Below are 67,831 nucleotides of genomic sequence, written 5' to 3' on the forward strand. Positions count from 1 at the left end.
CAGCCAGGCGGGCACCGCCGCCCAGACTGGAAGCAGCCTTGCTAATCCGGGGTCTCAGCCTCCTTAAAGGCTCTCAGCTCTTTAAGCCTGCAGCCAAGCCTGTGCTCTCCTTGCCTGGCTCCAGGCCTCTGAGCCCACGAGTGACCGGCATGGGGGTGACCAATAATCATAGGTGTGACTGGGATCTTGAATAAGCAACTGAGCCTTGGGAGGAGCAGAAGCTTTAAGCAGCGGGATCTTTACCTCCTCTTTACAAAATTAGTTTTGCTGTTGAAGTGGGGAAAAGCCCGTCTGAAGACACCATTCAGGTTTGTTTTTTTTTTTAAAGGATGTCTTGCAGCAGCTGCTAGTGCTGTGTGGGCACTGCCGCTCTGTAAGTAGATGTGCGTGTATTGGTGCGAGCAGTTGAGGTATCACACGCGCTGGCAAGCATTTCTCAGGTGACACAATTCTAAACACTAAAAGAGGAGACGATGCTTTATCTTCTCTGTTTTGGGGGAATCTCTGTGTCTGTGAAAGGTACACCTGGAACAAGGTTTTGGCACTGTAATCTGAGGCTTTCAGCCAAAGCATGTGGTGAGGAGACACCTTGGTGCTGGAGAGAGCCTTCAGCTCAGTGCCCCTGGGCAGTGAAACTGTTTCGCTGCAAAGGAGAGTGGATAAAATTTTCAAGCACACTTGAGGAGCCAGACGAGTTAGGCTTTTATGCAAATGCAAGTCTGGCTTTTACGTTTCCTTTCTTGAGATGGAAGATAGCTTTCTTAATTTAGGCAATGGTTTTCCAACCTCAGAAACCACAGGGATCCATGCTGGGTTTTGGGGATATCCTGTTCTCCATGTTGGCCAGTCTATCCCCATTTTCCCTTACTAGCATTATTGCTCTTGGTTACAAAAAAAAAATCTCGTTTCCGTGTTTTCTTCACCCCATCTCATCTCAAAAACAGGCTCCTGTGCCTGCCACGCAGAGCCAGCTGCTGCAGTGGGAAGAGGAAGGCAGGCACCAGGCCAGCTGCCGGCTGCAGTACCACTGCCAGTCCTCATCCTCCAGCCGCTGCTCTCCACTCCCTCCGTGGCAGCCGTTCAGTCGCGAACACTAGCAGGCAGGACAAGATACTTGCGGGAAAGCAGAGGACTGTCTGCTGATCATGTTGATCACTTTTCCAAAAAAACCCCAACAAAACAACATCCAAAATAACCCCCAAACTCCCAAAGCTCTCTTCTGTGCTGGTTCGTAGGCGCTATTTGCATCTAATGGCATGAAATTGAAAAGCAGGCTGGAACAAACTCCTGATATCTGCGCGCAGTGTGTTTACTGTGTGCCTTTAGTTTAACAGTGTCCTGAAAGGACCCTTACTCTTTATAGCTATACAGTGAGCGGCTAAAAGTAACAGGTTTTAAAATACAGATAATTAAGTCCATTTAAATTTTAAAAAGGTTTTACCACTAAGGAGGAAACATGTAGGCTGAAAATAAGGAGTAGAGGATAAATTATTCCGAGTTGCGCAGTTGACTTTGTGTTGGAACAGCCTGCTTTTTCCCTGGTGCTTGTCTGCTGTTGATGACTCTTGGCGTTACACATATGCAGGAAGGCAGAACGTGCAGCTGGACGAGAGGGCTGCATATGGAGAGAAGAGTTTTGACCTTGCAGCAGCTTCAGATGTTGCTGTTCCTTCTTATTTCTGCCCGTGTCCTTTGTTTCTTATATAGTCCCCTTGCTAGACAATGTTAGGGGCTGGGCCTCTTGGTTTTTTTCTTTTTTTTTATGTTATTGGTTTACACCACTTCTGATAGATTCTTTATCACCTGCTCCCTGCAAGGCACACTGCAGGGCAACTTCCCTTCTGTAGCAGCTGTGCTGGAGAACTGCTGATGAGGAACAAAATGGGAGCTACAGAGCAATCATTTGGAGACTGGCTATTAAAAAAAAAAAAAGCCAGCTAATTAGAGCTTAGAGGAATAGGCAACACTTTGTGCAAAAACACCAGAAGGTAAGCCCTCCAAATCCCGTACACTCCCTGTAAATAGCTATAATTAACCCCACAGTATTCAATTTATTAATTAAAATTTAATTAATATTTTCTGTCCTTGACAATCATCTTGGAGGCAGTCAGGAAAACATAGTGGCATATGGCTTTCCGTAGAGCAGCAGTGACATTCGAGCGGGCCAAGGCACAGGAGACTCCTCTCAGTCTCCCGGTTGTACCTGTGATAAAACAAAACTGAAACTGATCACTGGATCGCTGGCAAAGGAGGGGAGAATGGGAGACAGTGCAAGCCCCAGTCTTCTCCTGGACGCTTCCAGGCATCACCCTACAATGCAGCACCCACCTGGGTTATTTGAAAGCGTGAGAGGGAGGAGTAGTGAAAAAATGAATGTCGTCATTACTTGTTTGACCACACCAGCTGAGGGCTGCTGTACAGCACTGTGTTTCACTTGGTTTTGATGTTCTGCTTGGTGCTTTGTCCAAGTAGAGTGAGCTTAGAGAGATATCTTTCCTGAATTTCATGGGCCCCATTAAATTAGAACAGCTATTGCTTAAAAATGCTGTCTCTGTACTAGTAGCTTGGTGCACTCCTGTTTTGCTCTAGGGATGGGTTTCCTGATCATTCATACTACCCATGGTCAGTATGTCAGACACCCATTAGTGTCTGAGCTCTCTTCTGGAACAAATCCGTTGGTATCCCCAAGGGAAAACGTGAGTGTCGTCAACCATGTAGTTCACTCCAGGGATTGCTCCAGACAGACAGCATAGATGTGGGAGACACCAAATGTATTTCCTTCAAAAAGGACAGTGCTTCAGCATTATTCCAGGTTAGGCAATAGCATAATTTGTGCCCTCACCCATCCTTTTCCTGGAGCACACAACAATTTTTTCTGGCATTGTAATGTTATTGATGCAGCACTGCTCTGCTGGCCTGCAGCATACACCTGTTAGTATTCTCCACACTTTGAACCGAAAAAAACCCCACCAAGCCTGGGCACAGAAAATAATGGCTGTTAGCTACAGGGTCACGAGAGGAGACATGAGCTGAGCACTATGCAGCATGGCTGCAGCCAGCCCACTCAGTAGGGAGCAAACTCTTAACAGTGTGGTCATGAGCCATCCTGCAAAAACTGGCCTGTGGGCGAGGGTCTGCAGTACAGGCCTGGTGAGGATGGCCGTGAGGTGAAGGTGGTCTTTTATTCCCCATTTAACGGAGGGGTGCAGACTGAGGAGTGAGAACATACTCGGAGCGTGTTGAAACCGGCTCTCCCAGGTCATGGGGAAAAAGCTTTCAGTACAGAACTGTTAGATAGAACCAAGTATGGAGAGGAGATGGGACACAAGCACTATCATCAGCACCATCTTCTTGTCTTCTCTCCACTCCTCTGGATGAAACATGATGGGTTAGGCAGGTTTTTGATACACCTAGTGGATCAAGCCCTTCTGGTAGTGAAGCGGCATGCCATTTCTCAATCCTAGGGAGGCAGGCACCAAGCTGTTCAGTGCTATGAGGTCGGAACTGCTTCTGAGCACACCCAGAAGCAGAACTGGAGGTTCCTGGTGAACGTCAGCATTAGAAAAGATGAGTGTCACAATTTGGAGTCTCTTTGGCCTCCGGGCTTTGGTGCATAACTGCAACTTTAGGATCATCGGAGACCCTGCCCTTCTCATCTCTCCTACAGTCACACAAGAAGCCAGCCTCAGCCCACCAGACCGTGAGTTACATCTCCGATCAGTTGTGTGCTCCCAGGCATGGCCAACATGGAGGGGCGATGGGGGGCTAGAATGAACAAGTTCTCTATCCTTGTGGGAAAAGAAGTGCCTCTGATGCCCTGCAAAGGTGCTCACGCAGGGCTGTCCCCAGTCTGCCAGCAGTAAGGCCAGAAGGGCGGAGATGAAGATGCCATTGCTATTGCAGTGGTTCTGTTGGCTTCGGGCTGGGACACCTGATACGGCAATGTTGAGTCACAGCAGCATTTCATCTTGTGTTGCCACACGTGATGAAACAGGCCCGAGCCACTGTTATACTGTTGATAATTCCAGGTAGATTTCAGTAGAACTGAGGGAGGTGGAGATAGATGCTGAGAATCACTGCAGCCTTCATCCCAAAATGAAACTCCAAATGAGCACAGTAACTGTCCAACAACTATTGCAACGATTGCCTGACTTTGTGTGCATCATTTAGCCTTTTCTTACTTACTTTCTTTCTTCCGGTCTAGTAAATGATTTTAACTGAATTTTTAGAAATATACTTCCTGCACATCTCCAAAATTCACCAGCTTCTCTGACTTTTACAAAAAGAAGAGTGGGGGAAAAAAACCAAACCCCAGGCAACTCATTGCTAAGTTTTGAATTCGACTTTCAGAACAACAAATACATCCAAATGATTTTTGCTTTACTGTTAGTCATTTGTACTAACCTGCAATTAAAAGGCTCAGCATTTGTTCTCATCTCTTTCTGAAATTACATTTTCCACTTCCTAGGCCCTGGCCTCAGGCAGTGGATTTTTTAAGCAATCATGCCTTGATAATTAATGTTTAAAGATGAATGTTGCAACTTTTAACACAGTGTGTTGCTGAGTAAACATCCAGCAATGCCTGGTACCAAAAAAGAATACAAAAAATACAAGGCTTTTACTGGAAGCTGCAGGTTTTGCAGACATTATCCTTAGAGTCCCAGCTGCAGTACGTTTGATTACCCCTTCCTCTATGCTTGTGGATGGGGGAGACTGCCATGCTTAAAAAAAAGCAGAAGAAAATAAATACCACATCTAATCCGTCAGTTCATTGTGCCACTGACTCAAAGCTTGCTGGGAATGATTAGCTTATACAGAGAGGGAGGAGACAAATCTTTGACAAATGATCTGTAGTTGTAACACGACCAGTGCCATTTTGGATTTTTGCAAAAGGGCAGGAGGACAAGGGATGGAGTGGGAGGAGAGGAAGGGGTAAAAATGGAACATGGCGGGGCAAAGTATGGTTAGAAGTTCCCTTTCTATTTCACGTCCCTTCGTTTGTCCCAAGTCTGCCTTTTCTCTATGGAGGCCACAACTTCCAATCTGTTACTAACCCAGTTGGTTTTACCTGTGATAGCAGCCCATCCTACATGGGGCTTCTGTATGTGACACCAAGTGCTCCTCAGTAGCGTTATCTGAATCTCTCATTGCAGCATTTTTTGGTGCTTTAGAAATTAAGTTACTGTATCATCCCTTTCTAACAGAAATCCATAGCAACTAAAAAGACAAGTGGGAGAATCAACAACTTAGCATTTCAGGAAGGGGAAAGGGTAGTCTGGATTGAGACTTCCTCCTTACTTTAGGCATCTGACTGGGGCATTGCAATCCTGATTCAGACCTTTTGGAAGACACGCCTCATGCCTAACATTTCCCAATTGGTTGGCATGAGGCAGCTGCCTCTTCACCTGAGACTCCTAAGACAGGAAGAGTGGGAAAGTACTCACGTGGTCTTGTGAGTGGTTTCTGTCAAAAGGGGCAGGGGGGTCACACTATACCATGGGAGGAGTCTTGCCATGCCAGGAACCCCATACTGGATCCACTAGTTTGGTATGTCCCCTTTTGATCTGATCTCTTAGTGCTGTTTCTCATACACTGAAGCCTTTCCTGGTCTGGCAGAGGCCAGTGACAAAATCCTAAACAGATCAACTGGAACAAGAACAGAATACTACTTTGGGCTAGTTTTCCTTCCCCTTCCCCCCCCCACCCGCCTCTTCTTTCCTACCTTCCGGAAAAGAGAAGGAAATTCCCAATCTAACACACAACTGGCAGGTCGGCAAACCAAGTTTGGAGCAGGTACTTTGGGCTTTGTTACTCTTTCATGTTCTTTCTGCTCAGAAGAAACCAAAACCCAAAGAGCTCCTGGAAGAGCTCCACGTGTCTGATTCTGCAATTAAGTGTGAAAACGGAACCTCCCAAATAATCTTGCCTTTCTGGAAGTGAAGTTCAGGCTCTAAGAAAGATTAGTAAGAGAAACATTCAGCACTAGTCATGCTCATTTGGGTAACAGGCAAGTTTCTGCCTGTGCTCACTTCTAGTATTCATTATGAATGTGTATTAGTGACTTCCTAAGCAGTAATCCCAGCTGAATAGTAAATGAAGTATTGCCTTCTGCTTTAATAATTTCCTGTTCTTTTAGCATTGTTTATACCATCAACAACATGCTGATATATTAATTGGGTACCCAGTGCTTGGCTATTTTATTATCCATTGCTTTAGTTACCTGCCCAGATGCTGATCCTAAAAGGATTAAGCTAATTTTTTAACAATTTTGCTGTTGAAGCACAGTGGTTTTGAATTCTTTTTTTTTTGTTGTTTTTTTGGCTCCTTTAAAAGTTTTCCAGTAAAGATGAGGACCTATTTGTACTAAATTTAAGCCTGCTCAAAATAGCTTGCTTGCATTTTTTTCTGTCGATTTTTCACAGATCCCTTGAAAAACGGAGGTCCAGAGAGCACTACTGCAGGGTACAGGGTGCTTCAGTTACACTTCATGTTAAACATGACACAGATCGTTCATCATTTTGCTAAATTGAAGTGTTACCAAGTCCCATGGAATGGAAGATGCTTCGGGAGTAAAGGCAGTGTGTTTTTCAAGAAATGCTTAATCCTAAGCAGATCATTCAAATGGAGCGTAATAAGGACTTTACTACAGCTAATGAAAAGATTTTGTTCAACCTCAGTGGGCTCTCAAACAGGCGAAGGTAATATGCTTGCCCTTGCTAACAGCATTCGTTTAGCTGTGTTTCCTTTCCTAGACTGGGAATTAGATTTCCTTCTTCTTCGTTTGTATAGAAAGACGCAAACTACTCAAGAAGATCATGTGGGAGCCACTGTGTTAGAAGAAGGAGCTGCATTTGAGTAGAAGATACCGCCCAACTTCATGTTCAGCCATTTAGCTTTAGTCAAAATAAGCATCCTTATCATGCTTTTGAGCTGATGCCCTACAATGGACTGTACCAGTCTACTGCACACAACTGCCTTCTGCAACGAGGGACTGTAAAAGAGCCCACAAAAACAAACAGCAAGCAGCCGTCTCACGTGCCAGCTCACACACATGTTGCATGTGTTCGGACTGGTGAGCATGTATATTAAGCCATCCAAGTTTATACACCTAAGGTTGGAAATGTTTATCTTTTTTTTCCTAGGCTCCATTCTCAGCTTATTCCAAATCCTGCCCCAGACTTAACATACTTCGTTCTTACATTGCCTACTTTGAAGTCTGTGGACCTGAATTGGGCAGGCTCCCAGCACCTTCAGTTGTTTCTGGACCAGACTTCAGTTGGTACATTTTATTTAGAGGACATTTTGAAAGACGTATGACTGTTGACTTCCAAGGCCATTTCATAAAGACCAGGACTCTTAAAGAAGCAAGCAGAGGCACAGAGCAATTTGATCAGGGGCACAGTCAACTAAGTATCAGGGATGAGGGTAAAATTTAGGGATCTGGCTTTCTACTTGCACCAGAGCATGATTTGCTGTCTTTGTTTTGTCTTTTGCTCTTTCTCCTCCTTATTTCTTCACTGTTAGAATTAAAATGGCCAAGGTAATTTATGCTCCAAAGTAATTTTCTTGTTCTGAAACCAGCGATAAATGCTGTAGGTTCTTCTGAAGGAAAACCTTTCTCTAAAGGTGCCACACGCTACAGTTTTCTCTCTAGGAGCATGGAATAGGGAGAAAAAAGTTCCATTAGTGACCCTTTCGCTATGTAACCTTTCCTTAAAATGCCAGCAACTGAGCTTCCACAGAGAGAACAACAAATAGTGAAAGAGGAATGTGAAGGACATTATGAAAGAAGAAAGCAAGAAAAGGGATCTGCTCAGACAAGTTTCTCAGGAAAGGTGATGTAATATGTACTGTAGAAAATCCTAGCAGTTGACATAACTTACTCTCTTTCTAAGTAGCTGTGGCTGCCAGCAGGCTGAGAGAAACAAAACGTACAGCTGGGAATACAGCTGAGCAGACTGTTTTGTCCAAAAGAAATATAGTAGGTGTAAAACTTGTTTTCAAAAGATGTCATTGAAGTTTAATTGAAAAGTGTCCTATTAATTAAGGCTGAGCGACCAATGGATGAATGTCTCATTTCTGTTGGGGCTGTTCATGGTGATACTGTAACATTAACTCCTGCATGCTGGGAGTACTCAAGAGGCTGCTGTTGGGATGCCATGGTATGCAGTTCTGTTACAAGCACGCAGTCCTGTTCCTAGAGTTTAGCAAATGTTTAACAAGCTTTTTAACAGCTGTCTTGAAAATTGACTGGCTTTGTATTGACTGACTTGCACATATTTCAGCCTGGTTTCCTACAGAAATGACTGTTCTCAGCATGTGTGTTGTGCGTGTGTCCGCATCCGTGTATATACAGTTTGGGAACCTCCCTCCCTGTTATAACAGACCTGACAGAGAGGCACGGGGTCTTTGAGATATTGAAGATATTAGAATTTTGTGGAAGCCGGTGGCTGGATGATGAAGAGGGCCTGGATCTTCTCTGCAGGGGAAAGGCTGCAGGGAACTGTGCTATCAGTCGGCCTTGGAGACCCCAAGAGGCCCAAATCTGGAGGATCCCAGGTTTTCTTATTCCACTTCTCACAGAGCTTACTAATTTAAAGGTCTTGACTGCAGCCTGAAATGTTTCATCTTTAAAAATACTAGCTCCTCTACATTGTTCCTCCTGGTACAGAGCAAAATGCTGCATGTGCAGAGACTGGTAAACACAAAGTGACATTAGAAGAATTAATGTATCCGTTTTCAGGTAGGCTGGTTCATAAAAATTGGATAAACTGGTAAACAAAAAGTCCAGCATGTGGACTATTGTGGATTTATTCGTTCTTACCAACAGAGGAAGAGCTGTACAGGAGGAATGTCTATTATGAAAATTATGTTTAGTTGTAGGACTGAAATACATGGTCTGTTACCTCCTTTTTACAAATACTGCTAGCACTGTTCAGACAGCCAGCAGGCATGGTTTCATGCAAAAGAATGTGTCATTATTTTCATAAGGTTTTTGTGAATCAGATCGGACAAAGCTGCAGGAGATCCCTAATGTTTTTCATGGGACTACTGTCATGTCAAAATGTCATGTACTAACTTCTCGCTTTACTATAAATTGGTTATAAGGAAAACACAGGCAGTAGGACTGACAGTACTAGTTGTTGACTTGGAGTGGGAGGTCGAGGGACCCTGTTGAATCCTTAGAAATGTTTGAATATTCTTCCTCTGCTACATACCCACTCCTTTGCATTTTCTCTTTTGTTCTAGGTGGAGTCTGGATGAGAGCTGTCAGGAGAGCTTTTTAGCTGGATTGAGGCTACCAAGTGATAGCGATCTTGAACCACCTTTTTAGAGGAGTGGCACCAAAAAGCCTGTTGTTATGCCGAATGCTTTACAGGACAAATAACACTCAGTGGTTCCTCAGCTGCCTAAAAACCAAGCCGTAGATACTGAGCTCCAATCTGAATACGGTAAGTCAGGCCTCAGAAGCCTGCATCCATTGCATGATTGAGTGTAAAATAATTATAGTTATCAGCCTGTCATACAACTGTTTTAAACCAAGCCAGGGGAAAAATCACTAGAGCATAACGCTGTGTAGCTGACACTCATATTGCCAGATCTCTCCCTGTTGTACTAAAACTACAGTAAATGGGGTCTTGTTAGTACACCCTAGCACTGTGCTGATGTTGGGTTGCATTTCAAGAACTCATTCAGTTACAGCAGTGGTGAGGCTGGAAAACTGCAGTGGATCACTGGAAAAGCCCTGCCCACTGCCAAAAACAGTCTTGCTTCTTGTCCATGACAAAAGCTCAAGATTTCTTTGTGCAACTTCAGTTTACTTCCTAAACTGGAAAGTGCAGAAGGCATCTCCTAAGCTGGCCAGTTACTTAAGCAAATAAAGTGGCAGTCTACTTTTCTTACTAGGGTGGAAAAACAAGGATCAGAAAGTGGTGTTACTGATCAAAATGACAATTCTCTATCCCTAAAGCTACAGTATCCCTAGAGGTAACTGTATCCCTAAAGAAACAGTAACCTTTCAAAAACCTCGCTATCCAGGATACAGTATCCCTAAAGTATCCCTTAAGGTTACTGTATCCCTAAAGATACAGTAACCTTGTCTTGGGTTTTCCTTGCAATTTGCTGGGCTCCGTTTAAGAGAAGGTTTCCCCCAACTAAAACCTTGGTGGCTAGAGAGATGGGGGAGGAAGGGCAGTGTAACTGGCTGCTCTCTTTTTACATAGAGATGAAAACCAGCTGGTTGCTCCAGTTGGCCTTTAGACCAGCATTTGATAAAACTTTTTTCCTTTGCTGTTCCCACTAAATCCTTTCTGGTGTCACACTCACATATGCAGCCCTTTCCCACCCCATTCCCACATAACCACCATGCATACTCTTGCTTCTTTATAAAAGTACATTTGCGGCTTGAAAAGCTCATATCAGAAACAAAGCTATTTAAATCTCTTGTGATTTCTTATGTTTATTCTTTTGGCATCTGAGCACAGTTGCTAGAAGTCTGAGAATTGTTACTGCTCCTGTTTGAATTTCTTCCCCTCCCCACCCTAAACCAGGTGACATTTGTAGCTTCAAATTGTATAGCAGGGAGCACATTCTCTTAGGTCTGAGAGGAATGGGAAACAACATGATGGGGCTGCAGCTTTAGGTGCTGCAAACAGCCCAACTCTCCATATTAAAAATAAACCACTTTTCTGGTTTGAAGTGTGAACAGTCCATCAAAAAGCTACATGAAATCCATTTTCTGGGTGATGGAATGTAGGCCTGCCTAGTTTGCTTCCTATTAGGTTATTAACACTTACTGCATCTGTAACTGCTGGTTATTGAAGGAAGGACTTAATTTTCTACCAGAACCTTGGGACTAATTAAAACATTGCCATTAACGTTTAATGAGAAAGTTGTTACTTGCACCAGTAAACTGGCTTAGACTCTTAGTCCCATAAAGCACAAATGGCACATACTGAATCATAGTTAACAAGCAGATTTGGGGAAAAATGCAGTCAGAGGAGCGCAGCTTGTTGCATAGGTTAAAAATGATTGGTTTCTTTCTTCTTACTTTCCCCACCAGTACTGGATATGATACATGCTAACTAGTATTCATCTCTCAGCAAGGCATCCAGACCTTGTAGGACCAGTTCTTTCTTCCAGTAAGACCTTTGCATTATAAAACGGCCCAGACAAAACATCTCCAGAGGAAAATCCCATGCTTATAGGAACTTCCAAGCCATAGCACCATTTGCTTGCCTAGCTGCTTGTCTTGGGTGGAGGAGAATGGCCTGTTAGAAAGGAATGGCCAACACAAATGGAGAAGAACAAATAAGGCACTTGAGGGTGTGTCTAATGGATCCAAATATCGAGGGCAGGAAAGGAGGAATTTTTGCTCCTCTTCTGTGCCAGCCTTGGGCAGAGGAGCAGATCTGGTAAATTTTAGCTCTGTTTCAGCCAATTCTGCTATCTTATTGTTTGTACATGCACATAGTAAACTAGCCAATTCTATCTTCTCTGGTACCAGTTATACCTCATTTAAGGTGATTGCATTTACACTGAAGAAGCGTCATATGAGCAGAGTAACGTTTGGAGACTATGCGTCCTCATTATTAATATTATAAAGGTTAAAAAAAAAATACCACAAGCCATTTCACAATGTACTTACAGAGAGAATGGTAAGAGCAATGAATAGTGCATTTTATTCCAAATGCTTCATTTAACAAAGATTAAATACACATCTGAACACTGTCATTTTGAGGTACATTCCTAATCTGGCTTTGCTCTTGCTTATAACAGTATAAATCAAGAATTACTCTACTGAAGTCAGCGAAGTCATTACCCTGTATTAAACTCAAAAGAGAGTGAGTCTTGCTTACCTCTACAGCAAATCCCATTCAATTCAGTACGAATACAGCAGTACGTTTAAGTGCAATGCAAGAACAAAGCCAATTGGTAAACCTGTGCCCTAAATTCGGTACAGAGTTCTTGACCTGAATTTCCATCTGAGTACTCTTGAACACTGCAGCCCTAAATCTCCTTTTCCTGCAGTGTAATATAGTTTCTTTTCCCCAGAAAGAATTATATTTTCCTTTTTTGTAAAGAGAGGCCACATGAAACACATGGTTGTCTTCTGAGCAAAAACCTCAAAGACTGTAGCTTATATATATTAAAAAAACAACAACCCACAAACTTCTGTTTTGAAGCTAAATGCAGTTTTTGAGTCTATCAGCATTTTTTATTCCATACCAGTTTTCTGCGTAGTGGAAAATATACACCCTTAGGAGGGTAGCAACCACGATAAGTCCTTAAAAAGCAAATTATCTAGGAAAGTAATTTTTTCCATCATGAAGGTGGTTTGTCATATATTAGTGAAATGAATTAGTCACATAGCACACCTTTCACAACCTCAAAAGAATTAGATTATGGCCCATACATTCCCACGTGTAACAGGAGCAGCTCTCCTCTTTGTACATACACCACTATCACTCCACAGTTTCTGATTATGTTTTATTCATATGTAATCATAAATCACTCTCAAATCAGTCCAAAGCCTAAAACTAACAAAACCAGTTCATATTTCTGGCATGAGCTATTCTATTTGCACGTCTTTCAGATTAAGACATTTCATGTTGTGATATGGAAAGATTCCAGGTACGTGGTGTTCAATAGGAAAAGGTGACAACATGACATTTAGGAGATGTATGTGTGGGGAAGGGAGGAAAAACAACAGGGAAAGAAAGGCACATTTGCTTTTGACCGCTTGGTAGAAGAAAGTCAACTAAGCAATAGCTACCCAATTAATCCTTTGATTTAGCACTCTGCTTTCTGGGACTTTCAGAGTAGAGAAGGCTCGAGGGGTATCTCATCAATATATGTAAATAACTGAAGGGAGAGCGTGAAGAAGTGGGAGCCAGGCTCTTCCCAGCGGTGCCCAGTGATGGGACCAGAGGCAGTAGGCACAAACTGAAACACAGGAGGTGCAGTCTGAATGTCAGGAAACACTTTTTCACTGTGAGAGTGACTAAGTGCTGACACAGGTTGCCCAGGGAGGTTGTGGAGTTTCCATCCTTGGAGGTACTCAAAAGCTGTCTGGACATTGTCCTAGGCAACTGGCTGTAGGTGACCCCATCTGAGCAGGGGGATTGGACAAAGTGACCTCCAGAGGTCCCTTCTGACCGCAACCCTCCTGTGATACTGTGATGCTGCTTTGGTCTCTTGTCAGTGAGAAAGTGAGGCACCTCATTTTCTTGGTGGCTCCTTTCAATCAGGAACTGCAAATTTTAGAAATGCAAAGGGTGCTCCAGCAGTCAGGAGCTCTGGAAGGGACCCCAACAAGCATGTAGAGTCTGCAGTGAGAAGGAATGAAATGCTTGTGGGGTCAGGATGGGCAACATGTGGCATGTGGCAAATTAATAGAAACAAAGCAGGAGTGCAAGAATTACATATTACTTCCACTTCAATCACTTCAAGTAACATTCCTATCATTTTTGTTTCAGGGAGGGAGAGCTGTGACATAACTAATAAATATACTTCAAGTATCACCTGATGACTACAGCTTTGTGCCAGTGGCATTGGGAGCACAGGAGGGATGCTGAGAATTACTGTGAAAGGACTTGTCATGTGCAAGAGCAAAGCAGAGAAATCTGGATGCCTGAATTTTATGACATTTAATTTCAGTGCAGACTACTGAGGCCTTGGTGGTTTCTGGGGTTATAATCCTGATTTTCAGACTGATTTACCATGTCATTCTCCTGCACAGGACGAAGATAAGCACATCAAGGGGGGCTTAGGTCCAGGAGCTTTACAGTACCAGTTGCTGGTGCTGCAAGCTGCAACACTTTGGCCATAGACAAGAATCCCAGACTTTGGGTCTGCACTGTGATCATAGGGGAAACATAGAAAAAAGGATCACACATCTCCTCCATCTCCTGTGACTAGCTTGTCTTCTTGAATGCCAGCTCTCCTACATGCTAAGAAATAGCTGAGCTGGACTTAATGCAGTGGTGGGCAGCAGAAAAAATTAGAAGGCAAGTTCAGCGCCAGGCTCAACACTGCCTTTTCTCAGGACGTCGCCTTCCTGGAAGAGCTTCCCATCAGCACGGCAACACAAGGTGGCAATTTCTTTTTGTTCCTTAAGTGCATTTAGCAAAAGGGCAGGACAGAGGAGGCTGAAACTTTCACAAACATGAACTCTGTAATGCTAAGCTGTGTTCAAGCAAAGGTGCAGCACTTTCAAACCATACCTGGCACATTGGGGCAACCCTGATGAGCAAGATAGAAAAGTGCAATTGCAGCTTTAATGTAGAAGTAGCAAGTTTCTGTCTGTCATACTGAAAATACATCATCTTGCCAAGTTACAAAGAAAGCATTTTTTTCATACTCCGCAGTAGACAACCCTGTTATCAAATAATAATGCCTTCATCTTTTGATGGTGCTGTTGGAAGTGGAGAAGGAGCTCTTTTCACATCTTGCTCTATTCTGCCTCCGCTTCTAATAAATACAAATGCCTGCAGCTGAAAAGCTCTATGCTAAAGAGCCCAGGTTTCTCTAACAGAGACCTCAGAGAAGCACTGCTGGGGTTAACATACTGTTTTGCCCCGGCATATACAAGTGTATTGCAGAAGGCACTACGCAAATAGTGTTCACAGAGTTTATAATTTCCTGTTGGAACAGCAAAGAAAAGAAGGTCATTGATTTAAACCAGAGAATACAAATGATTTCCTGCCCACAAAGCTGCCAAATGCTTGGAGTTATTGATTTTTTTTTTCCTCCCTGCTGCTAACCAAACACTTCTGGTTCTGTCATGGGCATCATCAGCTTATTGACTAAGTAAACATAACCCATTAAGCTGAACATTTTAAAAATAGTAGAAAATTACAGTGGCTATAGTTAAAAAAAAAAAAAATCTGCATTCAAAAAAAAATAAAAATAAAAAGGAGAGGAAAAACAGTTCCTGAAGTTAATTAACTTTTATGTAGATTCAAGTTTCTGGAATTTAGGTTTGCATCCAAAAGAGAGAGAAAGGAATAAATTGAAAGAAGACCGGGAAAAAAAAAAGCCCTTTCCTAAAGAAGCCGAAAAGGGGAGGGTGCAGGGAAGTGGGTACTTCAAATTTTAAGACCCCGAGGAAAAGAAACAAATATTGCAAAATTGAGATTGAAAGGGTAAAAAGGTGTGGCAGCAGCATGGTAAAGGCATGTTTTTATTTATTTATTTACTTATTAGCAGCAGGAGGTCTGTGCGGTTGTCTGAATATTTTTTTTGAAGCCAGAGCTGAGCACAGCTGATGCCTGGCCTTGGAACATGTCAGTTTGAAGATAGCACGTACGGTATTAATAAATGTAGTACAATACTTGCTGTCAAGTTGGTTACAAGGCAGTAGTTCACTGAAGGGGGCCTGACAATGTCAAAAAGCATTAGACCAGAGCCAGCAAATGCTTTATATGCTACAGCTGTACCCAAAAGATGAATTGATGCCCTGGATCTAACTTTAAGGCATCTGTCTGCTCTGGAGAGCGTGTGTTTGTCTGAAGAAGCAGGGAAGCAAGTTGCTTTTCTCTCCCCCTCCAACCATCTGCCTACACACGGAAGGCAAGGAGCAAGACATGAGAGAACAAATCGTAGTGTATTGTAAATGGACAGGGATGCCTTGCAGACAAAATAATCTGCAAAAGTAGGAGCACACACTCAGGAGAGGCGTTTAGAGGCAACTCTGAACAGCAGGGAGACAGCTACCAGGCTGGGACACCATGGAGAGGGCTGGCTTTCCCCTGGGACTGGCTGTTGCAGGTGCGGCTGCTGGCTTCACTGGCCAAGAGCCTTGCGGTCCTTTGGTGTGAGAGCTAGCAGCGAGAGAAGAGCCAGTCGGAAGAGACACCAGGAGGGAAGTAAACAAGCAGATTACAAAGTGATGAAAAATAAGGGTATCAGCCTTCTACAGTGACTTGGAAGGTGTGACCCTTTCCTCCACCCCCTCACCCTCATACCTGTCGACTGAAGAATACTATTAAGGCAGGTAGTCACAGATTATTAATGACCTGTTAACAGCTGCTTTAATTTTCTAATAAGTGCCAACTGTGGCTGCTGTAATTATTCTGCGGGTCCTACAACACGCCCTATGTCAGGCTGCAAAATACTTTTTTTTTCTGGAACACATTGTCGTGCCCCTTAACATGCATGTACTGCACATGGGCAATTTCGCACCTAAGTAAAATTACATCTTAGGCTGTCAGAGCATTTTGCAGCCATTAAATGTTGCTATCTTCCAGCGAAGTAGGAACCAGGAAGTGTTTAGTCACTTATTTTTACATGTGTGGATTGAGACACCCAAAGTTTATGATTTTAGCCACAGTGATACAGTGAGTCAATCCCTGAGCTGCTTGTGAAACCTGGGAGCACCGTCTTCTGCTTTGCCCACACTGGTGTCATATGAACTCCAAAAGCCACAGATAAATTGGAAGTAACACTGAGTAGGGGCTTTTTCTATCTAAGCAGAGGTCTCTGGGAGTAACATTGTATAAAAGTGATGGTATCTCTTTATCACTCTTCCTAATTCCCACAAAGAGAGAGCTGAGTAGCATGTGATGAGAAAAGAAAACAAAAACAAACGGAAAAATGTGTGTGTTGTGGTCAAAGACAAAGTCTTTCCTCTGCAGCCTTCAATTTAAGAAGTCTGTGGGCATGGATCCCTGCCAGCGTCATTAGCAGCAGTGATTCTCCGCTAACTGGTCCTGTTTCCTTTTCTAATGGATCACAGCACACCTGTGTGTCTCGTTTATGCCACATTTGTCAAATTTCATTGTATTTAGCCCTTGGTAATCTAGCATTTGATCAACAAACCCCACAAACAAGTATTTGAAGATTACGGTAGCAGTAAGTTTATGAGGAAATAATGTATGTTGTTAGTAGCCCTATTTGAAAGTTACTAGTGAGGGTGTGTCTTGAGAATGCCATAAAGCAGCCTAATTTTCAAAGATCCCACCACTTTTAGGTAACAATTGATCCTGTAAAGGTATCGCCTGTTGAGCACACACAAAGCACTCAACATTTTGAAAAATCTCACCCGTCAACAGTATGGAAAAGTGTGGTTTGTGCTTTTGTCCGGCTTTTGGACTGTCACACCTCCTTGTTGGGCAAAGCCCTACGCTGTAGCTCTATAGGAAAAGCTTGTCCCCATATCCCTAAAGGTAGCTTTGCTGTAGGAAACAGTCCTGGAGTTGTGCTAAACCTGTCTAGGTTCAGCTAGGTTTTAGCCTAAGAGAGGGAATGGTGCATGGGCAGGGACACAGCCCAGGTCTCTGGAGACCAATTGCCTGACCTGACACAGGCTTCCCGTGAAGTCGTTCTGTGTTTTTCTGCCACAGCTCTGCAAAATGAAAAAAATCCTTGCCTTCCCTAACAGGAGCTATAGAGGGACCTAAGATTTAGTGAATAAAATAGAGACATAGTTTAAAGCATTAAACAGAGAAACTTTTTTTTCCTCAAATCTTTTCCCACACATGTTCTGAGAAGGAAAATATGGATCGCAGTCAGCTGTTCTCTGAAATTCCTCTTGCTCTGACTCATTTTTGGAAGAGAAGCTGATTCATGTCCAACTGTCTTGTGAGCATCCAGCATATCTTTTCCTTTTTCCAAGGGTGGATGGATAAATCGGTAGCTATTCCTCAGATCAAGTTAAAGGTCTGACTCCAGATGCTGCACCTGCAAACGGTGTGGCAGGTTCCACCACTTCCTTCGCCCTGTTGCTCTGTCCATCTCCATCTCACACACCTCTGTGCACAAGTTAACAAGCTGGATCTGTCTGAATGGAAACCTTCAAGTACTATGGGAGTTTCTTTTCTTTCTTTTTTTTTTTTTTAATGGTTCCCATCGTAACTTTTTTTCCCCTTTTTGTCTTCCTGAGAAAAGAATGTTTCTAGGTCAGAATCCCTGTTGGTCTTGTGCTGGTTTTGGTGTTCAATGCTTATTAAAAAGTCACGAGTCTTTGAGGTTATTTTTTCCCCAGATCTTAATTTGTGTTAACGGATTTAGCTGATACTGAACCAGTTCTGCTCATATGGGCAAAGACCAACTTCTGGAAACGATCCAGGTGTCCAAGATGTTCGAAAGTAATTAGTTTTCCTCAAAGCCTTAGGCTTTAAGTTGATCTGATGTATTTCAAAGGGACTTGACTTACAGAAGAAGGGTAGGGTCAGCATTTTCTGAAGGAGGGGCCCTTCTGGGAAGGCTGTAAAGATGGGCACTTGAAATAAACTTACCACATCTGAGAATCTGGGGGGATTTAGGGTAGCATTTTATTTATTTTTGGTTTTCAGTAGGAAGTATGAATAAGAGCAAGGTGTTTGTGAAGTGCCAAAAGTATGTACTGCTATAATACTGTATAATAAAAGGCATTATATCAGCGAGATGTTTGGCCTTAGGGCTGCAAAACTTCCCGTCTCCGCTGGTATTTTTAAAGGCTTTGTAAATCGGGCTCCATGCTGATCACAGCAGAGTAGATCACATCTTTTACCCCCTCATTTCCGGAAGCAGACACATTACAAGGGAACAAGCATCGTATGGTTTACACTATGTTCCTGCCTTAAACATTTTTCCCCCTGTGACTGCTTCCCCTGGCATTCAGTTCCTTTAGGTCACTGTCTACTGCGTGCCTATTTAATGCATGCATGTGGATCGTATTATTGAAGTTAGTAAGACTACAGACAGGCATAAGCCTTATCAAGATTGGAGTTAGAGACTGTAAACTTCCAGGCAGGTACTAACTTTTAACATAGCCATGTACAGTTCCTAGCCCAATGACGTCTGCAGTACTTCTATGAACTTTTGTGACCATTTTTCTCTTTACAAGGTAAAATGTGACCTGTTAGCCAAGAAGGTTATTACAGACTCCTTATGTTTCTTGATGTTTTTTCCCCATCTCAGGATTTAGGAAGTTGACTTAAAACTAGACAGGTTATTGTTTTTGGCTTTGAGAACTTCTCAGGGTCTTCGGCATAATTAATGTATTGGACACAGATAAATGCCCACAGACTGGCAAGAGAGCCAAGTAGTTACCACTGCATAGAAAGCATTGCAAGCTCTTTGATCTTTCCATGAGAAATGGTTTGGTACTCTTCACTGATCACTTACCTTGCAGGTTCAGTGAACCTATTCTAGGAAACTATATACAAAAAATACACATCACACTACAAAAACCGCCCTGGCTTGACAGTCCACTTCTGATAAGCTCCTGCTAAGCACAGAGTGCTATTCCCTCTCATCCTGACAGCACGAGACAGTCAAAGGACTATATTTGCTTTTTTTTTATGTGATTCTTTTGTTTTAATGTGCCCATTTGGAAGCTGGGCTGTGACGCATGCTGTGGGGAGGCACGGGTACAGCGTAGAGCAATTCTTTTGAACCTTGGATTGCAGCACTCGTGACCTCACTCCCAGCGGCAGGGAAGCCAAAAAGCTGTCCTATAGTTTTCTCAGGTAAACCACCCACTGTTAAACCATAAACACCACTGATCTTTTCTTCCTGCACCTTGGATGCAACTTTTTCATTTACCCTACTTATGAATTCTTACTCTTAAATCCTTTGCAATTCACCTCTAAAACACAAAAGGTGAACATTCACACCTTCCTCCCCCCTCCATAGTGTCCAATTACAGAAACATACAATTAGGGATGTTAATGACAGATTATTAGGCATTAACCTATAACGCCATGCTCCAATAACAGCAAAAATGGGTCACACTGTAGGTATAATTATCCTGCTTCTCCAATAACACGCCCTAATCGTGCCTCTTTTCTGCGATATCCCTCGTATTCCAGTACAAAGCATGGGCAGCTCTAGTTGTCTTGGAGGATGATCTGGAGTGGGTTGTTAAACTGGCTGGCACATGAGCCTGGCCTTCAAAAAAGACGGAACAAACTAGGTTGTAGCATCTTTCAACCTAGGAGAAAAGCAAAAAAGGATTTAGGCACCTGCCTTGGTTACCTGTAGTTAGGAAGACAGACTCCATTTCACAGAAGGATAAACCAAGGGATGGCAGGAGAAGGCTCCTCGGGCAACAGGAACGGTGGCCCCACCGTTTCTGTCTGCCCGGCACTGGGGTGGTACAAGAGTCTGCAGGGGAAGAGGGCACATAGAGGGGTGAAGGTGGGCAGGCAGGAGGAAAAGAAATGCGGTACAGGCGAGACCGCCAGATGAGACTGTGTAGCTTAAGAGCACGTGGGGAAGTAGTCTGTGACAGTGGAGTAGAGAACACGTGTTAAGATATATAAATATATAGAAACATGCAAATAAGAGCACCCAAGAGAGGAGAAAAAGGAAATGAAACTAAAATATCTGTAGGCGCCATGTTAGGCTTTGTACTAACTGAGCAAGCAACCTGCGTTGTAGCATGTGCCCTGGGAGATGTGATACAACTACAAGAATGAGGTGGCTGTTTAGAGCCTTTAATCACTCTATTGACTACTTTTACTTTCCTTGTTAATTAGCTAGCAGCAAAGGCAGAAAATAAACTTCATGCAGTTTCCTGGCTTGCCAGTAATCTTCCTCATACATAGAGTTGTCCCTTCAAAGCATTTTAACCAGGGTAAATTACACGTTTCTAGGAACCGATCCACAAGGAGACCCTGGAAGGGACCATTTCAAAGCTGGCTGAAAAGGTGTTTTACCTCCCTAAATGCTGAAATATGCCTTTTCAGTGCATCTGGAGAAGAACCACTGAGGAGAAAAAAAAAAAGTATTACTCCTGCTTTTGGTTTGACTGTGAATTAAGCAAACTTCTTTCCTACAAGTTGCTGAGGTTTTGGTGAAGGCAGATCGTACATGCAAAGTCTTTGGTATTTCTAAACATGCTAGCAGGGGGCACAATTTGTGCTGTTACTTCTCAGAAATGAGGTAAATAGTATGTTGAGCCTATTTCCTTGAAAAAGGGGAAAATAATATGCTGAAATGATGATCCTGTCAAAACACTTTTGCTGTACTGTCCTCTCTTTTGTGACAGTACTGATGATGAAGGTATTTTGTAGACAGTGTCAAGAATCTGTCTCTAAAATGTTGTCCTGGCATGTTATTAGTATAGAAATTGGCTCACACCCAGATGCCTTATGGATCTTACAAGATCAATGGATGGGCAAGAGAGCAAGAATGTGAAATACAAGTGTGTGCCTGTGCTTGTGTGCGGTTTGCCTGACATTACCCTCGTCTCCTGTGACTTCCATGACTACCTTGGTGGCTTGTAGAAAAGCTGGACCTGGGGCTGACTCAAATCCCACCAGTCCAAGGGAGAATTTCATTGCAGAAGGGTTAGGCAACAGTTCCAGCCTTGAAGTTAGATGCTCAGGTCCATGTTCAGCCCTATTGATAAGTTTTAATTTAATAGTAGTCTTTTGCCAAAAATACTCAGCATGTCATGCCAACACTTCAGGACTACAGTGGTTCAAAGTGGTTTAAAGGCTCCCAGCTGCTTGTATTGGTGGCCTGGCAGTATATTGTCTTGGCCAAGTGCATAGGCAGCAGCCCAAATTGAGATAGCCAGCAGTGATCACACTGAGTTTGCATGGATCAAGTTGCTTCTCTTTGATTTCAGAGCAATATTATTGTTTACTCTTTGTCTGAGATAGCACCCAGAAGCTGGAGGTGCTGGTGGAGCTTGGTAGTGCCAGGAGGAGGAGAAGGAAGAGGAAAAGGAGGAGGAAGTGCCTTCCCCAAAGAACCTGCAGCCCCAGCTCCCTCGCTTGAGTCTGAGGCAAATAAAATGAATGTTTGTGGCTTGGTGAAAATGCCCTTGCTTCACCACTACCTGCTTTTGGTGGAGGTGCCCGAGACCAGTCTCTGCCACATGAATTTCAGAGGCCAAAACAGAAAATCTGAATTTGCTGAAATAAGGGAGAATTTCTTAAGCCCAGCCTATTTTTAGAAGATCCTGTGTGGAGAAAACAAAGTCTAATTAAAACCAGACTTTATTGTTGCAGTAACCCAACATTTCACATGTGACCCTGGGAGTCTTCCACCTCTCTGGGTTTGTTAAATCTTGTTAACTGCTTAGTTTCAAAGTCAAGCCTGAATACTACCTTCTCCACCTTACCTTACTATTTTCAAGTCACAAAATGAACATCTCCCTTATTAGGAAGCTCTGCTTTTTATTATTTATTTTTAGAGAACACTTCTTATAATGATTTAATATCTCTTCTTTTGGTTACTGTAGGCTTGGTGTTTTTGTGTGTGCTAATCTCCACTTAATCTTTCTTACCGCTGCAAATAGCACAGGGGAAAAAATGTTTTTGCAGAACAGCATAGCTTGGAAATTGTGCTTTTTTAAATTACCAGCTGTGAAGAAATCTGTTTTTCCACCAGTTGACTTGCATGCTTTTTAGTGGTATAACAGGTTCTGAGGGGAGATCTCCGCCACAGATAGCAACATGAACTTCCCTCCTTAGGAGGCAATTGCACGTTGTATCTATAAGATTCTCCTAAATGCACTGTCTTACAGTTACTCCCTTTGTGGCGACTTAAGTCAAGGGGATTTGGTCCTTCCCTTTAATAGCCTCTACGCTTTGCAGGCTGTAAGTAATTTTCAGAAAGGCTCAGGACAGGAGGCACACCTCTGGGCATGTCTCTGCTTCCCTTCCCTAGCGAGCCACCTCCATGGCACTTCAGCAGAGCAGCAGATGGGAGCAGCAAACACGGTTGGCCAGAGGGCAGAAATCCTAGCGATGAGTCCTCGTAGACAACTGCTCCTTACTAGGTTTCGATCTTCCACAAGCTGACACCATTAGGATCTCCAGTGTCATCATTCAGAAGTCATCAGCAGCTGCACGCCGAGGGATGCTCAGGGATTTAGATGCAATATCCAGATATCCATGCCACAAGGGACCATGATGGTAGGGAAGGGGAGCAGCAGCCCGCCTGCGAGGGATGCACTGGGCTCCAAGGACACCTCTCCTCTGTCCTTGCTTTTGGAAGTTAACAGGGAATTGCGGGATCAAAGAGAAGGTTTGCAAGGTCTTGAGAGGCTTGTTAAAACACATAGCTCTGAACCTCTTCCTGCAACATACTGTCATAGGACTGGCTTGAGAAAACAGCTGAGAAATAAGTGGGAGGAGAGCATCAAGGGCTAGCCTGGGGATGGGGTGGTCCAGCCTGTGGGCTTCCCACTGTGACCGAAAGCAAGCAATGGAGACATTCTCCTTGTTACGCCAATGAGGACCTTCGCAGAGCTGGTGCAGGCTGTGCAACTTGGGTGCACCTCAGCCCCCCACGTCCCTGACTCACCAGGACCAGGAACGTGCGACAGCTACAGGCAGAGGCAGCACATCAGGAGCAGCCAGGAGTGCTGCATGGGGCAGCAGTGCTTGCTGGGATCACCATTTCTCAGCTGCCAAGCTCCCTTGCCAGATGGCACCATCATGGCATGGCACCACTGGGGTGCTTGCGGCCGCTGACCTGCTGTGAGCAGAGGTGGTGATGAGAGCATGTGCAAGCCCATGACGGATCAGTGTGAAGCTCCTCTTACTTTCCATCCCCCTTGTTTGGGTGCAAGCAGACCGTGAGACCTAACAAACCTCAAACCCGCTGACAGCAAGTTGCAGAGCCTCTAATTTCCGCCCTTTGCTAGGCAGGTCCCCTGAGCCTTGGTCAAAACCTCTTTGCTGGTGCAAGAGCTCCACGTCTTCCCACTTTTACTCAGCAAACTTCCGGCAGCACCCCCCACCCCCACACATTTGCGTTCAATTACCCTGAATTTCATCACAGAAAGCAAATTTTGCCTGGCCGCAACTTTGAAAGGGGCAAAAGCAAATGCCGCAGGTCACAGCCTGTTATATCTGATCCACTTCCCAGATTTACCACCTTTTTTTTTTTCCCCTCCCTGTTATGTGGTGATGGTGTCAGACCCTCCTCTTCGCTGGATGAATCTTATGGGAAACTCGGTTATTGATCAGGTTTTGCAGTTTGAAGGGGGGGAAATAATGTTATAAATTGCGATTTAAGGAAAGTTGCAAACAGAAGCAGGCAAGCAGAAAGCTCTCGCTGTCCTTGTGAAAAAAACACTGCCATTTCTCTGTAAAAACACACTCATACTTCCTCTGCTGCAACTTCTCACACCACTCAAGTTCCCCAGGGGAAGTGAAGAAGAAAACTCATCAGAGAAACAGATCAGGAGTGAGAGAGATGATGACTGACTGTACCAATGGCACAATTTGGGGATTTTGGGGCATAAAATAGACATAATACCCACATGCTTCTCTGGGTTGCTACCATTACTAGCCATCCCTAAATTTGAAGTAAATTAAAAAGTGAACTTAAATATTAAGAGCTCTTAAAATCAAGGGAACTAGTTAACAAGGAAAGCCTTCAACTAAGGGATAGCATGCGTGTGCTGACAGGGCAGTAGATGAAAGTTGTACCTGGGTTGTATTCATGGTTTCCCTTGGGCTAAAAGACGCAAGAGATGGCGTATGGGCATGTCAGAAGAGTGGTGAGCAGAGGGAGGCTGCCCGTGCCACCCTGACCCGGCCACGACGGGAAGGAGTCCTGACATTTGCCTCTCCACCCTCTCTAAACTGTGGTTGTCGGCAGAGCAATACCTGACTAACGCATACCTGAGGGATGCTAGAGGTGGTTTTCACAACAGGACTCAAACAGCCTTGCCCAGGTCACATTTCTGTAACTGGTTTGGGCCTTGGTTTATTAACCAGCTCTCGCTGAGTGTAACACTAAGTCACACCATCGTGGCACAAGGATCGAGGTGTGAAGCCTTTGGGATTAGAAGTCCCATACGGCTTCACCAGGTATTCCCATGTCTATGTGCCTACATCAAAAAGAGCTGCCTTTCGCTAATTTTTCTTTCTTTTTTTAATTGCTGTCAAGACCATTCCTCCCTACCATCCCAGCTGCAAGAGAAGCAAGAGCATTAAGCCGATACTCGGATGCTCGGTCAAGTCCCATCTTGTCACAGCCTGAAGCAACATGCTGCTCTCCCACTGATGACTCAGCTCAGACTCCTACTAACCTGCTGTGGGCAGGAGCATTAGCTCAGGCTCTTCAGGCCACACGGTGCCCCTCTTACCCAAACCGTGGAAGTGTTTAGTAGATTGACTTTCTCAAAGGTGTTTCTTATTCTGCTGGGTCATTCATTCAAATGCCAAAATTGTGACTCATTAAAAGGGCAAGCTTGGGCTGGGGGGTGCAGGAAGGAAGAAAAACAGCTTGCAAGAGCCTTCCTGTTTATCCACGGCTTGGGAAAAAAACCAGCACAACAGAATACACACACCCTGGCTCCATTATCTTTGCTGGCACAGTGCTGGCTTGGCTCTGTCCCTGACCACTCCAGGCCAAATCCATCCCTGCCACAAGCGTGTTTACTTTAGAGGAGTTTACTCGAGAGAGAAATCCAGCCCCCGGAGCCTGAATGCTTGCAGTGTGCAAGCGAGCACTCAGGCACCAGGAGCCCCCGCAACAATGCGCCGTGGCGCTGGCCCCTGGCCACACCGGGGAGGTCATTTTCTTCTCGGCAATTAGCGAAGTGGTGGCATCGCTAAAAGAAGTTGAATAAACACATTCAACCCGGCTGGGTCCCCCGTTTGCTCTGTTCTCACCACCCTTCCTTCTGGGCGCGCAGTGGGGCCCCAGCAAGCGAGAGCCCAATGCTTGTGCACTGAGCTTTCATTCAGGCCTGGTTGGAAAGGGCTTTTAGGAAGGAGGAGGAGGGGGGAAATAACCCTTTAGCTTTCTTCTTTTACAACAAATGTCTTCCCTTTCAGGGAGGAAAAATGCCAGCTTCTCTAAGAAAACTACAGCAAATGGCTGTTTTCATGGGACTGTTCAGCGGCGGGGGATGCATCGTGATGTATAATCTTATGCAAAGTAAGTTTTGGTGCTGTTAGCAACCTTATTTCTCCTCTGTCCCTTTCATTTGCTTTTGTGTAGCGGGGAAAATAGCAGCATGCAAGCTGTGAAAAGCAGATGAAGTTAAGGGAAGTGTGGCCCCTGGGTTCTGCCTCTGTGGGCTCCACTTTGTTCAGCCCCAGGGCTGCTGCTCTCCCAAGTGCTGCTGCACACATTTCCAGAGGCGGGTATTGCATAGGAAGCAGGCTGCTGTGGTCAGGAGAAAGTCTGGTTTCTGGGGGGTTTCCTGAGGGTGAGGGCAAAGTGAAAGCGTAGGCAGTAATGCAGGTTTTGTTTCTCACTGAGATTTTACAACTGGGCAGGAAAAGAGGACCATCTGTGAAAAGGTATTAAAGTCTAGCAGTTTTATCTGTAAATCTCTCTGTGGTGCTGGCCCTTAAACACAACACGCCTGTGAAGTGCTAAGACATCATTAGTTTCTCCTGAACGAAGGGCAGATAAGAGCACTCAGCTCTGAGAAAACCAGGGCAAGGAGAAAAAAGCTAGACAGGTGCCATTGCTGTTTATAGACAGCTCTAGTTGCTACGTGTCTTTGGCCAAGAATGCAAATTATTAGTCCAAATGATAGATGTTTATTTTTTCTAAAATTTTTTCTAGATATTTAGCATCAGACCAGAAATAGGCTTTGCCTCTCTCGGGGGGGTCCTATAGGCCTCTTGGCCTGATGCCTCTCCCTTGCTAGTACTACCAAATGATACTGCTTTTCACCTACCCTTATATCAGAGGATGCTGCCAGAAAAGCGTAGCCAAGCCTGTTCCTCAAGCCCTCAAATAAGCTCTGAAACCTCCCCTTCATTTTACACATATTAATAACAAATCAGACAAGGGTGGAAAGCAGGCTTTCATTTTAGGCAGCTCATGCCCTCAAGCTCTGGAGTACATGACAGATAAATGATCCTCTTACGCTTTAAAATACTGAATCTGGCTTTAACAAGGACATTAGCATTTTTTAATTTTCAGCTTCAGCATTGTTATCTAGAAATCTCAGGGGGGGGAGGAGGGGCGGGGGGGGAAATGTCACCCCCTGTGCTATACAGAAAGTCAAAGGGCTCATTCCCTGCATCACTTAGCTGTGCAATCAAGGGGCACAACGCGATGGCTACTTCTTGCTCTGTTGCAATATCAGTGGCCACCAAGTAGCTGTCTGCTAACTTGGTGACAAGCCAACCGGGCTATTGAAAGGACACTTTCTGCTGCAGAGTGTGTCCTTCTGTGACCTCCAACAGACAGGGGAGACACACTGGGACCCTTTCTCCCTTGGCCCACATCCCAGTTTCTTCTGCTATCCCAGTGCACAGAACTGGCCCATACTGGGACCTGTGAGGAGCAAGTGGCTTCCATAGTGGTGGGAGCAGGGGGAGAGGGGTGCTTCCCTCCCCTTCTTTCAGGTTGAAGGGAAGTTTGCATGTATGTGGTCTCTACGAAAGCTTGTACAAACACTCAGGTAATCCTATTTCTACTCGCTCTCCTCACCTCCACACCTTCCTCACGGGAGCCTCCACAACCAACCCCAGCATCCTTTCAGCTCTCCTACTAAAAATGTGTGGACAAACAGATTAGTTGCGCATTTTATGTCCGATACACAGACATAATGGTAACGAGGAACAGCTGAGAAGGAGCACCAGGAAGCTCAAATCCATTTCCCCTCCAACCTGCAGGATGAGCACAACATACTTTTAATGTGGTCTGGGTGGCTCCTTACCATGATCTGTAGGCACTAAAGGGCTGGTGTGCTGCAACCCCTTTTGCTGGAGCTCCTTAGGATGGCCCAGGGGGCCGGGGAGGACCAGCACAGGCTGCAGCCTAGCAAAGCTGTTTCTATGCCAACTGGATGCTGCCTGCTCACAGGGGATGCCTCTAATTAGGAAAAGGGGGCAGCATCCTTCTGCCTCACACTCCAAGAGTAATACCGACAGGCAAAAGACCAGGAAACAAACCTTACACCTTGTTTAAACTCTTTGGAGAGCAGAGTTGCCAGAGTAGGATTTTCACACATGCACACTCTTAGCTTAACTCTGCCCTTCTTGATGTCAAGAGAGTGAAGTTCGGCTGACGTGAAGCACATCTAGGCATCTCAGCAGGCAAGCCTTAAAACTGCTTATAAGCAAGTCTCTGCCTCCATAAGGAGGGTCGGCACATTTCCAGCCTCACAGCTCTGCATTGTGCAGTGGTCACCAATGGACAGCATTTCCCAGCTATACATAGAAACCAGACATTGATAAATAGCAATTTACTACACTTGTCCTCCATATGCCAACACTGCAGCATCCAGTCTACTGTGCTATTGTTAATGGTCAAGCAGCAACTCTAATGGCACTGCTTTGTGCCTCCTTCTTAATGCATCCATCAGTAGAGTTGCAGCTTCATGGCTGCCGTTTGAAAAGCTGTATCAAGACCACAGCAAGAGTTTCACAGCAGCAGATCCTGTCTCACACCAACGTCTGCAAAATATTCTCCATTCTGTACCTCCTTTAAAAAAAATTCAATTACATTCAGAACATTTTCAGATATTCACCCTTATGCTTTTTTGGTCTTCCTTCTTTTCTTTTTTGTTCCTTTTAGATGACATACAAACATATGAAAAGCAGGGAGACATAGCCGTAAGTTGAACCGTATATCAGTATTGAACAGACTATATTCAGAGCCCTCTTCACTCAAGTGAGCTGAATAACGTTACATCTTAGCACTGCTTCTCTGATGTAAGGGTGCGTTTCCTCCTTTAGCCAGATTTCTCCTAATTAATGGTTTCAGAGTGTTTTTCAGGGAGGGTGTGGTAGTCTGGAGGAAATGTCTTTTTTTTTTTTTTATGTTTTGATTTTTGTTTGAGGACAGTCTCCTCACTACCCTGTTTCTCCCACCTAGAGAGCTTTGCCAGGACCCAGTATTACCAGCAGGCTTTGGAGCAATTGAACAGCAATCCCGATGCCCTGGAAGCCCTGGGTGCCCCCCCTCTTAAGGTTCACAACATCCGACTGACAGATGGGAGTAACCACGTGGACACAGAAAGAGCACAGGTAATGCTGGGGAGGTGGTGTCATAGGGTGGCTTCCCAAGGCACCAGGTGACAAGAGATCAGCTAGGGGATTTTCAGCAGGTCACGAGTGACTTGGGGGCACTGGAAGGCAGTAGGGTGGGATGCCAGTCGATTTGGAAGAGGAATGGATTTCCAGAGCATAAATCTATGCTCTAATGCGAGGGACTAGAGACAGCAAGAGTGGCGTCTTCATGTTGTGCTATACGGGCACATCACAGAATGCCAAGGGGCCTCCCCAGTCAACCCCGCTCCTGCTACTGTAAGCCACAAAATCATTTTCAGAAACCGTTGTCAAGATCCATCTTTAAAATAGCAGCTGCCTCCCTCTTCTCCCCAGATACGTCCCATGCTAGTTTTTAAAGCTTTATTCAGAACAGAGATTTATAGCTGCTCACCAGCCACGCTGTGGTACAGCACGAATGGTAAGGTTTTTAAAAGCACCTGTAAGTCTCTGCCGCGGAGGACGGCTGCCCGGCGCAGGGCTGAGCGCTGGGGTTACGTAGTGACTGGAGAATGCTGCGCTGGGTTCTAAAGTATTGCACAAGGCTGCCTTGCATCAGCCCAGGGTTGGGGCGAGGCAAACCTCGCAAACAGAAGTCCACTTCCACTGTGGGTTGCTGCCTGAAGAGGACTTTCCATCAGTGTTTTTACCCCTTAATCCAGGCTGCTCTTTCCTGATTTTGCTCAAGACACAAAATGTCCCTAGCAACTTCTCCAGGCAACTCGCTGAAGGATCTTGTCACATTTGAATCATTTTGTTTCTCCTGGTGACTAGTTTTGAGTCCTGGAGACCAAGCAAGGGCAGTAAGGAATGGGGCAGATGGTGCAGTGAAGGAGGGGGGCTGTCAGGGCAAGGGAGGAGGGGGAAAAAAAAAAAAAAACCAAAAAACCCCAGCCTTTAACCAACTGTCATAAAGCTCCACTTTCCATCTCAGTCCAGCCAGGCTTCACCCATGTGATACCCTGAGCCAAAATGTTTCCCAATTTCCCAGGTTTTAGAGATTCTGCAAGGCAACATATCTAAGGCCAAAAACGTGGGGAAAAAAGCACAATCTCTTATGCTGAAAAGAAGAAGGAACCTGTCCCACTGATGTTTTCCTGTGTCACCTTTTAAGAATGCTGGTTTCTCAGGTGACTCAGGGTGAAGTCAAACCCTGCCTTCTGCCGACCTCACCCAGGACACAAACCACCAACTTTCTTCTCTGCTTTTTCATGCTCATAAGTATTCATGTTCTCATGAAATAAATTAGTTAATCATCGTTAATGATTATATCATAGATCAATTTACTGACTCCACAACATCCCCAGCTCCTGCCTACTGGGCCAGTTGGAGAACCCCTGCCATTTTCCCGTTGTGATTGCAGTACCACCAGCAAACACTACACTTAAACATTTATTTTATTCAAATGTTAGACCAAGTGCAATTAGCTGTGGTCGGTGCTGCAGCTCCTAGCTTTGTTTGTTCAACAACTGAGTGGTAGAATTTGTGACACTGAGAAAAATCATTGAACATCTCATTGCCTTGATGCATGTTAATATACTGATCTGTAGAGGATGTCAACCTAAAGGCTTGTTATGGTTATGGGAAGCTCTAGCACAGTGCAAGTCACCTCTGGATCACCATGCATTCTGATAAGGAAAGGTGTTTGCTCATAAATATTTCAGAGACTGAGTGGTTTTTCCCTGGGGGTTGCAGCTGTAACACAGTACATTCTTCCAGCAGAGAGAGATTAATGTATGGCAGAACAGGCATACTTGTATAGCCATACACACGTTAGCCATTTGAAAAGCTTAGTGAAACTCTGAAATACATGAGGGAAAAAAAAAAAAAAAAAAAAAAATATCAGGGTTTAAGTTAAAAGGGAGATGTTGGGACTTTGACTGTAGAAGGAGTAAATGTCCATTTCAGTAACATGCTTCACTGAATCTTCAACATACTTTTACATCTGCAGATAAAGTTACCAGTATCTGGAACAAAGTCGGCGGGGTACCTCTATATTGACTCACAGATGGACCACTCCCGTCAATGGTGCGTACTGGGAGAAACATATAGATGCAGGGAGAGAAGTGGTAGGAGAAAAGAGTGGAGCAGGATATTTGCTTTAGTCATCCGTGTTGCTGAGATCATGCACACAAAGGAAGAGGAAATTAATGTCTGAAGGTCTTGTGAAAGGTTATTACCATCATTATGACAAAAATGTAAATTAGTTGAGAAATATGTTGAATTCATCCCTATGAATACAAACAGAACAACACGAGCCATTCATTTGTGTGAAATGTGTTCTACAAACTATAGCTCAGTATATATATACAAATACTGTGAGCCAAGGTAACGTATTGTCCCCTCCCACCCCTCTTCCCCAGGAAGGTGCAAGGCCATTGAACAGCAGTCCTAACTGCAGTCTAGTATCATGTATTGCTGTAGGGGAATTTTCTTACACATCAGAGCCTATCAAGGTGAGCTAAAAATCATGCAGGATTTTTTTCAATAAGCACAGTCTTTATACTTAAAAAAGTTCTAGAACAGATATATTACAGTAGAAGGATGGTCTGATTCCACATCATATAGTGACAACTTTACATTTTTGTAATACTGAAGCCTGAAAGCCTCTCTTGTCAAGGGTAAACTGGTTCCTAGAACCGAGCAAAGAATTGCTACATGAATTTGAAGTCCATCTCCCATTTTACAAGAGGAAATTTCATTAAATGCAAACCTCCTCACATGTACTTGTTCTCAAAGGTTTTTTAGGCCCCTTGGGTAGCTCTATTTAGAAACCCAAAGCTATAACATTTTTGCTCAGCTGCCACCAGCCATATGGTAATGTTTTCTTTTCATAATTAGACGAGCACAACTTACTGTATTTCTCTTCTGAATAGCTATGGGAAGTAAGGTGTAAAATGATGGGAGGAAGGCATTAGGCTGGGACTTGAGAGGCTCAGGACCAGACCTGGCCTCCTCCTTAATGACCAGGGACACACCCAGAGGTCCCCAGCCACCTTTCTTGCACACCTACGCTTCCCTGGGCACCTGGGCTCTGATCTCCTCACTCCTCCTCATCCTCTCCTCACAGATGGAGGGAAACTGTGTCACTGAGTTACTGTGAGGATGACTGAAGATTGCAAGATGTTAAAACTACAGCAGTAATTGAAGTGCATACATCTCAGAGTTTTGTTTTAAAATAAGCTTTCCGTGCTTTTTCTTCTGCAAGCTTAAGGGGCGGGGGGGAAGCATCTTCTATAAAAGGGTTTGTGGCAGACAGATCTGTCAGGCTTAACTGTCTTGGATTACACGTGGGATCCTAGCTCCACTTGGGGCTAGGCAGGACTTAGCATCCTTGCACCCAGCTGAGGAACTAAGAGTAAAATGGCTTGTTCCCATCTGCTCCACAAAGAGGAGCTCCTGAAATCCCCGAGAGAAGTAACAGACTTGTGATCGGGCCATCCTGGTGGGGCTCTGCAGAGCGTGCATGTGGGCACTTGCAGTGGAGATCCGTGAGGCAACTAGACCGATACAGACACAGTAAAACAGCACCGGGAGGTGAGCTCTCTCTGCAAAAGTAATTGAGGCTCTCAAGCCACTGACATGCTTCAGACTCTGAGTGAGCAGTCTGTCCATCAGGGGTTATTTATTTATGTAGTTATTAAAAAAAAGAGCACAACTGAGAAGAAGGGAAATTGGGAGCGCGTGAGCTGGTTTGGACTTGGGAGGGAGCGTTTGCTTAGGCGCAGGCAGCACGCGGATGGGGAGGGCGCTCGGAGGTGAGGGCGGCCAAGGCACGAGTCCTGCAAAGTGATGCTTGCCTGCCCCGAAGCGAGCGGAGGGAAGGGCCGAGACCCCAGGCCGTGCTGAGGGGAGCGACCAGTTGCTCCTTCAAGCCCCGTTTTAAATGAGGCAGTTGCTTGTCCCAGGTCGGATGGAAGCGAAGGACTGAGGGAAGAGCCCTGCTGCAGACCCATCGCACAGAGGTGCGGCAGCCCAATTACCTAATTGTACGTACTTGGCACGGATTCTAGCAAAAGCAGAGCTGGGCGAGCACCAGGAGCTTTTGAAAAAATCCTTAGTACCCCAAAATAATAGTCCTTCCCAGCTGGAAAAGCAGCACGAGCAGTCTCAGAGAATTGGGTTTGGAGCAGAGCTTAGAGGAAGGAAAAGGCTTCCCCTCAGCCTCCAACAAACACAGTTTCCCCTCTCCTTTGAGTAACCACCTTTGTAGCCTGTCAGGGTTTCAGCAGTCACATTGAGTGATCGCACAGTGTTCAAACTCCTCCAAGCCAGGATAATTCCTTAGCAACACAGTCTGGCTCCAAGGCTGGAAAGGAGCGGAGCAAGGAATGCACCCGCAGGATGGAGAGGAAGAAAGGCACTGGGTCGGGGCGGGGGAGGAATGTCCTGTCTAAAAATAGCTAGCAGGATTTTATTCGGGTTGCAACAAACAGGAACATGCATCCCAGACCTTTAAATCTGGGCTGCACTACACTATTAGGGAAAACAGCTTTCAGAAGCTGGCACTCGAAAACCAAGTTTTAAAGAGAGAATTTTTAAGAGCAATGAGTACGTGGAATGATTTGTTTCTCCGTGTCAGCTGTTTCTACACTGACTTTACTACTATATTAAAAGTGATTGAAACAAGTTAAAAATCTCTTTTGGTTTGTGTCAGCTGGTGCCTTCAGGATGTCACCTTGAAACTGCGGGATGGTCAGAATATTCCAGTTTACCACTCCCCGGTGGAAAGCATCGGTGTGCAAGAAGGCTAAAAATCAAAGGCAGCTGCTTCTCTACCTCCCGTTGAGCCAAAGGAGCCATTAATCGATTGCATCCCACTGTGTCTGTGAATATACACAGTTGTCACAAGTGACAATTTCACTTAATAGGTGCTCTCAAGACAATTTTCTCTCTAAGATTGACCTCATCATTGTCATAATTGTAATTTCTTTCTTTTGCTGGTTTATTCATGTGTTCAGCAGAAGCCTAAAATAAATATCTTGCAAAAGACTTGCTGTTCCAGAGGAGTCATGTGTTATGCCCTGTGTGTGCTGGTATTATGAATTTGAAATAAATAAACAAACTGCCAGGAAACTGAGCTTTTCTACAATTGCAGACCAAAGTCAGGACAGTTGGGCTGCTCTGTCATGGCAAGAAGACTAAGTCAGCTTCTTAAAGTGATTCCCTTGCTGCTCCGGTTTTTCCACGTTTCTCAACAAGGTGTTACCTAGAGCAGGAGGGGTGAAGCAGCGAAGGTGAAGCTCAGCAGCAGCCCCCTCCACTGATAATGAATAAGCTGCACATCAGGTAGATTTGCACCCTCACAGTTATCATTAAAAAGCTCATGAGATAGCAGAGGCCACTCCTCATAACTTACGAATTCCAGTAAGAGGCTTGCTACTCGCACTGCTCACGCTGGAGGTCGATATAACAGAAGAAGCCACTGTTTCACCCAAGCACTGCCTGACACAAGTTTGGGAGAGCACCTTCACTCTCCCACTTCTACTTAGGGAAGAAAACACACAGGAGGTGCAAAACAGGTAAAATACTGCCACGGTTCAGTCAGACTACAACAAGAGATTTTGATTGTGCCTTGATTCTGTCAATCCAGCAGCTCAACCAACAGAGGTAGAGAATTGCCTGTCATCAGGAGCAAGTTGAGGAATAAGCAAAAAATCCCAATCCCCCCCGACAAAACTGCACATTCTAACAAATTGCAAAGCCTAAGGCACAGTCTGAGGCAGCAAAGAGACAAAAGTAACCATCCTGCCTTCATGCCTTGGAGTAATATGCAAGCCACTGAGAACGTCCAGAAGAAAGAGTATCTTAGATTTACAGTACAGAGCAGGTTCATCAAGATGCAGCTAGTGAAAGCCCAGAGCTTACAGCACTCAATTCCCTTTTTTCCCCGCCTCCACCTCAACATCCAAATTTGAGTCCTAGAAATCCACCAAAGGCACAGGCAATGCAAAGCTTTTCAAGAGTAATGAGTGAGAGAGAGAGAGAGAGAGAGAGAGAGAGAGAGAGAAGGGAGAGCTGGAGCAAAGAATCGTTGAAGACCAGCAAGTATTTTCCTGCTCAACAATGACCCAGCAAACTGGGCGAGGTGGCTTCTGAACAAGTCTGAAGAGCAAATGCTAAAGCAAATAGAAGGAGGTACTAAAAGACCACAGCAAAAGCATCTGTGACAACCTATTTTAGAAGGAAACAACACACGTGAGCTTTAGTTTGGGATTCACAAAGAGCTGCCAGGATGAACAGCACCTGCGAGTCCTCATCCAACCCATATAAATGCCCACCATGCCAGGGGAAGGATTAGGATGAATCAAGGAAAGACAGTGTGTCCCAGCTTTAAGATTGAAATCACTACTATCTGTTTTCACAAAACAGCATACAAACCACGTGATTTAAAAATATTAGCCTTGCACTACTGCAGCCCACATACAAGAAAACCACCTGGGAGATGTGGAGATCTCCCGGCCACCCGGTGTCTCAGAGCTTGGTCAACTCTGGCTTTTGGTCACTGAAGAAGTTTGGTTGGAAATCAAACAGTTGACAAGGAAAAGCCAAATCAACCACTTCACATCCACCAATTATCACTGCCTTTGACTTGTTACCAGTCTCCAAAGAAGCTGTGGCGAGCAACCCCAGCCCATTCCGTCCCTCCCTAAGTCCGTGCTAGCACACACTGCCATACGCCTGCCTTTTGTCACTGCTATGGGCTTAGGAAGCCTAGGACCTGCAGTGGCTGCAAGGTGTACAAATGTCCAGGAAACCCGGCCACAGCCAGCCCAGCCTGCAACACAAGGCTTGCTCACCACCCTCCTGTCTCTTGAGCCAGCACGCACAATACCCCTGGTCTGGCTTCACAAATTGCTGCACCACAATACCACCGCTTGGCCTGGCTCTGACCCTGGTTATCCAAAGCCTGAGGGAGGTATCCCCACACAAACCTTACCAGTACCACTGGAGATTTTGTTACCTTGCTTGGGGGAAGCAGAATTTGTGAAGAGGTTCCGTCTCTCACTTTCCCCCTAGAGACCTAGCAGAGCACCCCTTTAACTTCAGGCACTCCTGATTGTCCTAACCAACCCATGGGTTCATCAAAGCTGTGAGAATGGGCAGTATCATATCATACCAACGTTTCTTTAAGTCAAATCTTTAAACCTGGAGAAGAAAGCAATGGGTGGAGCTGGAAGCCAGCAGATCACTGGAGTGGGACAAGAGAAAAGTCACATTCAAATCCCTACTTTTGTTTTACTACTTAATAGTCAGCAAACACAGAATTTCTTACCTCTTGACCTTGAAGAGCCTCAGAAGCCACTTCCTCTACTGTGTTTGAGCTCTTAAAAGATGCACATATTCAAAGAGAGAAAAAAGCAGTAAGCTGGTGCATTCAGTGCTGAGCTGCTTTGGCCATGTGGCTCCCATTAAATACACCACAGCCCACAGCAGCTGCTTTCAGAGAGGACACAGGTGCAGCCAAGAGAGCTGGAGCATGCCAGGAAAACGGGGAATGCGAAGGTCTCAAAACCACCAGCAGCTGCTGAAAGCCCAAATAACTTCAAGAGGGCACCTGGGCACCCCTGTTCGCCTTGCAGTCTTTTCCACTAAAGCATGCTGGAGCAGATCAGGTTGCATTTAACTTCATTAGGTCATTGAAGCATGAATTAATTGTAATTATATTGTGTTGCATGTCACTAAATACCAGTCTGGACAATCATTTCATTTTTATTGAGAAAATATTCATCTTTTGATAAAAGACCCTAAAAAACCCAGTTAAACTCCTTTAGAAAGCCATTCTTTTCTAATCACAGAATAGGTAAGGTGAGGAGGAGCCTCTGGAGATTGTCTAGTCCAACTGCCTCACTCACAACAGGGTCAACTAGAGCTGATTGCCTGGGGCTGCGTCCAGTCAGGTTTTGAAGATCATCAAAGATGGAGACTCCACAACCTCTGGACAAGCTGTACCAGCATTCAACCATTCTCACAGTAAAAAAAAGCTTTTTCTTATGTTTAAACTGAATTTCCTGTGTCCAGTGTGTGCCCATTGCCTCTTGTCCTGCCACTGGGAAGAACCTGGCTCCATCCCCTTCACTCTTCCCCCACAGGTATTTATACACACTGATAACATCCCTCCCAAGCCTTCTCTTCTCCAGGCTGACAGTCCCATGTCTCTCAGGCTTGTTGACAGGTGCTGCAATCCTTTCATCATCTTAATCATTTTCAGTATGTTAAATAATTTCTTTTAAATTGGCTTGAAAAGTTGCATAGTTCCTTTCCCAGTTGTTGGTGTGGTTAAAACAACCATCATCTTCACGACCTTTGCTGGATTGCATGTTTGTTTCTTACTCTCTAGTTTGATTTTAATAGCTTCTGCCAGGCAGTCATCACCCTCAAGGAAACTATCAAGGCAGCAGGCTGTTCCTCAATTTACAACTGAGGAACAACAAATACCGCTTTGCAGACTGTTACAATGCTTGCACCTACTTGAGTTGGACCTGACTAGCACACAGGGGCTATATAAAACCTGATGTTTTAAAAGCACTAGCTTCATAAAGGCTAAGCGGGCTGACACGTTTCCTTTAGAGTTTGTTTCTCCATGTAGTAATAATGGTTTTGTCCAACTTATGGGCCTGTCAGTTCACTTCCTAGCTTGGGCAGAAGCCTTGCATTGCACAGGGAACATTAGTCATTTGGATTCACCTCCCATTTAGAAATGAGGATGCATCCAGTTCTTTCCCGCCCTTTGCCTGCATCTTGTCTGCTTGTCAAAGCAAAATCATTTTCCTGCATGTTTTCTGCAAAATTTGCAACGAAGTCCCCTGCAGCACGGCCCAGGCAGTCCTGTAACACCAGTAGCAATGGAGACCTGTCACATTCTTGGTGTTACTTTGGAAGACACATGACACCTGGCTAAACACCTTTGGTTCATTTTATGTAGCACCAGTATATAAAAATAATAGAATCATTTCTTGACCGATGTAATGCAGTTTCTGTTAACTGGCTTTCCTAGAAGATTTTGAAGCAAGAACCCTTATCCAATAACTTCTGAAAGACAGCCTTTGCCTCTCTTTGCTTGGTAAGGCCCATGACAAGAACTTCCACCCTGCAACCAGACCAGCTGGTTCTTGCAGGGTGCCACTGGAAGGTGGCAGTCCGTGAGGCGATACCCCCATGGTTCAGGAGATTTTCCCGTAAGGATTAGTTAAAAGGCACCTGTGTAATTCAGTCTGTACACCGGGATTACAAATTAATTGAAGAGATGGGGTACAGCGATTTCATTAACAGCTTAGCTGTGATTCTGATTGCATGAGCAAGCAAAGACTCAATGCAATTAAGTTCTCTGTGTTTACAGGAAAAAAGACAATCCCTTCAAGTAGTTAAGTTCCTTTTCCTCTCCTAATTTTGCAGTAACTGTTGTGGTCCTAGCGCTCTGCTTCACTTTGACAAATCCTAACATTTTCTTAATTAAGAGAGATTTTTATCACACCCATATGGACTTAGTTTTTTTTTCTCTTTTATAAAGCTTCCAGGTTGTACTTTTATGGAACCAAAATATTTTACTTTTGCATAGCTATACACTTGTCAACTGTCGTATAACAGGAACAATTAATGAAATTAAGCAGTGTTAGAAGAGGAAATACTTTTCTCACCTAGCATCTAGTCGATGCTCTGACTTTCCCCACAGGAAGTCGCATCAGGCAAATAACACAGTTCTGAACACAGCGCACCTTGGAGGGGATATTCAAGTTTCATGTGTGCTTCGGAGCACACATTTCAGCACGCTTTGTTAAACCTGGATTAATGCCGATTTGCATCTGCTCCACCCTGTCCTGGATATTCGCTGTCCTACATTGCACACCATTCACTGGCATTTAAATACCATCTTTCCAACCCCACATCTTCAGGCAAGTCATTTCCCACCTGTCAGACATCTAAAGTAACAGTCCGAAGTTTAATGGCAATATATTTCTAGATTTAGTATACACCAAGAAAAAAAAAAAGGAAGATTTACATGGATAATGTGACTATATTTATTAATGCCAATGACAGCTTAATTCAACATCTGTTGATATGTGATCTGTGAGGATCTCTACAGCGGAAGGGTATTGCTTTAGAGTGGAAAAGATTATTGGTGTATTTTATATTTGCTGCACAAATTGAACAAATGTGTAATTCAGAAGATAACATATCAGTAATCCTGCTATGTGGGTGTTGAGAAAAATAACTTTACAGAAGTCCTTGGAGAAAAGCAAGGAGAACAGGAGACTCCATCCAACATATTACAGCCCAGTCCCAGCAATATCTTTCTAGCTAGTATTCAAAGCCAGGCGTGAAGGTGTACAGTCACCCACCACAGAAGAGTTTAAGTTGCAGTAGTTTGCAATGCAGCACTGTACTGTAGCTTTACTACTGACTCCAGTCATCTTGCACCAAATGAGCATAACCTTTGGAATTCTGTTTCAAATCAGTAATGCTGTCTTGAAGAAAGATTACGGTTTCTTTTTTAAAAAAAATTATTCTGTTTTAAAGTGTTTCCCAGTGCATGAAGGAAAAAAAAAGAGCCATCAGCTGTTCAAAAAACAAAATTTCATTTATTGTAAAGTTCCTGAAACAGTAAACCTTATCAGAAGTACAATGAACTGGCACTATTTCTTTAAAATGTTGAACTGTCTTCCAGGAACAGGACCTGGAATATTCAAGGGAGATCTTAAGCCACAGAATAACCTGGTGCCCACCTTCCTCCCTGTCCCCTGCCAGCACCACCAGTGGAGAACAGGCAGTTAATTTTTATTTGCATTTCCTACCTAACAGCTCTCAAGATTCACCTGGTAGACGGCAAGCTGGAATTCACCCTTTTGCATTTAGGGACCCTCAAATGAAAGGTGTAAGAAATGAGACAAATCACAATGCAAATTCAGCTTTGGACAAAAAAAAGATTATTATATAGAACTTTTAGTTTAATGACTATAAAATCTATAGCCTCTTGCTTAAAGAGGTGAGCGTAGCAACAAGACACAAGGAGACAAGGCTTTCCTTTCAACTAGATGTTAGCTGTTTATTCCAACAACTGCAACGGAGGCATAGGCCTGGACCTACCCTGCCTATAGATGTAGTTCATGTCTCTTGCCTCAGAACCATAGAAATAACAATTCTCCAGCAACTTCTAAGAACATCTGCACTTCCATTCCTTCCAGCTGCCTGCATTCAAGCAAACAGCAGCCATGCTCCCAGCATTATGAAGGCAGCCAGCACATGCCCCGTCTGGAGATTGGGGACTGAGATAGCATGGCCCACAAGGTCCAAGGAGTCGATTCCTTCTCTGCAACCACCCCCTTCCCCACAAACACTTTAAGGCACAAGCAGCTTTTTTCAGATGAACTGTGTATGTCCATGCAGTCCTCCATATTCATGGAGCTGCAGAAAACCAGCTCTTCTGCACAAGCTAGTGATTTGTTCCCAGTCTTCATGTGTTACTTTACTAGTAACTAAGCCTCTCAAAAACATTATCCCCGATAGCCCCTCTCTACAGTGCAGGGTAAGAATACCTCATTTACAGTTTCACCCACACTTACAGTGGAACAGAAATAGCCTCAAGTGTGTGGGACTGGCTGATAGTCCTGCAGTTAAACATTGTAGAAAATTTTTCCTATGACAGGGCCAATCTAAGATGCCTTGTTTATAACTTACACTATTAAACTTTCACAACTTTAAAGAAATTCTTAATGTTAAAAAAACACTGTACAAAACCACCTTAAGGCACAAAAAGTTAAACAGAAATACAGCCCACTTGAAGTCTCAAAGCAGCCAATTCAAGAGAAACTGGCCTTGTAGTAAGCACATAGTTCATTTATACATGTTAAGCTTCATTGTCATACATTAAAAACAGTAAATATAGGACAAAATGTATGCTGCTCAGCATCTACTCTTTTTCTGTAGTACCAAGCCCCATCTGAAACATGATCTCTGGTTACAAATAGGAACTGAAACAGCTTACAGGTCCCTCAAATGATTTGCTTTGAGCAACCATGAGCTATTACACATTTAGGTATGCAGATATGGCAACATAAATTTGTTTTGTAAGGGTGGGATGTGAACATGCTTCAACCTCAGTGCTTTGCTCAACTTTGTAAAAGCAAGGAAGTATGGATGTGAAAAAAAGTCAAAATGGCACTGATGGAAGCTGGGAGAAATTTTAATCTTGAAGAAACGAATTTCATAAGTTAATGTCCCTCCCCCAAGCAAATTGTCTTAGGCAAATGACTGAACAGTAAAAGAAAGATACCCATGAAGAGCACTGTCATGCTTAAAAACTCTGAAACAGATCAGCATTGTAGCTAAGGTCAGCAAACATGCAGCAATGCAGCTCCCGTCCACCTCCAGAAATGCCCAGATAACACAACTACCCTGTTGGCTCAAAGATTCTTGTTTAACTTCTACTAATGGCCAGCCAGAGCTATCTCAGAAAATCTTGCATCACGGCTTCTCAGTAGGAGTCTGTAGGTCAGTGTCTACAGGAGGGAAAACACAGCAAATGACTCATTTCTCCAGAGTATGAAAGGTGTCTCTACATTACAATATAAAACACATCCAACCTCAATTATTCAAGTACTATTGGATGTTTTGTTATATGAAGGTCTTCAAGGAGTGAGAAGTTGCCCTACCTACATCAATATTCAATATGTAATTCCGTAGGGGAAGAAGCCTGATAGAACGATTTAATTTAGGTGCAATTTTTCTGATGTGGCTTCAAGTGAAGGCAATCAGACCACTGGCAATGAAGCCTTATGGAAAAATGCTCATTGCCCCACTCAGTGTCACACTGCTTTTTGTTCAGTTTTCTTTTTTACTAGCACTTTTTCTCCCACCCTTACAGCAATGCTAATCAAATCACCCCAGTACTGCTTGGGTTATTAACAAGCCATTTACCTTTTGTATGAAGGAGGAACTGTAATATTAGCACAGAGCACTGAACTCCTGTTCACTAAAAAGAGTAAGAACTTTCTCAGTACATTTGAAATTAGGAAAGTCTGTAGCAACATGGAAAAAAGGAAAAACTAGCTTAAGAGTTTCTATTCATTGTTTTATAAGCAAGAAAACTTTTGTCAGGGTTTATTATAAAGGAACAGCATAAGGAAACCAAATAAATAGTTGAATAGTTAACAGTATGCAATATAATAGTACTAAACTTCAATTACACAAAAATTAAACTTTGGAACAGCATCAATATGAAAGATTTCTTAGAAAACCAGGACTCAGTCCAAGATCCTCAGACCTGTACATTGCAAAAACCAGTCAATTTTGATGCCCAGCTGGTCCCAGCTTTGCCCTCTGAGGGACCATATCCATTGAGAACTATGACCCATCCATACAGCTCCCTAACCCCTCTCTGCCCCATCATACACATGCTGTTTTTCCAAGTGTCTAAGGGAGAGTGATTGGGAAGCACGAGGTATGAGTTGTGCTTCATTGTTTCAGAGGAAGCGGTATCTTCTTCCTCATCGAATAGCTATATTGAACAAGGTTATGCAATTTACCCTAAGGACGCTTCTTTCTTCCTTAAAGCAGCGGTTAGAGGAACAGAAAGAAGGCAGCAATGACCTCATGCTCCCAGTAAAACCCCAGGTGGGTGCTGGGGGAGGTGGAATCGAGGGCTGATTTATCATTAGTTGGACAAACTGTCTGACCTAACATGGTGAAATCAGTGGAGAGAACTTCAATAACTTCAGTAGCGCTACAACAGACCCTCCATTTTTCCACTCACGAACACTGTGCAGTCACACTGAGCTGGATTCTATTAGCACATCTCGCCCAACACAGGAGGGGAAGGGAACGATCTCTGCTGGCTCTCAAGACTGACCCTCTGGAGCAGGGTTTTACTACGCTCCCAAATAACAAAGTATCACCACTGTGATCTGGAATTGTTCCCCGATACAGATTTCTTTACCTGTGGGACACGTGCATCTCTTCCTAGAGAAGCGCAGCTCACTGTTGGCTATACGCCAGATGAGTCTGGGTCTTTGACTTAGTGTAAGCAAAGAAATATATACACAGTATAACTTTGAAATCTGTATGTCAAAACAGTTGATCAAATTCTCCTCTCATACAATTTTTAGATCAGTAGATAGTTCCACTGAAGTCAGGAGTGCTAAAAGGTGTTTGAGGAAAACCCAGCATTATATATTTGCATTAAATGCCAAAACATATCCTGAAATACTCATCTTGACATCTGTCACTGAAACACTTCCAATGTCAATTTCTCCAGAACACTGGAACAATTAACAAAAACTCTGCTATCAAGCAACAAAAACACAGAAATAAAAATTACAAACAAAAATAAGCTTTTTATCTTTGTTAAACTCCTGTCAGCCACTTGAAATCTTGTTTATCTGTTCCATGAAATTAAAAACTTGGCACATTTTCCTTGGATGCCATTTATCAACATTTTCTTTTATCTAGAACATTTATTGCATATCAGAAATTCACTTGGCTAGGATACTTTTGTTTAGTAGAAAACACTGCCTTCCACTTATAGCTATGAAGCTCCACACAGTTCAGTAAATGAATTCTCCTGGTATTTCTTGCAGTAATGGTTCCTCAAATTTAAATCGTTTGGAAATGGCTTTCTGCTCGGTTACTTTTTCTTTTTCTGACTGCCTACATTGTCCCAGTGTATATGATGCCACTACAATTAGTTCTTCTGTCACTATTGATTCTTCCTCTTCAGTCTTCTCAGCATCCACTGATTTTTCAGAGGCAGAATCTGCATCTTGCTGGGCAACATCACTGGTCTCCCCTCCTGTACTGTTATTCCAGGCCCTGCAAGCAGGGTTATTGCTTTGTTCTAACCATGGATGTTGAAGACATTCTTCAGCAGTTGCCCGGTCCCTGCAGAGGAAGGAAAGTGTTAAATGTCCAAATGAATTTGAAATTCAGTGCCTTGCAGAAGAGATCCATACAAATTATTCCAAGGATACGACTGTATTAAAGACAGACTGATAGAACTTAAAAAAAAGAAAGTGCTGATAGCAGCTACCTCTTACCAAAGAAGACCAACAGCAGCCCAAGGAGATGAACAGCTAACGTTTAAAATAAAGGAGTTCATAGGTCCTTAAATATCAGAGTTTACGCTCCCATGTTGCCAACCATCTTCCAAAATTTATACAGGTTTTTTTTAATAGGAAAATTATCCAATCCTTACATTCTTAAAGTATTCCCCTAGACAGGCAGCAGGCAATTTCAATAGTTGATAAGCCCCATGAAGAGCTGGTGAAATTCCACAGAAAACACCTCTTCTATTTTGACACCCGGAATTTCCAATTTGCTACCCATTGAGAAAAGCATACTAATGAACAAGAAAAGAGTAAGGTACTCTACCAACTCATCAAGAATAAAAAGCTCAAAGCACAGTTCATTTAAAAGACATCAGCAAGATACCTGTAAAGAAAGTTAGTATACTGTACCACATGCTACAATTCATATACAGTTTTCTGAAATGAATTTGAGTTTTAATTACTAACACTTGGACACATTCAGAATATGCAAGTTCGGAGGGAAATGGAGGACTTCTCTTTTCATATATATAAAAAGTAACAGCACAATGAAATATGAATAATAAAAGTTCCCTTTTAGTTTAAAAATGAAAATGCCAGCACTTGCTACATTTAAAATTAATCCAGTCAGACATATTAGCATATACAATTGTGTATTTTACTTACTCGGGTTTCTTAACCAGCAGAGTTTTGATGAAATCCACAGCAGACTCTGATATGAGGTCAAAGTCTTCTCCAGAATAACTTATGTTCATTTGAGATATATTTAAGAATGTTTCTTGTTTATCATCCCCTAAGAAAGGCGATATCCCTGTTAGCATAACATATGCCAGTACTCCAATGCTCCTAAATTAAAAGTAAAAACAGAAAAGCAGTTTTTTAGGGTTTTTGTTTTGTTTTGTTTTTAAAAAAACCTTTTCGGTTAAGTAAGTTATGATGACCATTAATTTGTTCAACTTACCACATGTCGGTTGCTGTACTGATTGGATCATAACTCAGAATTTCAGGAGCTATTCAAAGAAAAAAAACAAGTTCTATTTTTCTGTCATACGCAGACATTATATTGTAGTTATATAGTGCAATAACAGGCACGTGGTAAAATCTAATATAAGCCATTTGAAGCATGACAGTCTTTTGAAATAGGGATATTTCTATTCAAGTTATTTAAGTGATTACTATCATTCATCGGTTTTAAGTAAAAAAAATTGTTTTCCTTTTCTTGTCATCTTCAGAAGCCAGCCAGTCTCCTTCCCAATTAAGGAAGCTGTATACAAATTTCTTATGGAAAAATGAGAAATATCCAACATTCCATATTGCAGCACTGAAACCCATATCCATAAAGATATACTATGCAACTTAAAGATATTTTCACGTACATTTTCAAGGCCTGGAATGATTTGCTTTTAAAAAAATGAAATGGTTACAAACCTCCACAAGCTACAATATTATATTCAGAGACTGAATATGTAATTCTGAACTTTTAATCCAAGTAATACTTGTTATCACTGCTGGTAAGAATCATCTAAAGTGTGTACTCATCTTCAACACAAGCACACAGTTATCACTCATTAGACTGGCAAAGCTTACGAGTTCTAGCTTTTACAGCAGTGTACCATGTCCGAGTAATAACCTGATCTTTCAACACAATAACTACACAACCAGGCTGGCATTCACCAAATTAAGGTAGTTTCTCTTTTCACTCCCCCAAAGCCTGGGTAGTCCCCTCCTCAGTTGTATAGTAACAACTTACCTACATATTCTGGAGTTCCCATAATTTCTCTTAGTTCCTCACTGCTCTTCATTATTCTGGAAAGGCCAAAATCTACTATCTTAATATCTCCCAGAGGGGACTTACTGGTTAGTAAAATATTTTGTGGCTGAAAAACAAAAGGAGACTTTCAGGATCACCCAAATCTAATGTCTATGACACCATAATATTGCACAATTATTTTAGATCATGAGTAGCAATAATGCATTCCATAACAAGTACGATACCCAGGACCATTTATTTGTTTGGTTCCACCCCCCCCACCCCCAAGGTGAACTTGAAGAGACATGTAGACTAAAAAGAGTAGCAGGATTTTGTGTTTATAACTGAGAATCAAACATCTACCTTTATTAGCTTAAACCACACACAAAAGACATGCCAGTAGCTATCACTTAACAATAGCATATAAATACCTCAACATTTGTACCTTTAGTCTTTCATATCACCTTTTTAACTCCCCTTCCTTCCAACAGATGGTGTAAATTCCTCCTGTTGAAGAGTGTCCAAAAACACCCAATCATTTTAAAAAAACTGAATACATAAAACTATTTTGACTACACTTGTTTAAAGAAAGTCTGTTGCAACTGACCTCGATCTTGTTCAAAGTACAAACAATTGTATTACAGCATACTAACTGAAGAACAGTTTAAAAAAATCCAGCAGCCTGAAAAACAGGTTTTTAAGAGCATCACCTTTGGATAAACTTGTTTGCTCTGACGTCACTAGATCTTGGCTGTCATCCTTCAAAGCAACTTTGTGGTCATTAAGAAGTTCCTTACCGTCTATTTTAAATGCTAGCTCAGTTTAAAAAAAAAAAATCTGAAAACTAACTTCAGACAACAGGACTTCGAAAGTTTTTGCAACTGAAGCATAGCCTTGCCAAAAAAAAGGTGTACCCTCCCTGCCCTCAGGCCAATGGTCACATTGGGTTCTATCATTAATTTCTCTGAATGGTAACACTGAGTTGACACTACATTCAAGCCTCTGGTGAACCCAAGTTCCATGAAAATGATGAAGCCTTTATTTATTGAGAACCTGGATCATCATGCATTGGGGTGGCTGAAATGGGAGGAGGGCAAAGAGCAAGAACACCAAAGCAACCACTGACTGATAATCCAACTGGATTAACACCAACATTTATACTTTTTCCCTAATCACCAAGCCGTTCTCTCTTCATCCCCTAGTCAATCATGAAGGCATGCTTTCACATGAACAGCCTCACTTTTGAACACAGAAATAAAACTGTGCAAGAACATTTTAGAAACCTTGGGCCAGTTCTCCTTGCTGCAAGACCTAAATATAGTCAAGTTCTTTCATTCCTGCAAAGTTAAACTATGGTATTTCAAACTAGCTCCATGATGTTGTCAATCTATTTTCTGTTTGTAAATCTATGCATTAAGAACAGGTTTTTTTTTTTGCTTACAAACTGGGATCTGGTGGCCATACAAAGGCTTTCGGAGCTGCGCATTACCATGTGCTTTATAGTTCACATTTGTTATTCTGTATTTGTATTAGAAAAGCAAACATCCAAAAAAGCTGACCATGCCTCACTAATTAGCCTCTCAGATGTTCTTCCCAGTGGGAAATTTAGTTACTTTCTGAAGAGGCAAATAGAAAGCAGGAGAAAAGCATTTGTTCTCTATATTTAAATGAAGAAAAGTTTTTAATGGAAACATTTCATGAAACCCTTAAGCTCTGTATTACAATACTTTAGTAGATAATGTAGTTGCCAGATGAAGTTTATTGTCCTTTTTGAAAACAATCTTACTACTCAAAACACACCTATGCAGAAAAAAACTGCCTACAGTATGAATTGAGTCATAACCCTAAGTCAATTCATATTGAAATATCAGTCGTCATTTCCTTCTTTTAAGGAATTATGATGGGGTTCAAATGAAGTGACAGTCTAAACACCAGCATGAAACCTTAAAGAAGCTGTAGCTTTGAACTTACCATAGTTTTCAGCTCGACACAATTTCTCTAAAGCTTTAAGAAAAGGACGATCATTTTCCTGCATCTGTAAAGCTGTTTCTCTTTTGTTTTTCCACTGCTATAACACATCTAGGCTTGCCTAATGCTGATTAGCCCACAAAGGCAAGATAGATGCAGGCCAGAGGCTCTCCTGGTAGCCACTCTAAAAAGGGCCTTTCACTCTTACCATCAAGCAGTAATGAAATGGCTAATGAAAACTGTCAAACAGCAACATTTAAAAACCTCCCCCTCTACTGCAGTAAGGCTTCAGGGTTCCAATTTAGATCCTCTTATGTTGTGCGCTGAATAAAAACATAAGAAAAAATCCCTGACTAAATGGACAATCTGAATGTATGTACTTTACTACAAGATTGGCATGTGCACAGAAACCACATGATGTGACCACACGAGTCTAGCCCAGAAACGGGTACTTTTGGAAAGATTACAAAAACAAGACAAGTAGAAGTTGTCTTTTTCCAAGCATACTGTCAGCAATGAGAAACTTGGGCTTTAGAATTTGAGATGTTGGTTATACCTGTATCATCATGTTCCAGTAATAGCAGTGAAAAGCATCATTTGTCATTGCAAACATTAATTTTTCACTTAAATTGGACTAAACCACTGTCACATGAAAGAGCATAGCTTTCTTGATGCTATGGACATCAGTGCAAAGGCCAAACTAAGGCAATATATACAAAGATCTGGTCTCACCTAGAAACTTATTCTGCAAGTTGCACAAATTGTGTGTAATAAGTGTACTTGGTAAAATAGTATATCCTTCAACCCTACCTCCCCAGCAGGTTTTGGAATCTTGTAAACTGACTATATAATGGCAAAATCCGTACATTGCAGATTTGCTGTTATTCCAGAAGTTTCTATGAGCCTCTGGCCCTAATATTTCTTGTATCTTTAGTCGGTTTCTTTAAGAGTATCACTAAGGACACATAATAAAGGTCATGTTTTTAAACTAATCAATGCCTCACCTTAACCTGCAACATTAATGAAGTTAGGTATCTAATTTTATGATACTGTTAAAAAAAAAAATCAGATCCCTAGAAGAAAAGACAGAAATTATCCAAAGAGTAATGGGCAGAAACAGGAAAAACAGACTAGCTGGGATACCCCAGGTACATTGTGTGTAAAGATACTAGAGTAGGCTGATCAGTCCGCTCTAAAAAAAATTAAAGGATTCCCATATCTTTAAGCAATTGAAATGTAAGAGCAGAATTTGCTTGGGGGTTAGGTTTTTTTGGTCAATGTGTACAAGTGGAAAAAATGCAACAGTCACTAAAAGAGTAGACATGTTTGACTGGCATCACACTTAATTTCCCAAAATAAACAATTCAAGTCCCATAAATTAAGAAGTAAGGCCATAATCAAAATAGGTTCTGTAGAACCTGGATACTCTATACTTGCCTGTTAACAAACAGCTTTGCTTTAACTGCTATAAAGGTTTGAACTCCAGATTAAACTCCTCTTTTACCTTGAAAAATTGATATTTTAATTTTTAACTCTTTTCTTAGTTTCCTGGGTGTTCCTTTAGACAAGGAATACTACACTTCTATTAATACTACACTTCTGTGTAATAAACATTCCACCTTAATCCACCTGGAAAACTCAGTTGAGAAAATTAATCTGTAATGTTCTTGTAACAGGACACTTCTTTTGTAATTGCATTAGTTTGCTTTCTGAATATTGGTGTAAAATGACACCCAAACCAATTTCAAATAATGATGTTGCTAGCTGTGCTGACGGAACACAACATCTTGAAAGCAATACAGAAGAAGGAAGGGAAAAGTTGTCTGTTGGATAACCAGAGTAATACATACTATAGGAGAGTGCTGCTTGGAGCAGTCCTTCTCCCAGACCCCGGGGCTATGTAAGGCTCTTTACTTATCTCCGCTGTAGACAAGAGGCAGCTAGTCCTTCCTCAACCCCCACACCTTTTTAAATTCTCTTCCCTTTCCAACTACTTTAAGCTTTTACCAAACACCAATTCAAGACCAAGTCAAACAGCAAATGAAAACACAGAGGAGTCTTCCCTTACTCTGCAGCTTTTATGCACTATTAAGAGGAGATGAAACATTCCCGACTACAATCTATGCACACCCTGCAAATTAAATAGCATCAACACAATACTGTCAAATGATACTTAATTTGCACTCAGTAGCATTATATTTGCTCTTTCTCCAAGTCAAAACTGGATTACATGATTCTATTTTGCTATTAAAAACAAGCCGTATTTCAACCATCTTTCAGGAGAATCATGCTTTTGGAAAGAAATGATCAGGCGGCAACCTTGCTAAGCCACATCAAAATACCCCATTTTTTTCTGCAGCGTTTAGTCTCATAGGAAAAATCTTACATCTGTTAAGGAGGCAGACAGAAGCTAAAGCAAGCTAGCTGTCAGTGTCATAGATCTGGTTGATTAGATCTATAATATAAAACTACAACAAGCATCTTACAATCACATACTGACAACCATTTTGACTTAAATTCTTTGGGGCATAGAGCCTGACTTTTTTTGAAGGTGTAACATATGGAAATTGTCTTGTACCAGACAAATGAAAGGGAAACTTTTAGAGACCCAAAGATGAAACTAATAGCACAAGGAAAACATTTTAGCAAGAATTTGTAAACTTTTTGATATTGGCAAACACCTTGCTTAACAGCACAAGTCTTCCAAATGTCACCCCACAAAACCAGGTATTTAGTGAATTGCATGCTGCTGTAAGCCACTAGGTAAAGCAGTACGAGCCATGCTATGCAACAGAAGATGGTTTGAGGCCAGTGGGTTAATAAACACACAGCCAAAACCAGCACCCAACTTGAATTTTTGAGTTCCTTGAAATATGGGCTTTTTTTTTTTTTAAGTCTTGCAAGGCATGTGGGTCAATCTTTGCAAGTCATGGTTTTTAATCCTACAGTTTCCGTCATCTTTATTTGCTAATATTCTGAAGACTTCCCTAAACCTTATATTGCAAAAGACTGATAGTCTTATATATCACAAAAGTAATCACACTGCAATTAGGACTCCTATTAAGATCCACTTTTCAAAAAGTTACATTGCACACTGCAGTAATGTATAAATATATTAAACCAAACACTAGACAATCTGCTCTGCTAATAAACTTTTATAAACTAGCAAAGCAATGGTGGATCTTTCAATGAGAACTGGATATGCTCAATTTTGTAACATAAGTTTTCTGATCAGTTGGAAAGTTTTTAAGTAAGCTTTTTCAGAACTTTGAAAAAGCTACCTGTCCACAAGCTGTAATCAATACCCCAGTCTACTTTTGCGATTAAGTACTGTAGTCAAATAAAGCACAGCACATTTCTGATAACAGATACTCAGCTGATAGTGCTAAGGAACACCACAGCTTTAACTACAAACATGTATGAATATATACTGTCCACAAAAGACATGTTTTAATTTTACACACTTTGCTTCAAGGAAATTCAATGGCCAACCATAGTAGAGACACTGAGTATCTTGTATAAAAGTACTGGAACTTTAAGGAATTCTAAGTGCTCATTTTTAGTCCTTCTGAACACTTATTCTCACATCATTTGCTAAAAATTTTCCATTAATTATTTTAGTACAATTATTAATATTCTATGTGTATGACTAAATCAATGGGCTGCAGAAAGTTTTAAAGGATTCCACAGATAATTTGAATAAATGGTTGGAAAACCAGGCAGGTGAGATATTTGTGTGCAAATATTACTCATCATCTGCTTTAGCTGATGAATGGTGCATGATGTGCTAGGTTAATATATTAAGTATGTATAGCTTGATACTGGAATCTACTGGTAGCTTTGTACTACTGCCAAAATGCAATTAAGTATGAGTAAGGATCTCAGCAACAGAACAGAAGAAACATGTAGCTGCTTACTATATACTTAATAAATATGGAAATTGGACATGTAAAAAAATTCGAAAGTTTTACTGCAAGATACTTTTTATACTGCCTTGCTTAGTAATAATAAAGTAGTTCAACCTCAAAATGAGATAAAATTGCATCTTCCATATGAGTGTATGGATGGAAGCTAAAGAAAATCAATTGCAGCTTGCTGCCAATGGGAGATGATAGTTTTCTGGATCCCTGCTATAACTCTTTTCTTAACCATAGGCAATTCTCTGGGTTTCATATGATGGCAACTGTACTCTTCTCTTGATTTGGGTCAAAACTATTTTTCAGTAAGAAAAAAATATTTACTCCAGTAAATCATGATAATTGATATACCAGTAGGGTAGTGGCCAACTGTTTGGCAGTAGGTGACAATCATTTAAATTAAGTTTTACAGTAATTTAAAAAAAAAATACTGAAGTGTTATAAATATATTTAACAGATTAATATACTGTTTACCAGTCCTGTATGAACACTTCATTCTGAAACATTACACTTTATACTACCAGTGTCTCTGCCATCCTTCTGCTTCATGAAAACTCAAGTCGGTACAAAAACTAACCTATTTTTCGATGGCCATATAATACCCAGACATTTTTATGGCACTTTAAAAATGAGCCAGGTCTTACTCAAAGTACTCATTTGCAATTTAAGGTGCAACGCAAATCCACTTTTGATTACATTACATTTCACTTAATCAAATGAAGTTTATATTTGACATAATCATAGAAACTTCCCAAAAGGATTGCAGTCCTGGTACCTACTGCATCTCAAAGGTTGAACTTTATCGTTCGAGGAATAACTCGATAAAAATTGCGTTAATTACAAATTAGCATTAGTATGACATGACCAATAAGAATGTCAGCAGATAAGAAATTAATGAGAATACAGCAACAATCTTACCTTTAAGTCAAGATGAACCACATTGTTTCTGTGCAAGAATGAAACTCCTTCTAAGATCTGCTTCATAAGTCGTTTAACATCTTTTTCTTTGAAGGCTTCCTCTCTTTCAGCCACACACTGGTCAAAGATTTCACCTCCAGCAGCACTATGGAACAATACGAATTTTATTATTCCAAAGACTAAGTTACAGCACCCATTTTGTTCTACTCGCACTATTTTATTCAGCGTAAGCAAGATCAGCAGGCAGTAGCATCCAATAGTGATATTTTCAGTTATTAAACATTTGGCAAGGTTTTATAGCCTAGGAAGACTTCTCTGCATTATGGCAGCTTTGGAGAGAAGCAAAGATCTTAGTCATTTAGGTTAGAGAATATGAATACTACAGAAACTTTTGGGACTATTTTGGAAACGCTACTGACTATGCTTTAAGATGAATGCCGCATTTATTTGACGACAGTGTTTACATAAAAGATGTGCCTTTTGCCATTCCTATGAAACTACATGGAAATTTGGCCAAGGTAAGCCTTTGTAAACACAAAGCAAAACAGCCCCACCCACAATCCTCCTGAAAACACTTTGCACATACTCAAAAGACTAAATGTAAAGTTTATAATTGAACTGGTTGTGAAGTCTCTGGTATACAGAAGTGCATTAAGTTTCTAAATGGCTTTCATCTAAAAATACCTTTGAAAATTTTAGCTCTCGGCTTGCTTCCTTATCTTTTGTTTGTATATGTTTAAATAAATAGAAAAGTAACAAAAATATAAAAACAGCTACAGATGAGTGAATGTTTTTGAAGTACTCTGAAGCCACTTGCAGCACCATCTGTATCAACGACTCTAGAGAACTAAAATTGTTTTATAACATAACCATGTAGCATCATAAGTAAAATAAACAGAGCAGAGGCTCTACCTTAAAAAAGAATGGGCATAAGAACATTAGAATGGAACCATTTCACATATGGATTATTGAATTACTACTTAGCAACGTATAAATGAAATCAACACATACACACTTTGTTCTGCATGAAATTCCATAATCATCCCTTAGTGAAAGATGGTACAGTATCTTCTCCAGTTACCCCAAACTGACATGCCAAATCTGACTTCGCACAAGCATTAATCTTTATTGATGCATAGCCATCTATTCTGCCTTTGCTTACTCTTTTCTAATAAATCATATTACCTAGGCAATCCAGAAGACAGAGAGGCATATTGAACAAGGATGTAACAGCAAATAAGAGTTCTACAGAAATGGTGCATTTGGATTATGAACCCCCAGAAAAAGAACATTCAAGTTTTCATTTTGTCAATACTAACTTTGCTGCTACAGTCCTAGTACCTGAAAATGCCTCATGGTTTACAAAAACTTTTTGCCTTCCCAGATATTCTCATTACTGTTATTTAAAATTCTCCCTGTGGATTGTCTTAGAAGCAAAAATAATTTAAAAGAGAGTTACGTCTTAACTTTTTCTGAAGAGTTTTATATTTCTGTTCTATATGCTGGCATACTGGTACAGAGTACAATTTGATTTATTAAACTAAGATTTTTCTTTTAAAAAAGAAAAGTCCATTAAATAATTATTTTTCTTCATCCTGTATCAAAGATGATAGAACTCAAGAATAAAATGATTTTTCGTCAAAGGAGTATTAATACTTTAATTCCTCTAGAAAAATTGCATATGCCTGACACTATCACATCTTTCTTCAGCACATTTTTATTTAATTTAAGGAAAAAGTTAGTAATATTTCAGCTTAGAACAGGATTCGGATATTAATGACATTTTAAAAATTGACATTAGATAGTATATTCTAATATTTTAAAACAAATTCTTTTAAAAAGCAACATCAATTGTATCTTCAAGATAGGGATAGAAAAACATCTACTGTAATCAATAAATTAAACTGTCTACTTTGAGAATGCCATAATATGTTACTTGGAAGAATGATTTAATACCTTGTAGCAGTAAATTATAATGCACATGCAGTGATAAGATCTACTACCAAAATTACTAACACGGTGTGTTTTACAGCAACAGCCCTGGGATTTTGCTGGTATAGCTCTGCCACTTAAAATACGCAAAACAGTACTTCTGCTATTTAATTCTATGTGAAGTGGGATTTATACCCTAGAACCGCTGTTGTCAACCAGGGATCACACTTCAGGCGGGGCCTTATAAAGCCCTGTTTGCTATATCTCTATTTGGTAGACATCTGTTACAATTAAGTCACACGAATAAGCAAAATAACATTGAAGTAGCCACCAAACTAAAATTTAAGCTACCTAGAATTTTAATATTACACTTAAAGAACTTTGAATTAATGTGTTAAAAGTCAAGGCAATAAAAGTTGAAGCACACAATGTCCCATCACTGAAATCAAGAGACAGCACTACCATATGAAAGGAGAAAACCCTCGATTCAGAAAAATTCAGAAAGCTTTTTTTAAAAAAGGTATTTAAGTACCTCCCAATACTTCTGAAGATGCCTAGGTTCATCAGTATTTTTAAGAGCAAGACAAGCAAATACAGCCCTTACACATACACACCCACTTCATGACTTAGGAAACATAGCCATTCTCAGCTACCATAGACAAATATGCTTGGTTTTACAAAAAAGTTTCACATGGAAAAGTGGTTTCACATGCAATGTTTCATTTCTTTATCAACTTTGCTATTTAGGATGCAGATAGAACAACTTCTTCCAGACAATTCATTCTATCCAAAAACTACCACATTCAAACAAGTAACCAGCAATCCTTTACAAGAACATGGGGAAATTTGTTACTGCAAGACTGTTTCATGTATTGTTGCTGGGGAGTAAGCTTAATTGATTCCCTTAAGCAAAACAGTCAGCTAGCTGTAAGCCAACCCAGTCACAAGTGGTTGGAAGTACAATGTCAAAATGAACTCCAAAATGATTCTGCCGCACATCTATGCCAAATTTTGCCAAGCTCCTTAACAATGCTTTCAACTCGGTTATTTTGTATTCCCTGGCTAGAGCTCAGGGAAAAAAATTAATCAAAACACAGAAGGGATTAAAATACCTGGTAGGAAAGTATTATGGGCATGTCATTGCTATGATTTCTGCATCCATGCGGACCTGGAGTTCTCCGCTGTTTATAACATTTACCCATTTTTCCTCTAAGAACACATCTTCCATTAAGCTGTAGCTTTTCTAACGGTCATTATGAAGTAACAACTTTGCAAACCACGAGGCACCCCCACCCACCTCCATAGAAAATATTCCTAGGGGATAAAAGCAAAGAATTGTCCTTAGGACAAGAAAGTTTTTAGGAAAACAAGCCATCTTAATCTGAAAAAAATGGATAAGGAAATCTTTAAGAGCACAACATTTTGAAATCCAGTGTTACTTAGAATGCATTATTTCTCTAGTACACACTCCCTTAGCTAGGTGTACGAAAAAACATGAGACATACAAATTCTTTCCGAACTTTAAGGCAACCAGAATTCTTAAGCTTTTTGAATTTTCTTTATGAAAGTACTGTTGTGCTATTAACTTCCCTATAGTTTCAAGTGAAATCCAACTGCTCTTCATCAGTGAAAAGCATGCTAACATTTTATTACTGCTTATCAGCATAAATGACCTCAAAGTCAGTTGGAAGCCTGGAGCATTAATCTTGGTTACAATTATGTTGACTTTAAATTCAATGGAGACTGCTTATCTTCCTTCAAACATACCTTAACAATGCACTGTACGGAATTCAACATCCTACTTCTTTCAAGTGCACTTACAATACACTACCACAGTCATTTAGAATCATTAGAAAAAGATTGAACAAATCTATTTCAGTGCATCTGAAAAAATTAAACATTCCCCCAGCTTTAATGGATCAGACATTAAGACAGTCTTCTGAAAGACTCAGCAGTACAAATCCTCAGAGTACAGATATGTAGATAACAAGTTCCTAAAATACACTTAATTTCAAATGCTGAGTGAGACCATATACTGTCTGCAAGGACCAAAAATCTACTTCCTGAATCTTATGCTCTGTCAAAAGCCTTTCTTGAAAGGGTTATCTTTGGAAGATAAATGGAAACTCATCTGTACACAGAGCTTACATTACCAGATCACCACACCAAGGTGGTTATAACACTATCAGCAAAGGTTCACGTTCACTACTTGCTGACAGTCATACCCCCCTTTCCTTGGCTAAGCATACCATCAGTTAGTAAGCAAGCAAGTTAATTTACTGAGAATTTTTCCAGTGTAAGGCTACCATAACATACCAATGTCCCCAAAGGCTGAGAAAACTGTAAATCCGTATCTGATGAGAGGACATATGGGAAGAGAAGCATCCAAATGCCTTAAGTTGTAGATACTGTTCTTTTAAGTTCTTGGTTCTCAGACAAATGCATCTTTTTTTTTTTGCCTTAACCTTTCCAATCAGGCAGCCCAAGAACTGAATGAAATGCAAACAGAAGGTAACTAACACCATTTGAGAAGTTTTCCCCTAAAACTTTCTGAAGAGCTCCAGTCAACTTTTTTAATTGATCTAAGACAAGATGCAAACATTGGAGCAGCTACTTCTGATTACAGTGGTTTTGCTTCAAGTTCTACATTTTGAATCCCATGCCAAATGAATCGTTTCCTGCCAGCAGACTCCTACTTCAACCAGTCACACCTCCAGTAAGTAGGACAATAAGTAATGTCCAAGACAATACAAGTAGCAACATTATCCAGATCCAAACAACTACGGGTGAAAAGAGCACTTCATCCAGCAAATCAAATAAACCCCAACCATGTCTTCAAGTTGATAAAGACAACTTTTTTCTTTTTTAAAGTAAGCATAGCAAAAGTCTACTATATCTACACAAGACCCTGGCAGGTAATTACTCAGTTCAGAAGCTCTTCACAGAAAAATACTTAACAGCTTAGATTTTGAAGTTACACATAAAGGTTTCTTTAGTATTCGACCCACTAATGACCCACTAATATCTATCCCCTCCATAGATATGTAAACATATGGTGATGAACACTTATAAAAATGCCAGTTCTTAAGCATCAGATGCTCTATTGCTCGCCCTTTCAAAAGAAATTGGAAAAAGCCAGGTTGGTTGCATACAAATATTAAGCCCAAAAGTTATAAAAGAAAAGAAGCAAATTTGATATCTGATATGTCAGGTTTTCCAGACTGTATCTCTACCTTTTCCAGCAAAAGTCCAGTTTTCTTTTTTATTCATTCCATTTTCACTGATATATAGCAACAGAACTGACCCACAGATTAATTTTAGGCTTTACATACTACCCCCTCAGACTTATTTACCCCTTCAACTCTTACTTAAACCCTTTGTTTGAGGTCTTGTGCTGACAAGCAGAAGTCAGAGACTGTCATCAGGGTGGATGCAGAAAGCCACCAATTTGCTATCCTACAGCTGAAGCCAACACTGTAATGCCTCAATGCTTCCCATTGCTCAGAACTTAGTATTAACAGTTAGAGGCCAATTTTAAGTTTGTTTTCTGTCAAAAATTGATACTGCTTGAAAGACAACCCTCCGTGTAACATTAGTACTTCTCTTCATGAAGGCAAAGCACTAGTTGTCCCCCCTGCCTTACAACAGATTTAACATCAAGACAATAAACTTGAAAACCTTAGAAGATAAAGTTAGTGGCCAACAATTAACTATTATTTTTTCTCCTTCCCATGATAAAGATCTGCCACACAGACCATCAAGCTTAATAGAAACTGAAATGCCCTAGAGAAGCTTGCAGTCTAGATATGTTCTTTAATCCTCTGCATACAGAATGTCAGAAATTTACTAACATTCATACCTGTTTTGTTGCAACACGTCTCTGGAACATGCTGACATTGAAGAAGCATCCAGACTGCTGAAGTCAGGGAAAGACTGTTTTTGTAATTTACAACTCTAACACACAGCTATTTATCTGAAACAAGGTATGACTGTTTGATGCATATAAAAACAATAATGTCGCTAATTACTGAACAACCTGGTGACTACTGAACAACCTAGTTAATACTTTGGATTAAAAATGTTTTGCAACTGTAAGAGAATTGAGTTCTAAAAGAAAACTAGCAATCTTGCATTAAAATTATCACAAACCCCACTGCTCATATCAAGCTTTGGATTCTATCTCTCATGTTATATCCCTACAGGATCTAGAAATTTAAACTGTATTCTAGTTAGATCTGTGCTGCTAGTGTTTAAAGCATGTATTTATGAGTCTTCAGTAACAGCAGTTAAAACTCTAGAAGCTCTGTCACACCTTTGCATTAAACAGATACTTGAATATTTCATAAATCATGAATTCCATAAGGGCACAATGAAGTTGAAAAAATGTATTCTAGAAGGAAGTTTTCCTTAGCAGACACAGTCTCATTCCATTTCACTGAACTTTAGAGATATGGTTTCTTTTGACTTCTAAACAAGACCAGATTGGGACACAAGATTTCTCACCATTCATTTTTTTTATCAATGGAAGAAAGAACTGTACTAACTAGATTTATCTTAGCAGACAGGTTAAGTCACTTCTGAACTACCAAGCCTTACTGTTCCTCTCCTAACTATTTAAAATCCATAGAGCTTGAACAGGATCTTAACAGAGTTCAATAGCAACAAACATTTGGCTGCCTCTTGGAACCTAGTATCTAAGCCACTGGAGTATTAAATGAACAGTCACAACAGCTGCAGAAACTCCCATCTGGACCAACTCAAGGCGGGGAAAAACACACAGACAAATGTAGAGTCACAAGTTAAATGTCATTTGAAATAAACTATTCTAGGTCTGAATCCTCCTACTCTTTTTCCTCCCCAAAAAGATAATGATTTAGAGAGCTTTTCATTGTAGATCATAGGGGGTTTTGATAGTTTCTTTTTAACAATGACATTGCTTTCAATACCTTTCTCGTAACTAGTTAAAAAAAACCAAACAGCTTTCACCCCATCTTTGTCACTGTCAAGGAAATAAACTTCAGGTTTTGAACAGATACTCATTGCTTCTTTCCTCTTCTTCTTTTACAAGTAGGGAGTGTACACAGTTTATATTTCACTAAAGATTTTTTAAACTACATAAATTATAGTTCAGCTTTGAAAGACACTACATAATTGGAAAAATTCATTATAATCTGCAGTTGTTACAAGACTGCACATAACTTCTTGTAATACTGATTTTCTTAGCAATTCTTTTTGAACTCAATAAAGTGTAACAGGCAAGCAATAAAATCTTTTCACGTTATTCATATTGACACCCAGTATTTTTACATTATTAGTTTTAAACAAATACTGCAGAAGCTTATTCAGGAATTATTACTAGTACTTACTATTCCAGGACTAAAATCATCTCTGTTGCAGTTTCATAAACTTCATGCAAGTTAATGACCCAAAGGTTGCATTGTGCCAGCTCAAGGACTGCAATTTCGTGGATTATTTCCATCCGACAGTCTTGGCCCTTTCTTCTTTTTCTCATGAATTTTGCTGCAAACTCTCTTTCAGTGTCTTTCTGGATACACTTCTTCACCACTGCAAATTTTCCTCTGAAATAAAAGAAGAATTTTAAATTAAAATTAAGTCCCTTAGTGACAACATTAGTATGGCCCTTATAAATTAACATTACAGGAAACTTGAACAAAATCACCATTAATGAATACATTTAAAATATGCTCTAAATTTAGAAAGATGCCTTGCTGAGTGATAATCCCTACACTTAAGCTACGAACATCACAAGCCAGAATGTAATTTAACCTCCATTAAAAATAAGGACTTAAAAAAAAAACCCTGTCAATTCAAGAAACATGGATTTCAAAAATACAGAATAAACAAGCTGTGCTAGTTTGCAAGATTAAGGTGTCCTCAAACTTTTCGTTAAAAAAGCTGGCAGAAACCAAAGTGTACAAACAGGCAATTTATGCTTTCTGTGACTACATTACAATAACCTAAGTAATTGCCCAGCTATTGTTTTCTAAAGTATCCCACCATATTCAAGGCAGCAGCAACCAGCACTCTTATTGAATAACTGCTCAAAATCCTGCTCCATTTGCCGTGCAGTATCCAGACTCTGCTCTGCTTTTTCAAAGATGGCACTTTATATTTTCACTGTAAGATGTCTCAAACGATAACAGCCAGAGTTTTTTGATTGTTTAACAGTTCAAAACCCCTTATTCTTAGTCTCACTGTATAAGTAAGGAACATGGATCATCTCAAAAAAATTAAGCAGCTTGGCCAACAAAGTTTTCTAACAAATTTTTTTGTGACAATGATAATGTGAATACAAATATACACTAAGCAGAACTGAGCATAGTGCTTAACCCACATTAATGAGCATAATTTCTGACAAAACAGACAACCGATGAGTTACACCAAGCCAGCAGGCTAGCTAAAACCACACTGCAGCACTTACGTCAGAAGATTTCCCCCACAGCATTTTAAGCTGAAATGTCTGCTCTAAACTTCCTTGCAATAGAGTCCCACGCCACCTGCTCCACTCTGTTCCATTCATACAGTACAGATTTTTAGACTGAAAAGGTCTATTAATTAATATCTGTCCTCTAATGTAATGATGAATTCTCATACTTTGAAGTATAGCAATCTTTTTTTAGTTCTTACCATACAGGTATAATGTTCATCAAAACTATCTTTTCTATTTATATGTAAAAATTTTCGTATAAAGCTGCAGGAATAGCTTGGAGATCTTTATTTTGGTTCTTTACTTAACATTGTAGGGTTGCTGAAACCAAAATAAGAGTCTTCATCTGGTTTGGAATACAATTACATGGGTTTTGCCTTTCCTACCTCCAAGCTGAAGTTCACAGAATTAACTAACTCAGCTCATGTCAAAGTTTTCACTCTCACAGCTCCCAATCTATTGTCAGACTTACACTTCCATGAAATGTAACTGCTAAAAGAAGTTGTGGTCAGCTTGCTTTTAATAGGCATTTGTTTCAAAATTACCTAGTCTAAATGAATTAAGTCAAATAAGCACCCACAAAGTGGGTATTTGCTAGGCAATCTCACTAAAATAATCTGACTTCCAACCACTGATACAGCCACAGTTATTCCTCTAGGAATAATATTTTGCATAAGCACACATTATCTACAGCACAATAGGTATCAAGACCAGATCAGAGCACAGCCCAGATTGCTGTAAAGGTAGACAAACAGTAAGAATATGCTTTCAGTGTCTTGAATCTCATTTTTTGGGAGGAAGTTCTTAATTAATAATATACACGTTAAGACCAATTTTGCTTTGCAAATGCGTGAAAATAATACTATAGGGTTTTGTAGCACTAGGAAGGTGTGGTCAAAAGATCACTGTAAAACTTGTTAATTGCTACAGAGTTACCACAGAACACCACAGGAGGAATAGACACCTAAAGCCTCGAATAAAGCCTAATAACCTGCTAGGTGCCTGGTACACATCTGTCAAAACCCATGTTGGAAGAAATAACAAACATGTATAGTAGAGACAGCTCATCAGGAAACACAGGAATGTGCTAACGATGCTCCTGATCCCAAAAATATTGCAAGGACAGTGTTTCTTTTAGGTAGATTTCTAGGAGGTTTGTGACATTAATGTTGCAGCTACAAGTATAAACATCCCTCCAGGATTGCAATCCTAACCACGACAGAGAGCAACCTTCCTTATGTAGTCAGTGAAAAGGATTTTAAGTTATTCCAAATGAAGACATGCACCTGTATGATTCAGGTACAATATAAAGCTATGCATTTATCAAAAGTGTTAAAATCCTTGGTGAAGTTTTTAGCACCAAAACCAAAAGCAGCACAGGGAAAAAAACCCTAGTGACTATGCTGATAAGAAAAAACCCAACAGATAAATTGAGAGACTAATAGATAATCCCTTTAACAGCAAGTTATTTTAATACCTGGTAGATACTAAGCCTTTATGCCAAAAACCTAGACCCCTGAGTTCAACCTTCTCTATTTTTCTTAAATAGTCTCTGAATGCTGTTTCCTCCTGGTTGAATGTTGCCTTAGTGCAGAGTCAAAAGCTTTTAATTCTAGCACCGGTGAAGGACCTAGGGAAAGTAGTTTAGAAAAGTTTGAAATCTCTATAATACAGCTTTCAAGAAGCACAGTGTTGTTTTGCATTACATACAAAAATCTATCTGGAAGCAAGTTAATTAGCCTAATGAGTACCAATGTTGCCAATTCATCGCACATTAGTCACTATGGAAATAAAATAGTATTCACAGGGCAGCAAGAAACAGCAAAAGCCACTACTGTGTGTGGCCACGCATGTCCTGTTTAGCTGAGCTGGCCAGAAGCCTGACAGGTGACGTAATTAAAAGGACAGGTTACACGGGAGTTCAGCCAGCTGACAAATACTAGTTCTTATTTGTTTAAGACCAAGAATCCTGCACAGATTCTTTATGGTTATACCTATAATTAGAGCTATTATAACTACAGTCTGTGGAACTCATCTTTTCTGAATACAATCCCAAAAAAGATCAAACTTGACAAACCTGATGTTTATAGCTAATAGAACTAATTACTGTGCAGCAATCTAGATTCATGCCTGAGACAATTTCAGAGCTAAGATCCAAAGATACCATCCACAGTATGATTAAGTCAAAAGATAAATTTGTAAAGAATTTATTTTTGATAGAGATAGAATAGTAGATAAGACAGATATAAACAAGCTTTCCCATAAAGTACACATTGCATACGCTTCATCTTTGCTTTTCTTAAAATCCTGCTTTTTAGAATCCCCTATAAAAAAATCTATTAAATAGTGAAAATAGTATTAGATCAGATCATTGCTAGTTTAGCTGTATTGAGAAGAGTGAGCAGTGAAAACACTGCATTGAAGGAAGAACAGTTTTGAAAGGAAACAATGTGCATTTCCAAAGTTAAAAACTGACTACCAGTCATCCAAACACAAACAAAAATGCTTTGAAGGGAGACATGAATAGGAAACTAGAAGTAGTTCTTAGTCCTCACAAGAGCCTCATTCAAGAATTATGATTTAAGCTAAATCATATCTGATTACAAAGAAGCTCAATGTCATCTTTTCAGATTGCCAACAGAATTAGCATTGTTTCATCTGGCATATATTATGGCTTAAAGCAAAAGCCGCAAATCACAAATCAAATGTCAAATCAGATAAGCAGGAACATTTATGTCACACCAGTTAATTTTGGTTGTCATAGGCTGAGAAGAACAGCGAACTAACCTTACTTTAATAATTATTTTTAAAGTGACCTATAAAACCCTGTCACTGTAACAAATGCAGGAATAACAGCAATTCCTGTGAAGATATTTACTTTTTATAAGTTCAGAAAACTTTTCTGAGAACCACAAAACTATATGCATGCAATGTACTACGTAACTTATATCAAACATTTTTTCTAAAGTGTGGGTTTTTTCAAGTTGGGATTCCATTTCTGATGTTCATGAATAATTTATTCACGTAAATTTGTTCTCAAATGGTGAAACCAACTACTTGCAACTCTTCATTTTCACCTCTTTTCCACTTTCACTTAGTTCCACAAGTGTTTCACCCTAGCTGTGCTACTGCAGAGAGCAGCTGAGGACAGAAGTGTGATAGCATACGCATTCTTACTGGTGCACAAAATGGTACAAGTGTTACGTACCACTAAGATGCATGTTACTGAAAGCTATCTGAAAAATAAGCAAGTTCATGCCAGAGTCTGGGGGGAAAAAAAAAATTCGAGACATGGGTTACCTGCACATGAAACTACATCCAGGTCACTAGTTAGAAACAAAGAATATTTCCTTGTTCTGTTCAGTCTCCTCAGATGATTAAAATACTTGTTATTCTTAGCTCTGGGTGGAGAATGAGCTTGTTTGCTTTAACAAAAAAAACTGGGAATGAGGAGAATCAACTGAATTGCACTTGACATACACTTACATGTGTGTGCTGCGTACATTTTGCTAGCAGAAGATTGCTTATTTTAGAGCAATCATTTAAAGTGACTGTTAAGTGAGAAGAAAGCAAGGCCAGTCGCTTACACCTTCCTCCAACCCAGCTGTAGCATCAGGAGTATTATTTTCTGTACAGAAATGATGATTTCCAATATGTACATAGCTTGTTTTACATTAAAAAAAAGAGTGCAATACTCCGTCAATGAGCTGAAGAATTAACTAATGGTCTAGTAATATTTTGTGTGCAATTAGTTAGCAGTTTTTTGTTGAGGTAAAAGAGCAAAGCAACTAAATACAATTATACTAGACACTCTAAAGAAGCTCTAGTAATACCAAATATATTGTTCCCCATTTTATAGTACAATTATGGCTTAAGCGCAGATGGTAAGGGGAAGAAGAGTTAAGCAATTGGTGTCTTGTCCTCTGCAAAGGTTACACTACTTCAAACTAACCTAACTCAAGCTAGCACTGTCTGAAAACACTGAAGTCTGAGTGAGTTGATGAGAAGTGGCACCCTTAAAATATCCATCAGAGGTAAGTTTGATTTTAAACATCATGCAGATGAAGACTTGTGTGAGAACATTCTGATTTTGGGACAGTAAAATTAATAAGGCTGTGAAGACTAGCTGAAAATTTCATTTATTAAAACATTTCATTAAAAAACTGCCACTTCCATGTCATCTTAAGCAACTTAAAATAATAAGAGTAGCCATTATAACCAAGTTCTTGGTATTCTTCCTAAATTAACCTGGTTTTCCTAGCAGCTGTATTTCGATAGACTTGCAAATGCCTGTTCAGCCACTGAATGAGGCAGCAGCCTTTTGATGCACATAAGCCTTACATTCTCAAAGCAGTTTTTCCTGATTTCCTATGGCTTTGCACCCAAGTCCCTCCTGTGACCAGGTTGCTCCCAGGCTCATCTGCGACTTTCAGCAATACTTCCCCAGGACTTTCACCTCCAACATGCCACCAGGGGCCAGCAGCCCCAGTACCTCTCTTCCCTGCATTGCTAGAACTACAACACCTCAACATCTTCCCATGTTTCCCCCCCTCTTCCCACCTCCTCCGCACATAGTTGACAAGGGAACAGAGGACAGAAGCCCCAGGTGCCATAGTGAGTTCAACATACATCTGCTGACTGACTGGATCGGAGGCCAAACAGCACACAAACCTGTGAGTTCACGCAGCAGCCTTACTCTCAGCAATGGTGCTAAATCCACTTTCTTTTCTCTCCCTGATGTCAGTTTTAAACTCAATTTATACAAATGGTGTTATTCTCAAAACCTCTGTCTGAAGTTCAGCTTTCAAATTGTTTCCCTAATTCTGGGAAGTGGGATGGACAAATACAGAGTGTATAAACATTGTTCATTAGCAAATTCAGCTACCAAATTAGAATTAAAATAAACTACGTTGTGTGCACAAGGACTGCTTTTCATCTGAGACAAAAACCTATCATACCTGGGTGCTAATTTGTCCAAGTCTTTTTAAAGATAAACTTGACCCATAAGTAGACTTACATACTTTATGAACAGATAAAAGTGCAACAATTTCTGCTAAGCTACATTATCAATAATATGAGAGACAGTTACAAGTGGCAGAGTGACCTTCCATTTACCACCTATGCTTTGTCACAATGAGTTAGAAAAAAATTGTTTTTAATGGAAGTACTTGAGCTGAAGTATCCACTTTTTAAATCAAAATGTAGTAAAAAAGTAAGCATTCAAAATTGTTGAATAAAAAACCAAGCACACACATTTAGATGTATAGATTTCTATATTCTAAGAGAGAAGATAGTAAAAACATTTGTGAAGTTGAGGAGAGAAAAAGGTAGTCTGAACGAAAATACGTGCAACTGTTGCACATAATTTGACAAACACTTAGAACAGTCACTTAACTCATCTTAACATAACTACAGGTGCAAAATCACAACCTTCGTGCAAAGGTCATCTTTAAATGTAGTTCTGGTCAAAAATGACTCCACACAAAAAGCTGAGACTTACTTGTTTAAACTGCAAACTAAGATTTGCTGTAGTACTTAATTCTTGTTCATAGTGTAAAGCTAATAATTTCAGTTGTATTTTTGTGTGCCGGAAGGAAGCTTCATCTAGTCTATTTTCTGATTAGGCCAATGAATATCACCCAGCTCTAAGAAAAGCTCTCACTCCATGGCAGAACTACAAAATATTTTCAGAAAAAGTCATCTGATCTTCAAATAAAAAACCACAAGCAGCAGTGATACCAGGACATCCTGTGCTACACTGCTCCTACGCCTTCTTGAGTGTTGCTTAGAATTTAAACTGTTTTGCAGCCTGCATTTCGTTAGCTTCAGTTTCCAGGCCCTGGACATTGTGGTCACATCATGCTAAAAAAAGCTTTCTCACTTTATGGGATGTTTCTCCCACCTGCTTCCCATGTGAATGCTTTAGGCCACTATGTTTAAACAGGTATTATTCTATTAGTAAATCAGTTACCAAGTGAGCATTAAGCTGACACTTAGGCAACCTAAAAGTTTGTTAGAGGTACTTACAGCAGCTACATTTGCTTTGAAACTCCTCTTTCTTCTTTAGCTCCAAAGGGCTTGTTTTTGCTAGCTACACAGCCAGCATAACTTGCAAAAGAACATATGTTAAGGAGTGTATCTTGCTGTATATCCTGTGGTACTTCATCAAATCTTTTTTATCTGAATACACTTTAGATAAAGCATACGTGATTGTAAGTAAGAATACTGTCATTCTTTCAATAAGTGACAATTTCAGACAAAAATATTGGGTTAGTGATGCTAAAATTCCATATATATTGTTCTCGAGATGGAAAAACCTTTTAATGAGACTTTCTGCCTTAAACCTTGCTTGCTATCAGTCAGGTATTGAAATTATACATTGATTAAACCTTACATGTGGAGTCACTTTCAAAACCAAGGTTTTTTTAATCAGCTTTTTAATTCTTTGAAAATTTCCACCATTAGATTACTCTCAAGCATATGCTACCACAAACTCCTCTAGACTTGTTTTTTCCCCATGTCAGAGCTTACAAAGCTCAAGAAAAAAAAAACCAAACCAGGCAGTTTCCATCTCCACGGGAAATCTAGAGCAATACTCTCTACTCCACACCGGCGCCCAGGGAAGAGCGCAGTATCTTCCCAGCCAGCTTCACAAGGCCGAGGATGACTTGTTCGCTAGAAGGAGGGACAACCAGCCGCGGCCAGCAGCTGGGGTACAGCTGCGCTGACAGCTGCCTCACCAGCACCCCTTCCAGCCAAGCCAAACGCGTCCTCGGAGCTGACCCACAGCAAGGCGAGACCAGCAAAGGATGCCGCTGAAGGCGGCTCTAGCACTGACAGGGCAGCGATCCCCCTCGCTCCCCCCTCCCACTATCACCTCGTTCTGCTCGAACGGGGCAGCAGAGGAAGGGGCAGCAGGTGGAAACGCCCGGTGACTGCCTGCT

General features: G+C 41.2%; 2 protein-coding genes across 2 annotated transcripts; one reads left to right on the top strand and one right to left on the bottom strand.

Annotated features, from left to right (window-relative positions):
• The first annotated feature begins 25,434 nt into the window (after nucleotides 1–25,434).
• Nucleotides 25,435–33,670, top strand: LOC104073925 (cytochrome c oxidase assembly factor 1 homolog). Its single transcript, XM_009573868.1, has 5 exons — nucleotides 25,435–25,474; nucleotides 25,738–25,839; nucleotides 28,744–28,895; nucleotides 30,868–30,944; nucleotides 33,574–33,670. Exons 1-5 carry the CDS (start codon nucleotides 25,435–25,437, stop codon nucleotides 33,668–33,670), a joined length of 468 nt encoding a protein of 155 aa, XP_009572163.1.
• Nucleotides 33,671–42,971: 9,301 nt separating this feature from the next.
• On the bottom strand, nucleotides 42,972–60,018 carry STK17A (serine/threonine kinase 17a; the record flags this gene model as incomplete). The annotated part of the gene is made up of 6 exons (XM_009573869.1): nucleotides 42,972–43,790; nucleotides 44,621–44,800; nucleotides 44,916–44,964; nucleotides 45,705–45,831; nucleotides 52,508–52,652; nucleotides 59,806–60,018. Coding segments are annotated over 6 exons (1,048 nt in total), but the record flags the coding sequence as incomplete, so codon positions are not given.
• Nucleotides 60,019–67,831: the final 7,813 nt, after the last annotated feature.

The sequence above is a fragment of the Fulmarus glacialis genome, unplaced genomic scaffold (assembly GCF_000690835.1).
Source record: "Fulmarus glacialis isolate BGI_N327 unplaced genomic scaffold, ASM69083v1 scaffold17463, whole genome shotgun sequence".
Classification (NCBI taxonomy): domain Eukaryota; kingdom Metazoa; phylum Chordata; class Aves; order Procellariiformes; family Procellariidae; genus Fulmarus; species Fulmarus glacialis.

Excerpts from the sequence above, each read along its gene's own strand:
- LOC104073925 (XM_009573868.1), top strand. The coding sequence starts at position 25,435 with ATGCGCCGTGGCGCTGGCCCCTGGCCACACCGGGGAGGTC. Across the intron at positions 28,896-30,867 it reads TGGACACAGAAAGAGCACAG|ATAAAGTTACCAGTATCTGG; the intron begins GTAATGCTGGGG and ends TTACATCTGCAG. Across the intron at positions 30,945-33,573 it reads ATGGACCACTCCCGTCAATG|CTGGTGCCTTCAGGATGTCA; the intron begins GTGCGTACTGGG and ends GGTTTGTGTCAG.